At 41.8% G+C, this 54,311-nt stretch overlaps 2 protein-coding genes across 5 annotated transcripts; one reads left to right on the top strand and one right to left on the bottom strand.

Moving 5' to 3' along the window:
- Positions 1-852: 852 nt before the first annotated feature.
- COG2 (component of oligomeric golgi complex 2) lies at positions 853-27,015 on the top strand. The gene is made up of 18 exons (XM_069010248.1): positions 853-965; positions 1,513-1,674; positions 2,360-2,425; positions 3,357-3,437; positions 4,055-4,158; positions 5,416-5,524; positions 7,216-7,395; positions 8,374-8,498; positions 9,778-9,904; positions 12,148-12,287; positions 15,482-15,543; positions 16,791-16,942; positions 18,668-18,868; positions 19,661-19,733; positions 20,870-21,012; positions 21,533-21,672; positions 24,819-24,999; positions 26,581-27,015. The coding sequence occupies exons 1-18, from the start codon at positions 897-899 to the stop codon at positions 26,680-26,682; spliced, it is 2,217 nt and encodes a 738-aa protein (XP_068866349.1). The 5' UTR covers positions 853-896; the 3' UTR covers positions 26,683-27,015.
- A 7,636-nt stretch (positions 27,016-34,651) lies between these two features.
- AGT (angiotensinogen) lies at positions 34,652-44,388 on the bottom strand. Of its 4 annotated transcripts, none has more exons than XM_069010243.1 (5): positions 44,029-44,388; positions 41,049-41,865; positions 37,174-37,438; positions 36,627-36,771; positions 34,652-36,176 (listed from the first exon to the last, which is right to left on the bottom strand). In XM_069010243.1, the coding sequence occupies exons 1-5, from the start codon at positions 44,038-44,040 to the stop codon at positions 35,949-35,951; spliced, it is 1,467 nt and encodes a 488-aa protein (XP_068866344.1). In that variant the 5' UTR covers positions 44,041-44,388; the 3' UTR covers positions 34,652-35,948. The 4 variants fall into 4 exon arrangements, with proteins under 4 accessions (XP_068866344.1, XP_068866345.1, XP_068866347.1 ...); XM_069010244.1 differs by having other exon boundaries at positions 41,049-41,862; XM_069010246.1 differs by having other exon boundaries at positions 41,049-41,862; positions 44,156-44,388.
- Positions 44,389-54,311: the final 9,923 nt, after the last annotated feature.

Here is a 54,311-nt window from a genome sequence, read left to right as displayed (position 1 = left end):
CACTTTGGCCACAACAACCCCATGCAGTGCCACAGGCTGGGGGAAAAGTGGCTGGAAAGAGGCCCACTGGAGGGGGACCTGGTGGTGCTGGTTGACAGCAGCAGAACATGAGCCAGCATGTGCCCGGGTGGCCAAGAAGGCCAATGGCATCCTGGCCTCTGTCACCAGTAGTGTGTCTGGCAGGACCGGGGCGGTGACTGCTCCCCTGGACTCAGCACTGGTGAGTTCAGTGACCAGTTCTGGGCTCATCTGTTCAGGAAGGACATTGAGATGCTGGAGCGTGTCCGGAGAAGGGTGATGGAGCTGGTGAAAGGTCTGGAGTGTAAGTCCTGTGAGAATCAGCTGAGGGAGCTCGAGGTGTTTAGCCTGGAGAAAAGGAGTCTCAGGGCGGACCTCACTGCTCTCTACAACCGCCTGAAAGGAGTTCGTGGCCAGGTGGGGGTCGGTCTCTTCTCCCATAACGAGGAAAGGGACAAGTGGCCTCAAGCTGCGCCAGGAAAGGTGTAGGTTGGACATTAGAAGGATTTTCTTCACAGAAAGGGTGCTTAAACATTGGAATGGGCTGCCTAGGGAAGTGGTGGAGTCACGGTCCCCGGAGGTGTTTAAGAAAAGACTGGACGTGGCACTCAATGTCACAATGTAATTGACATAGTGGTGTTCAGTCACCGGTTGAGCTCGATGATCTCAGAGGCGTTTTCCAACCTACTCGATCCTGTGACTCTCTGCCGTCCCCCGCAGTGCCTGCCCAGGCCGGCTTTAGCCCCCTGCCGCCCGCCGGGACCCCCTCCCGCAGGGCCGCCCGGAGCCCTCCAGGGGGCGCTGCGGCGGCGGCCGCGCCTCGGCGGTGCCGCGCTGGCCGAGGGGGCGGTGCGGCCGCCGCGCGCGCCGGGCCCGGCATGGAGGCCAGGATGAACCTGCCGCGGGGCCCCGAGAACCTCTGCTTCGATAAGGACGAGTTCATGAAGGTGCGCGGGGGCCGCCGAGGCTGGAGGGTTGCGGAGGGGCGAGGAGCCTCCTGAGGATGGGGGAGGCGGGCTCCCTGCGGGAGAGAGGGGCCCAGAGCCTGGGTCGGGTTTTTACAGCTCCGCCACGGCCCATCTCCCGGCTGGGGGCTGCGAGAAGCGCCGAGGATGTCACTGACAGGGGGATCCGGGATGCGGCCGTGTGCAGGCAGGGCTGGGCTCTGAGACTGGCAGGACCGAAAGGCCTCACTGCTTGGAGAGCTTGGAGTAGTTCTCAGTACTGAATTTCGACTTTTGGCTGCTGTTTTGTGGTTTGTTTTTTAATTCTCCTGTATTTAGGAGAGCTGGTCACTAGGTACTTAGCCCTACGACTCGCTGTGCTTTTGAGCCTAAAAACCGAGAGTTTGGAACATTGGAAACTACTGCGTTAAGAAGCCTCTTAGAGGTTTAGTTTGGTCAACTCACAGGCGTACGGAATACTTTATTTTGGGTGTGTTCCTTGTGTGAACTGTTTACTTACATACTCTTCTCTTTCCTCTTTCACTTCCAGGCGGATTTTGATGTTGATCATTTTGTGTCAGACTGCAGGAAACGTGTGCAGCTGGAAGAGCTCAGAGAGGATCTGGAGCTCTATTACAAACTCCTTAAAACTGCTATGGTAGAACTCATAAATAAGGACTATGCAGATTTTGTTAATCTCTCAACAAATCTAGTAAGTGTTACTAGTTGTACTGTGTAGGTCAGGCTTAATGTGGTTCAGCGGGATTTTTATTTTGGCATTTTACAATTTAAGGCATCTTAAACTGTGACCCCTTGCACTGAGACACCATTCCTGTAGAACTTAGCTGCTGTACAGAATTGCTCTTGGCCTGTAGTAAATGCTTTAGATGTATGCATTTTGTCTTGAAAAGCTGATTTGTTAGGGAGTTAGACTCAGGGCAAACTTTGTTTCAAACTGTCAGCACTTTTAAAATTGAAGGAAATAAGTTATTAAAATAGAATAGCAATGATACAATTAAGGCTGTTCTGAAGGATTCTTTTAGGAGTCTTTAAACTTTTTATATAGTCAAAATATCTTTTAAAAAAACCCAACTTTGTGTCTAAAAATTGTAATCGTCCCAATTATACAGGTTCAAAGACTGAGACTTAGCATATTTTTCAGAGGAAAAATTCCCATAGATTCTGTTTATCATTTGGCTTTGTGTGAAAGCAGTCTCATATCTTTTTGCCTGTATTTGAGATAACAAGTTTTTGCACTGAATTTAAAACTGGAAATTATAAAGGAAGATATGTTTTCTCAGTTCTCTTTTAGTATCTGTAAAATGATAGGCTTTTTCAGTAATTCACATATGAACTTATAAAAAAAGTAATAAATGTGTTTGTGGTAATTTCTTTAGGTTGGCATGGACAAGGCTCTCAATCAGCTTTCAGTACCCTTGGGACAGTTAAAGGAAGAAGTTATGGTATGTTCAAAACAATCATTGTAGACAGCTTGGTAAACTTCAGCTCACTTTCATAGGACGTATGGAATGTCTTCTACTCAAGTTAATATTTGTTATAATAAACTTCTCTTTGAAAATTTGTGACTTAGATTGCTAGTAGGAGAAGCATTGTGTTTTCAAGCAGTTGTAGGTGCAGTAAATTTATGTTTCCTATAGTGCATTTCAACCAAGAGATAAAGAATTTTGTGAGCATGACAAGTGAATAGACTCTTGCTGGAAAAGTCTGTGGAGATGTCTTGACACTGTTTTAATATTTGAATAACTTAAAGATGGTAGTAGAAAATTCAGATGTAACACACTCCCGTTATGGACTTACTTTCTCAGTCTGTGATTTAACCATAAAACATCACCCTCTTGAAGGTGGATCTTATTCTGGCTCTTCCACACTGACTTGGTATTTATAGGAAGAGGCAAATTTTGACCATCATAGCAGCCAGTTCAGAGGGATGCTTGCTGCATAAATGTGCCTTCAAAATATCGCACCCTTCATGTCTAAAACAGAAAACAGGGTCCAGTTAGCATAGAGAAATCCTTATTATATGAAAAATACTCTTTTAAACTGATTTATAGCTTCAGTTGCAAGACGTAAAAGCATAGTGGATTTATTGCCTGTTTTTAGGCAAAGATCATTTGTCTCTCTAAGGTACTAAAAGAACACTTCTGGTGGAAATAATTGTGTTTGCAGTGGCAATACCTAAGGAGCAGGTTCTACTTTCAATTATTTGGTTGTATTTATAGCTTTTTCACTTAGAGTATAACTGATGTACTGTAGCTTTAATTAGTCCCATATTATTATTAATCTGTGTCTTGTTTTAAGTTTAGATTATTTTTTAGGGTTTTTTTCAAACCTTAAATGGAAGGAAGCTTTACATACTGACTTTTTCTCTCACAGAGTCTTAAGTCATGTGTCAGTGAAGGAATTCAAGCGGTGGATGACCGGATGACTAAACAAGAAGATATTAGAAGAAAAAAGGTACAACAGATAAATTAATACCTTTGAAAGATCACCCCTAAGATGACTTTGGTTTTGCCATTAACTCAGAGAAAATGAAATTTAGAAGGTTTTAGGCTGTCTAGATGCACACTGTGCAGGATTTTGTACTTGTAAAATATATTGACATTTTGGTTGACAGGCTTTATATTTTACAGTGTCTAGTTGATCATAAATCTGTGTTTTACTGTAGTTGCCCAAAACATATGTTTGGTTTGATTGGATTTTTTTTAAAGTTGTAGTTATTCTTGTTTCTGGCTAAAGTGGTATATAAACTTAGTTACTATGAATGGAATTGAAGTATAGCTGTTTAATTTTTATGGGTGGGCGACACACTAACATTTGTCTTTGTGCTTAACTTTGAAAAAAATCAGGGATAGGAACAGCTGTCCTACATCTGTGACAAACATTTTTCTGTGGGGTTTTATGGACTTACGTGAGCAACACTTCAACTGAGACATGACTCAAGTCTTAAAATAAAAGGAGAAAACTTACACCGGAAAAAAACCAAAGAACTAAGAAACCATCCAAAATACTGTTCTTTAGGTGATGTCAATTGGGATTGGGGTTAGACATGAAAAATCTTTCTTTAATTACAGATGTGTGTCCTGAGACTTATTCATGTTATTCAGTCCGTTGAGAAAATTGAGAAGATTCTACATTCCCAAGGCACTAAAGAATTGTCCTCATTAGAGGGGAACAGGTAAAAAATATATAATGTTCAGTTTTGTTTGTAATTGATGGGACTAACTTAATTTCATGGTGTTGTTGAAGGTGAGGATATAAGCACTAGGATATGTCTTTAGAAATGTAACTCTGATGGAATAAATGACTGTGATTTTAGTATTTTCTTGGTTTTAGTCTTCTGCAAGCCAGTCATTCACAGAATGTGTAACTCAGACTCCAAAGTTCCACATAACTCGTGGTGCTTTCAGTAAGCAAGCTTTTGAAGTTGGTGTGCAGGGTTTTTTTTGTTGTTGTTGTTTTTTGGGGTTGTTTTGTTTTGTTTTATTTATAGTCACTAATCCTGTCATGTCTGAAATATTCTTTGCAGTTTATTCCAATATCATTTGTAAGCCAAACAAAAGAGTTTTTCTTGTTTTCCCTGCTTATGTGTAAGTGAAAGGACTGCTGAAAGAATACCTGAAGGCATGCAATGCAAACTTAGTACTTCGGGTACAAGGAAGGTTTGCGACAAATTCCAGTCAGACCTCTTCCTCTGCCTTTGCTGAGGATTGGAAGATGTCTTTCAGCCAGTTTTGGAACTGATATACCAGTCATGCACTGGAAAGGCTCTACTGGGACACAAGTACAATTTAAGCTGGAGGGAAGACACAGTGTGAGACTGTCTCTTCAGTTCAGTGTGCTGGATCACATGGTAGCGGGGGGGAGGTGACCAAAAAGTAGGTTGATACCTAGAGGGACAAAAGCAGATGTTTTCAGTCAACTGAGGCACTTTGCAGAATTAAGTTTGCAATTAAGATCATACTTGATCAGCTGAAAATTTGGCTCATTATTGGGATTGCGTGGACTTGAGAAGAGCAGGACTATTTCTCTAGAGATAACTGTCATTAGTTTTACTATATGACAGAAGGGGTAAGTAAGAAACAAATCCGGATGGTGAAGGTCACCTTGTGCAGTTTCTGAGCTCCCTTAAGACTGACTTTTCATGTGATAATAAAACTGCCATCTAGAAAAAAGTGCTTCAGACTGCTGAGGCAAGAGCTTATGTGCCTCTCAGCTTCTGCTTCACCCACTTCATGTTAGAGCTGCAAAACTCACTAATCATGTAGTGTGCTCCAAATCATTATTGTGTGATTGCACTAATTATAGTAGTACCTATCAGAATTCAAAATATTTTGAAATTGAGGGAGAGCTCTGCCTACTTGTTACAGATGAAAGTGAGTTGGTTTGAAGGGATCTAACTGGGTATTCTCATTTTATATCCTCTCTCTTCTAGTCCACTTCTAACTGGACAAGTTTTAGAGAGAATCGCCACAGAATTTAATCAGCTACAATTTCATGCAGTACAAAGCAAAGGAATGCCCCTTTTGGACAAAGTGAGACCAGTAAGTATTGCACTTGCACAGTCAAGCAGAACCAGTATAACTGGAAGACAAATACCTGTTTCCACAGAGTTTTATTGAATTAATTTATGGAGAAAAATGGGTTTCATGGGGTCATTTTTATCAATTGACTAGAACTATTGCTTTTTCTGGGGATTTTTGCCCTGTTTGCTAACTTCTTTAGGATGAATTACTGAGAATAAGAGTAGGAAATACGACAGGCATTTTTGTCATCCTAATGTGTCTTTCAGTTTGTCTGCTTATTGATTTTGAGGCCTTACTGTAGAGATTTACATTGGTTTTGTTAGGTGCAGTGTACAGACCAGAATATAAATGGAATGTGCCTACACAGTGGCTGGCTTGAATATATTAACGTTTGTCTTCTCATGAAATTACGCTGGCCATTACTAATCTCCTAGTGTACTGTTTTACCTACTGTAAAAGATTAATTGATGTTTTGGTGGGATTTTTTTCTTCATTCAGTGGGGAGAGGGAATTAATGAAAACTCGTGCTTGAAGAAAGTTATGAATATGGAGGTAGGGTAATGCTTTAAGCTGATTAGCATCAAGGTGTCATTCTTAATGGCTTTCAAGCTTGTAAGGTAGTTCATAGTTGCAGTTTTTCACTTTGTACCTCTGCCTGTTGGCAATATAAACTTGTTTCAGCTCCAGACATCCATGGAATCATGTTGTTACATGGATAGTTTACAAGACTGTTCTGGCCACTGAGTTATGAAACTTGGATAACAGCAGCAGTGAACGTGAGCAGCAGAGTAGTGTATGTGGTGGGAGAGCATCTATCATGTAGTTTCCTTAATGCTGTTTGCCAGGACTTCTGTCCTGTAGCTGTTGTTGCTTTCAGAATGTAGCTTTCATGACTAGTTGGCAACTGGGTTCCTGACCTTGTATGTTCAGTACGAATTCTGTGAATCATTTTAGAATGGATGGACACAATACAGCATGTAAAAAGGCAGAGAAGAAATTTGTCTGGCTGTATTCATAGTTCAACTGACTACCTTAATGTGTGTTGCTGAACTCCCTTCAAATACAGAAGGGACCATCTTGGGCCATGAGTATATCTGCAGGAAGTGTAGCAATGACTCGGATCTAGCAGAAAAGATGTAGCGGGAGATCAGGAAAAATGGTTTGCCAAAAGGAGGATATATATGTAGACTGAAGCAGCTGTTTGGCCAAAGCCAGAAGGAATCTAACTGCTTTGGTTTTTGCTGGTGTCACTCAGTGTCATCGGTTTGTGGTAATTTGACAAGTAGTGCTGGGTACACACTGTCTTTTTAGTCTCTGACAGTGAGAGATAAATGCTACAATTGTTATCCTTGGTCACTTATTGTAAATCTTTTGTTTATTGTCACATACTGGTTCAGTTGAACAAGGAACAATTATTGATGTATTTCCTCAGGATAAAGCAGACCTGAGATAAGTTACCACATAACTTACAACATATAGAAGAAAATAATTGCCTTTAGCCTTATTATAGTAAATCCTGTCTTACATAGCATCAGTAACCCATTAAGTTTGTGTTAATGTTCATTCAACACTGGCAGTTACCAAAACTTTTGTACTTTTCAAGTGAGGATAGAAAGCTGACTTAGGTACTTCTGGATGAATTTACTTCAACAATGATGACAAGGCTTTGATTTTGGCTTTTTATGACTGTATTTTCTTTCTCCTGGTAGCGTATAGCTGGAATAACAGCCATGTTGCAGCAGTCTCTGGAAGGGCTGCTCTTGGAAGGCCTTCAAACTTCTAATGTTGACATAATACGCCACTGTCTACGCACTTACGCAACAATTGACAAAACACGAGATGCAGAGGCATTAGTTGGTCAAGTGCTTGTAAAACCTTATGTAGATGAGGTGAGATAACATAAAAAAATTCCAATTGTTTTCCAAACATGCTTGTTTTTCCTGTTAACCTCCAGCTTTTGCTAGCAGCTTCAAAATATCTTTGTGGAGAGGAGAACTGAGCCCCAACAAAATGTCAATTTGTTTGTTGTTGCTGTTTAAGAAAAAAAGGATGGAGGAATTCTCTTACCTGCCTGTCACCAATTTCCAGTTATATCCTGTTGGGATTCTTTTTATTACCTACATTTTTCTTGGGCTAGAGAATCAAAAAACCAAACCTCTCCCATTTAGGGCAGGTTTTCATCGGGTGTCTGCTAAGTGCTGTAACAACTGCTACAGTGTGGGACGTGTCGTTTTCCCCTCGGTTTTCTCAGGGTCTGTTCGTTCACCACTTCTGCCCCATTCCACTTGTTTATGTGGCAAGAGGCAAATGTGTTTAGACATGTGGGAGAATACCAAGAAACAAGCTATTGTTCTTCTCCTGCTGTCTTCCTTCTCTTTATGGCAGAGATTATCCGTTTTCACTGAGTGTGAGGTAATGTCCAGACAAACTGCTTTGCTAGCTGCATTGCATTAGCAATGTCAAAGAAGATTCTTTGCTTTGGCTTGCCTGTATTTGGGATTGGACCAGCCACCTCTACATTTAGAAGGAGTTTTTGCTTTATTCTGAGTTTGATTAGCATTTGCCAGTTGCCTGTTTAACTTGACAGACTGCTTCAGGTGACAGTGATGCAGCAGTGGTTTGGGAGCCAGACACAGTGGCTCACATTTAAAAGTAAGGAGCTCCTTCCCATTTTTGGGGCCAGTCTTGGCAGTTAAGAGCGCTGTGTTAAAGGAAGTAATAATTCAAGCTGGCAAGTTATACTTGGAAGCTATAATAAAAAAAGTAATATACTGACTATCCCAGTATTTGATGTTATAGTGAGTCTTGTATTACAGCATATTTTATATTCACTTTTCTGGCGTTTAACATTGAGCTGTTCCTGGCAGGTGATTGTGGAACAGTATGTGCAATCCCACCCTAATGGCCTCCAGGCTATGTACAATAGGCTGTTGGAGTTTGTTCCTCATCATTGCCGTCTCCTGCGTGAAGTAACAGGGGGAGCAATTTCCAGGTAAATATCTGAGGCTTTCTCTCAGCTGCACTGAAGTTATAACAAGTATCATATGCTTTGAAATGCTTTGCATTATTGGCTTTCATGCATTAATGACTTATCTGGCCTTTCCTGAAGATTCATAGTCGAGTTTGATTTCTATCTCATGCCTGTGTTTTTCAAAACAAAAGAGTGAACAGACTTTGCTGGTGCTGTGGCCCAGACCTTCAGAGGCGACAATCCTGTATTTCATTAGTAGAAGTGAGTCCTGTTCATAATACAATGTGTCAGATAACTTGGTTTTGTGAACCCATTAAATATGACTGAACACTTCATCCAGGGAGAAGAGCATAAAAAAGCTATTAAAATATAAGTTCAGAAGTTACTGAGTTGTTAGTGCACATCAGAGAAGTGGGGATGATACTCAGAGGTTTGACTGATTTATTGCATGTACCAAAACTACAGCTTTAATTGATTTGTGCTTCCACCGTCTTCTCAAAAAGTGCTTAATTCCTTATGCAATTAAATTGCCTGTTTTCAAGCTTAAATAATTCAGGTCTACTGAATTGTATCCATTTATTCATCTGTTTTCAGGATGGTTAATATAGTAGGCTGCTGTAATTAGCAGAACTATGGCTGTAGCCCCTAGGGACTGCAGAATTACTTTTCCAATTAGTCATCCATTGCTGAGCTTTTTATGACTCCTAAGTTGTACTAACATTTCAATTCTTTTAATCCCTCAGCAAGTTTTAATTGTTCTTCTTAATAATGGAATGTTTCTACTTTGTACTGGGGTGTACTAAATTGGAATTGAATGCTTTTATCTCTTCTGCTCTCAATCTGTAAGTTTTCATAATCGAGGTAGCTTTTAATCCTTTGTTTCAAACACAGTTTCGTGTATAAATACAATTTGGAACAATTAAGAAAAAGTTCTTCTTTTCGTTGTGTTAGTCACATTATTCCTACTTGGTAGGTCTTAAAAGTTTGGAGCTATTAAAACTTGAATTATACCAATAATAATAGGCGTTCTCAGCTGAAATGTACTAATTTTCCAGTACATACTTGCAAAAGTTTTTAAACACTTTGAGAGTTACAAAAAGTACCTTGGATTTGCTGAGACTGTGGAATCAGATAAGGAGTCTTCAAAGGAAAAACAGTTTAAGGGAATCAGCATAAATAATGTAAAGAAATTTCATTGCATTTTGTCTAATGCAGTGCATGTGTTTTTTAGTTATTCCTGCCTCCAAATAGAAGCCTGGTGGTAAACTATAACTATGGAATAATTGCAAATTTTTTTCAGTGAAAAAGCAGATATTGTTCCTGGGTATGATTTCTTAGTGAATTCAGTGTGGCCAGAAATAGTACGCGGTTTGGAAGAGCAGTTACCATCACTGTTTAACCCTGGAAACCCAGATGTGTTCCATGAGGTAATTAATTTTCATTTTTTCCATTTTTAATTTCCATGACACACATGAGAATTGGGTGAGTCATGTTCTTTAGCTTTTTTCCCTCTGCTGCTTTTGTCTAAATTCATGTTGTTGCATGGCTTGGAAGAGGATGTTATCTCAAACCACTTGGTTCAATTTTCACAGGAATTAATTCTCCCCTCAAGTTTGTTAGGAAAGCTCATGCAGGAGTTATTGGACGCCATTTAGTCAGATGAATTAATGTTCATTTTGGGAGTAGAATTGCAACATAATTGAAGGTGGGAGTGGATGACTCCAGTGTTCACTCAAGTTTGGAACTTCTGTATAACAAGAGCTGTCATGTGAATTAAACACGTGGGTTGCAACTTGTTTTTTACTATGGGAAGATTAAAAAATGTCTTTGTTTCACTTGCTTGTTTTAGCTTTTGCTTTCTTACAACTGCAAATTATGTTGTGATTATAAACCCAAGTTACCTAAAACCTGAAAGTACTTGGAGGCAGCACCATCAGGTTTAGAATACAGAAGTAGTATTTCTCTGGTATCACAAGCTTACATTAAATAATGTAAACTTACATTAAATAATTATGAAGCAAGTATACATTAAAGAATAAATTTAAAGTACTTGTCACTCTTACATTTTCTTCATTGGCAGTGCTGCTCTGTCTCTAAAATATCGTCTTTTACTAATTGTGAAATAGATTTCTTGGCCTAGTATGAAGATTGGCTCTGGCAGTACTTTACAGTATGTCAAAAGTAGAAAGTATGAGCTTTCCGCTTTTCTTCATGTCTTGTCTGCTTGTGTTTAACCATGATTACTGAAAAATTGGATTTTTTTATTCCTGGCAATTTGACTTGTGATTAGTGTGAAACATTTTATTTTCCAGATAAGAGATGGGAGGCAGTGATAGATAGTCTGAAGTAAGGCATCTTAGGCATATCAGGACAAATGACTTAAGGAAATGCTGGCTTGCTGGTGGAGGTTTATAAGGCATGTGATTCTTCATGTGTTCCTGCAAAACTGCTTTTACTAAACACTTAGATTTTTTTTTTTCTTGGAATTTAAGAACACTTTTGTACAGATAGATTGAATAATTGAAGGCAGGTAGGCATGACTGTGAGTGTTTGCAGTGCTGTCTCTGAAGAAGAAACAAATTACATGGACGTTGAAGAAAGCTGTGGTAGTGCCATGCAAATGACACTGTAGTGTGTTCCCCCTCCCTCGTGAGAATTTTAAATTTACCATAAAGTTTCAAGTCACTATTCAAGCTTTCACGTTATGCCCTGGATACTCCTGCAGTTTGTGAGCCTTGTTGGGCTTTTGCTGTACTCTGCTGCATGGTGTACACAGGAATGTATTTTGTCTTCAGAAAAGCTGGGTTTGCTTAAAAGGCTGTCTTATGTTACACTGATACTGGCCAACAAAGGCATTGTGTTTATTTAAAAAACACCCAACGATCAAAAAAACCCCATAAAAACCCAACACCCACCCATGACTTTCAGGTAAATCACATAGTAAATCCAAAGTACTTTCCAGACTGCTTTTGACTACTTAAGCGACTCAGAGTATTTAAAATCATTAAAATATTTTGCTTAAAAATCAGTACAAGGTTGAAATGCCAAGTGTGAAAATGCTATTATACCTATTAAAGACTAATAGTTCTGAATAAGAGCGGGGGGAAAGCCCTTTAAAATTAGGTTTGCACTGATGATGAGGCAAGCAATGCCACACAGATTTTAGACCGCAATCTTTCATATCTGTTTTCTAGGTTGATGGAAATGCAGAAAAGTATTTTTCTCCATGTTTATTTCCATATGTATCTATGTATAGGTTTAAAGCTGAAAAGTTTGAATATGCAGTATTCATTCCTGATTATTTGTGTTGGTTGTATACCTTTACCTCCTGCACCTGACTCTGTTAGTACTGTGCAGCACCACCCCAGTGACTGAGCTCAGAAATACTCATGAATCTCTGATCAGTTCTGCTTGGAGAGTTTTAAATTTTTAGAAGTGTCCTGGACTAGCTTTTGTTACCATAGAGTAACACCTACGAGTTAATTTGGTTTTGGTTTCACTGAGTCCAGGATTTTAGCCTTGTATGATTCGGTGATAAGGGGCAGTGTGAGCCCATCCTGAACCTCGAGCTTAGTTGTAGCGTGAGACAAGAGTTCTGCTGAATGGGTGGGGACCTTCCTTGTTTTCTGGGAGCCTGTGTGTGATCAAAATGCTCCTTCTCTTCCTGCAGAAGTACACCACAAGTATGGATTTCGTACGGAAGTTTGAACGACAGTGCGGCTCCCAGGCCAGCGTGAAACGGTTAAGAGCTCATCCCTCTTACCACAGCTTTAACAATAAATGGAATTTGCCTGTATATTTTCAAATAAGGTTGGTGTGCATTTTTTTATTCTCTCTTTCAAAAGTAGAGGTTAGTCACAGCAAGATGATCTGGCTTAAGGTCACATCTCCTTGTTGTTCAAAGTTTCACTTGTCAACAAATCATAGTAGAAATCAAACTAAGAATTGAATTACTAAGTCAAGTAACTGTTTTATATATCTTTCAACAATTTAGCAAAAAACACATAGCTACTCTTCAGTATGTACTGTGTTGTTACACCAGATTTGATAAGCTACTCGTAAGATTTTCAGGAACAGATCTAAGTAAGTCTTCAATTCTTGTTTCAAATTCTTTTTCTCCAGTGTCCCTGAAACTAAGCTGTATATTGAATGCTACTTGTGCAAATTCGGAGGAATACTTACTATGAGGGAAGAAATCTTTTGTGTAGACATATAGAATTAAAGCCCTTGAGAACTTGCAGCTTTTTCAGATCTAGCCATGTTTCTGATATTTTTTTTGTCTCACAGGATGTACTCTTTAAAGTGTTGGGTCTTGTAACATTGCCTTCCCAAAGATTGTCCCACTATTCCCTATTCCTGAGGAGCTAAGGAATAACTTCTAGCTTACTTTACCAGCAGGTCTGATGTACCTGTAGTATTACCTTTTATAGACCTTACAGCTAGAAGAGAACAGAGAGACCTAAGAAAGTCCTATTTTAATTCTAGCAATGGTAGAATTTTAATGAACAAAATAGAATGTAAAGCTATATTTTTAGAAAGTGTAGGCTACCTGTCATTGTAGGGCTGGAGAGCAACCCTCCAGGCAAGGAACAGAACCACTGATGACGTCTCCTGTGTCCCAAGTGTGCTGTGTGTGATCTCTCTTGGTGTGAAGCCTTCTGAGATCCTCTTAAAAAATAAATAAATAAAAATAGGTAGAATTTCCAAAAGAGGGGGAAGAAAAATTTATGGTTATTTTAGACCTGGATCACCTTTCCACTTTTTAGTGACCTTTAATATTGCACAATTCTGTAATTGGCAGTAACACTGCCATAGTCACACTTATACAGTTTCTTTAATCCAGGGTGAATCTACCCTTGTGCTGAAGAATTCCTTGCAGGAATCTTATGAGTGGTAGAGTTAATATAAGTGACAAGATCATGGGGCTCGGAGCTGGATCTTAGTGTTTTGGTGGTCCATGGTGTTTTGTAAAACAGTAGTCACAGCATCTGATACCCTGGTTTGGTTTTTTGCTTGCACATCTCTTCCTGCAGTTCTGTAGTGAACTGATAAGGATCGTTACTCAGTACAAAAAAAAAGACTGATGTTCAGCTCCAGCCAATTTCCCCAAAGCACTTAACTGTACAAATATTCATGCTGGCCTAGGGGAAGGGGTGAGGAATATTCACTACACAGGGGTGCACAGACTAGAAGTGTCTGTGGAACTGCAGCCATTATGATTCTTTTAACAGATATATATCATTAATAGGTCTCTGTGTCTGCCCCTTTAGTTTCAAGTGCAGCTTTTCTAGTCGGAGATCAATTGATCAAACTTTGATAATCTTGCTCATAAAATTGAAATGGAGCTTCAGCATATTATTTCTCTTCAAAAATGTTTCCCATTAGGTATTCTGAGCTCTGATTGATTAAAACACTTTTAAAAAAACATTTTCCTTTAATCCAAGATTACTGTAAGTCTAAATAGTGTACTATTTTGAGAAATGGTTGGATAAGAGCACCTTATTCACCTTTAACCATATTATTACTTTATATTGGAGTAATCTGCTAACTTTGGAAGTGCCCATGAAGTCTTTAGGGCATAACTGTGAAATAATGCAACATGTTAATTATATATATCAGGAAAGCTTTTTCTTGATGTGTGTTAATATCCTTTAAGTCATACAAGAATTTTATTGAACTGTAGTCTCACACTAAGGCATTTATAAGATTGTTGGGTTTCTTTTTTTTTTTTTTTCAATTACAGAAATTACCCAGAAAAATCAGCCATTACTAAAACCTTTAGAAATGATCCTTTAAGGAACAGATGGATGTTCAGGCATTTCTTCTGTAGCAGTGCTGGCACAAGAAGCCCCAATAACTCCTTCCCGTGTTTCATTCTTTCAGTTATGTCAGTACAACTGATTGTGGAACTGTAGTGAACCCCACACTGGGGAAATTATTTCTTAAGTAAGAAGTATTCAGCAAAAATTGTCATTGTTAAAAATCTTACTCAGTTCTCTAATCCTGTTCACCATAAGACTTAAAGACACTACTCTGTTGATGGAAGCAGTGCATAGGCAGAAAGGAGGTTTTGAAGCTGTTTCACAAACATGTTTAGTTGCTAAGCATTCATCTTGGTCCATTAGGAGTTTGAACAAGAAAAGCTGGGTGGGCCCCTGTTCTGATCTGGAAATGACAGGAGACTGTAAGAGAAGCCCTACAGGTTTGTAATTAGTAAGTTTGATAGAAAGATTTACTGTGTTTCTGTGATGTATGTAAAAGCAAAAAAAAGGAAACCAGTGACAATATAACTTCCTATAGGGGAGCTTAAAATGATGGAAGTATGGAAAGTATTAGAGGTTTTAATAACTTTTGCTGTTACACCTGAAAAAATTTTGGAGGTGTGATTTTGGTTTGTTTCTTTTTTTTGTTTCCTTTTTTTTTTTTTTTTTTTTTGCTTTGAATGGTGAATTTTTAGAAAAGGGATATTTTTAAATGGGGAATTTTTAAAAACCAGGTGTCCTGTGAGGAACTATTGAACTATTGATTTTTATTAGGTACAGAATTGTTTGCAAAATCTTATGCTACTGCTCATTAACAAACATGTTGAAAGCTAGAGCTCCTGTAGCACATGGCATATCTGAAGGTTAAAGCAAGTATGTGTCAGTTTGTTTGCTTTTAGTTTAAAAACAGTAGCAAAACAAAAAACTTCCCTCCTGGAAGCTGAGGACTTGTCACTTTGTGAGCTATCATTTTGGTAATGTTTGCAACCATGACTTTTATGATTTCCCAAAGCGTAAGCTTTGTATGTGTCTGTAGAATGTCAAAGGTTCTCTTTCAAGTGTTTGAATGCTGGTGTGGTTTATATTCCAATATAAGTTGGGCAAAAATAACCCCAGATTTAAAATCTGTGTGTATCCATTGATAGCACATTGAAATAATACTAAAGTAAACACTGAAAAATGTTTAGGCATCAATTTAAGCAACTGTTGAATTGTAATATTCAAAATTTTTCTTTCTCTCAGATTCAGAGAAATCGCAGGGGCCTTAGAAGAAGCACTTTCAGATACACTAGAGGAAGCACCAGGTAAACTTTTATTGCAAAAAATATTTACTGTAAAGGAATCAGTTGTATAAGTAGCAGTGATTACTCTGTCTCTTGAGTATTCAGTAACATGCATCCCGTGGTTCGCATGAGCTTTCTGATTTCTGATTAACTGATCAAACAGTATAAAACATGACTATAGAGATGGCAATGTGAGAGTTCTGTTCAGTGATCGCTTTGCTTACTAAAAACCCCCTCTTTAGCAGCAGACATTAACATACTGACAGAACCATCCCCTCAGTGCAAGAAGGAGTTAAGTTAGCATTTGACATCCTCTAAGTGTCAACGAACAGGCTGTGCTGTGTTACTGGAGCATATTTTTCTTAATTGTTGTAGCACTATGTAGAGGTGAAAATGCCAGAGGCTGTCTGTTGGCAGCAGTTAGGCTTGCTGTCATTCATAGTGTTGGTGTCTGCTCCAAAAACATACATTGATTTATGAGGAGATGAGGAGGTATGCACAGGAAGAATGGGAATAAGAGTGGAAGGGTATAACCTGGTATATGCATTAGAAGCATATTGTAATTGTATTAGAAGAACTAACTTCAGCTGACAGGGTAAGTACTTATGAAGAAGGTAGCTAAGAGCCACATAAATGTCTGTATGTGTGTATACACATGTGCTCTCTGAAGAAAACAAGGAGAAAAAAATCCTAATGGAGACAAAATATATAAATCTTACCACTTCAAGGCATAGGCCTGAAACTTGCAGACACATTCCTTGTCTTTCTAATTGTATTCTCTAAAATGTTACTGTGTGAACTGCTTTAAAAGTACTGTGTTTAAATATAGATATTTGTACAGTGTTTAAAACAAATATTTATAGCAAATATCTCATATAACTGGGAGAGGAGCAATAGTTTAGTGCTAAGGGAGTATTATGTTATGGCTGGCAGGCATATTTAATGTAACTTCTTCAAAAGACTGCCAAAATTATTTTGGAAATGTTATTTCCTGAGGTGGATTATTTGGCCAAGCTGTTTCTGTCTTTATTGCAGGCAGATTCTCATTTCTTGCTTTCGCCTGCACAGCTACAGCAAGACTTAGTGGAATGTGAAATCTAAAGCACTGAGAAGATAGTATTTTAAGTTTGTTTCAGGCAATGCTTAATACATTTCTATCTTTTTGGAAGACTTTGTTTTTTTTAATCTCCGGCAATACAGTTACAATGATGTTGCATCTTTTAAAAATGTGCTTAGGAACTTGACCTTTGTTGCCTAATCATTTCTAGCTGGGAGCTCATTCTGTCTCTTGGCCACTCACATGGTCTGGACGAGTCTTCTGAAGTGCTGGTCAGATCAGATGTTTCTACCGCTTTTAGCGCATCGCCTGTGGAAACTCAGCCTGCAGATCTTGGCACGCTACTCTGTGTTCATCGGTGAGGTGAGAGCAGCCTGCTTATGGGCTTGATGATGGGGTATGGCCATCAAAAAGAGACTTTTTGAAGCGAAGTGTATTGTTGGGAAATAGAATTATTGGGATCAATAAAAGAACTGTGCAAGCAATAGGCCTGGAAGTTCTAGGCTTCTGTGTGAGAAAACTTTCCATGGGAAAGTCCCTGTGTGAAAGATAACAAGCAGGCCTGAGAAACAGAGAGGGAGTGAAAAACTTGCAGCTGTACTATCTGGGAGTGTACGAGGGAGGTGAGCACTGAATTCTTTTGATCATAACAGGACTATGGAAACTTGCCAATGTAAGTCCAATTATGTAGAAATAGAAATGTGTCTTGATAAGCTTTAAGCCACTTAGGAGCTAACAAGCTGGTATACAATATAAGTGCCTTTGGACTGCTAATAAACGGAGTTCGCTTATCAACCATATTGGTTTTGGACTGTGTTTTTCTCTCCCCCCGCCGGGGGCCCGAGCTCCTCGTCCCGCTGAGCTTCCAACAGTGTATGACCTCTTTTTAAGAGTTTTTTGTGAACTTGATGGTTTTTAACCTTCAACCAGTTCATGAGTTTGGTTTACAAAAAGTATCACTGCAAAATACGTGGTTAGTCACAAATACTAGTACTGTTGCAGTGCTACTGTCTGGTGGTTGTCAAAGCTGTACTTCATACTGCTTAATGCTGCCTCTGCCACTGAAACAAGAAGCCAAAATCTTAGTTTTCTTCTGTTTGTGTGTTGTTGATAGAGGGAATGAGGTTGTGAAACAGAGCCAGGTGAAAAATAACCCTTCAAATACGAAAGAATAATATAACTTGGATCAGTTGTTTAGTACTGAGAATGTAAAACTTCGGTTTTACTGAAGCTACCTGGGCAGCTGACTCAGCATCAATGATTACTGCTTCTGAGCAGAGAAATTGTGCTTTGCTCTTGTGCTGCCTGCCCCCAGCCATACAAGTGAGCCCCTGTTTCTTGTGCCGTAGAGAGACATCACAATAGAATAATTGGAATTTGAAGAGATTTCTGGAAGTAATCTTGTCCCAATTCCTGCTCAAAACAGGACCAGCTTAGATGAGGTTGTTCAGAGCCTCTTGCAGTTGAATTTTGAGTATATCCAAAGATGGTGATTGCAGTCTTTCCAGGGAACCCTGGTCCAATGACTGATTGCTTTTTCCTCCTATTTGATCAGAATTTCTCTTGCTACAGTACATATCCATTGCCTCTTACTCTGTCACTGTACCTCAAGGAAAAATGATTCCATCTTCTCTGTACATGCCCCTTCAGTAGTTGAAGACAGCAGTAAGATCTCCATTTATAATTTCTTTTGTGACTCAGCGACTTAGTTCTCTCAGCTAAATTATCTCATGAAAAGTACTGATAAGTACCAGAGTTAAAACAAAGTAGTCAAGGGAAACACTTGCCTGATAGCAGAGAGCTTGAGGAGTTGGGAGAAAGGAGTTGTTTGACAGCCGGACCAGACTGCCCTCTACTAACCTTAGTGACGTATTTCTTCCAAATCGTTCAACTTTGTAGTGCACTCAATTTTTTTAAACATTTATTTTAAATATATTAAAATCTATTTAATTTAGGAATGGTAATATCCCTTGAAAGTGTGGCATCTTAATGCTAAGAGCATAGAAATCCTTTGTATACTGTTTCAGTTTGTCCAGCTTTAACTGCCTTCGCTATTGCTACAGTTCACGTTTCAATTTGATGTTTCAGGTTTCTGCAAGGCCCATTTCCAGTGAGAGTACAAAGGAAAGCAAAAAACCTGTGCCAGTTGGTAGAAAGGAATCTTCTTTAAGTCTCAACCCCAGTGAGGACCAAGGGAATGGATCTTCTCCAGAAAGTCTGCCATTGTCTTCTATATCTAGTACTCAGCTGATACATGTTGCTGCAGATCTGGACAAACTCCAGGATCGGGTTTGTGCTTTTGACTTCACTTAGAAAGAGTCTTCATTTATGTTTTTGGCCTCTTGTAAGGGCATTAGATTGTTTAAAATAACATACCATAATCTTTTTGTAATCTTAAATGCTAAAACTTGGGGTGTCTGATACCTGAAATACGTGTCCTGCTCTGTGCTTATTTGAAATGGCAGATTACAGGGAAACCACTTCAGGTATTTAACTTCTTTTTATTGGTAGCTGCTGGACTTAACCCCTAAAATAATATGTTTCTGCAATTTTTTGGTGTGAAGTGTCACTCTGCTGATCTTACCTTTTCTAGTAAAGTCTCTTGCAGCTTGGAGTGTGGTGCAACATTCAGCTTTAATACTATCTTCTCTTTTAAATGTTTGCTGGTTTTAGTCTTGGAGGTTGGAAGAGGTTTTATGATTATGATTATACTTGATTAATGATCCAGAATCTTGAGGAGAGATGTATGGTGTTAATTTTCTTCCAATAGGGATGATTCCTGTGTATTTATTTTCAGTAAGGCTGAAATTTCTGTGATTTGTGAAGTTGTAAATTGCAAGTGGATTTTGTTAGTTCTAAATTATTTCCTGTGAGTACAATAGTAAGGTAGAGGATTTAGTGTGTAGGCTTAAATTCCTGTGCATATTGTAAACTTCTAGTACTGATTTACCAGAAATGCAGTAAAACCATGGAAACTGAAGGTGTCTTGTGATGCACTTCAAACCTGCAGGATGTAGGAAAAGTAATTAAAATGTTTATAACATGACTGTCTCTGTCTCAGTCTTGGGTTGTTTTTTTCAGATTCCTGACATCTTAGACATGATTAAACCAAAGCTTGAAATGATTGGCTTCAAGAATATATCTTGCATTGCAGGTAAAGCTGAGAAGCTCCTTCCCCTTTCTCCCAAATTCCCTCTGCCAAACAAATGAAATCAACTTTTACAGTTTCATTATTTAGGATGAAAATACTTAATGAAACTTGCCTTCTGTTTAAATTGTTAAATAGAAACAATCTTGAACAGACATGTTGAGTCTGAAAAATGTTCAATGATTAAAATTGAGTAAGTCTAAAGTGCTTTTAGGAGTTTTCTCCAGAAAGTGGGGACTTTATCCTAGGAGATTCATATAATATCTTTAACCTCCCACTTTTGAAAGAATTGGGGAAGAAGACATAAGAAGAGGGTTTCCATTATCCAGTTGAAACTAAAATATTTTTCTGAAATGACTGTTCTCTCTCAGGCCTGACGAATCATGTGAGGCAGAGGGTTATCATAGTTAAATACCTTAACTTCAGAGGGTAGAAGTGATTCAGTATTTTAGCCTCCTTTTTTTTCCTAGGTTTTTGGTTTGGTTTTGTTTTGGGTTGGTTTGGGTTTTGGGTTGCTTTCTTTGGTTCGTTTGTTTGGTTTCTTTCATCTGATGAATCTTTATGTGAAATATGGAGTTTGTTTTTAATTTAATAATTAAATCTAGGCATGTAGCATGAGTGAACTAGTCCCTGTCTGCAAGCATAGCCAGAAGTTCTGCATCATGAATTCCACTTAAATCTCTAAATCAGAACTACTGGTAGATGTCCAAGTCTGTCAGAGATGTAGGAGCTTGTGCACATCCCCTGCTCAGTAGATGGGTCTATTGCCAATCACGACTTTGAGTTGAATATATTCCAGTCATTCCATAGGGAATTTAGAGAGAATTTCACTGTTTCTTTGGAAGGCCTGAGCCTTTTGGTGCAAGCCCTTGCTTCATTGGTAATACTGGAAAAACTCTGAACTTGGAGAATGTTACTTTATTCCTCTTGTCTTTGCTTCCCTCTATCTGTCTTTCTGCCTGAGGAGTGATTGGCATTACTGGCAGTGTTTTATAAATGGCTGGTGTGTATTTATTTGGTAAGCATATCCTGTACTTGACACCAGACCGTGAGTGAGATTGGGAGGATGAGGGGATTCACATAATTTGTGTGTGATTGGGCAGGGTAGCTCAGTTTAAACTTCAGCATTTTTACTTTAATAGGAGCCTTGGAAGATTCAAAGACTTCTCTATCAGCCTGTGTGCCAACATTGAATAACAGGATTATCCAGGATCTCAGTGAGTCTTCCTTTGCATACCTGAAGAGTGCACTGGAAGTTCCAAGATTATACAGAAGAACCAACAAGGTCAGTGCTGCTTGCAAATGACAAATCTCAGAAAGGCCTGTGCTGAGATTGTTATAAGTTCTTCAGGCCTGTGTGTATCTGCTTGACAGAGCCCATGGCAGCGTCTTCAATTTAGTGAAGTATAGTACAAAGCTGTAGGTATTTTAACCAAGGTGTAATAGTCTGTTTTGGGCACTGAGTCTGCTCAGCTTTCTCTGGAATCGGCATGAGCAGAAAGAGCATTCAGGATCGTACCCTGGTAATAGGAATGGCTGGCACATGCATCTCTGAAAAAGCTTTGGTCATTTTGAACCTTGTTCTGTATTATATCATGCTGTAGAACACTACTGAATAATTTTGTGGTGGTGCCTTTCCTATGTATAATGTGATCTCTTCACTGACTTGTCCTAAATGGTTTATGTATCTCTTTGCTTAGGTACAGCCTTAGCATTTTGTATATGTGCTAGAATTGGGTGTTAATACTTCTAGTAAGTAAATGACTGGTTCTTTTTCCCTGACTTGTTTCCCTGTCATCTACCAGGAGGTGCCAACTAAAGCTTCACCTTATGTTGACAGTGCTCTTAAGCCCTTCCACCGACTGCAGAATGACTACAGAGGTACCTTGAAGCAGCCCATGATTCATCAGTGGCTGGAAGGTGCTCTCTCTGAAAGCACACAAAAGTAAGAGAACCATACAGAACGTTGTTTGCTGTCGTTAAAAACCCCAGTGTCCATTGAACAGGCACAGGAAACAACCAAAACACTATGAATTAACACAGTTGTAAGAAAACCAAAATATAGCACTCTTTAGGTGGGATATATTTCCTTGGATTTACTCTGGTGTTGCGTATTCAGCAGTTGAAAAGCTGTGTAGGGAATCCAAAGACCTGGCTCCTGCTCAGAGCTGTGGAAACCATGACGTGGTGGATAGGGCATTGGAAAAACTGGTTAGCTCTGGGAATGCAACAGTGAACTAAAGATTTGCATTCTGTTTCAGAATTGAAGACCTTAACCTCATGTTATTTTCAATGAACATTGGTTGAATTCTCAAGAAACTTGAGTTCTACTGTCCTTTGAGTTTTTTAATGTATGTAATGATTATCCAACTTTTTAGTGGTTTAAAAAAAACCAAAAACTTTGGACTTTTTGAACTGTTAAAGAGCTAATCGTTCACAGTTTTAATAAGGCAGTCATAAAGCAACACTTTCTTTAGTAGATCTTCTGTTTCCTAGTTAGCATCTTGAGGGCTTTTGAACATGAATAGTCATATGCATTAAGTTCCTTAAAGGATTTTGTTTCCATTTGTCTAGCTGTATTTTAAATTCTTACTGCTGTATTTTAAATTCCTACTGAGCAGGGATGTTGCATTCTGTGAGCTCTGCCAGTAAAGCATGTAACATGAGACAGCAATACTTGTTTTTGTTTGAAAGTTCTGCCACAAAATTTCACAGGATACCCCCTACTTCTTGCGTTGTGGACAATTTACTCTGTGCTAGCTGTAATTTTTTTATATGTCTAGCCTTGCCTATAACTAAAGAGTCACCATAGCCTATTTTGATGGCTTTTTTTCCTTTTCCCATCTTTATAGTTTTGCTTTGTTGGGTTTTTTTTTTTGACCTTTCTAGTCATAGACAGTCATATCATAGTCATATCAGAAGAATCCATGCAGGTTAAAGTATAATATGTGATTTCTGTCTGTCCTTATATGGTTTTCCTAATAATTCTTAGCATATTTTATATTGTCCGTTGACTGCTTCTGAGCATGGATTGGTTTTTTTCTGAGATTTAGCCACATAATATTACTGAGGTTTTAAACCATAGTCAGGAGACAAGTTCTTTCTTGCTCTTTGCCTGCTTGTACCTCCCTGGTCTTCCACTTCTCTCTCAGGTATAAATACCACTCAAGTATTTATTAATGTGCACTTTTTTTGTTGTTATTCAGAATAGACTTAAAATTGTAAGACAATTTTACACATTCACTAACTGTTCTTAAAATTTTTCTTAAGTATTTTGGACAGGGCTATGCTTAGGTTGGTCTAGACTGCACTGGTCACTTTCATTTTGCACAAAACCTCTTTTTTCAAGCTTGGTGTCATTTATTAGTGCATAAAAAGAAGCTTATTGTTAACCCACAGCATTTGTTAAGTAACATTGCTGAAGAACTGCAGAGATTCCTGGAATCTCAAGTCACTCAAGCTTACTGAGCTAAAATACCTTAGAATGAATTCTTGTCAGTCTCTCTACGTCTCTGTCTGGTTAGTCTTGCTTTTAAAGCTTCAGTGAATCTGGTGACACCACGCAAAGTAGCTGTTACATAGTTCCTTGGACCCAGCCAAAGCTTTTTTCCCCCCCAAAAAAGCAGTTCTTCACTTTCCATGTTAACATTACCAAAACTGAATTAAGTTCTAGGTTAAACACAGTGTCAGTGGTTAAACACCTGTAAGACTGACAAGTTGTTTTCTTAATTCCTTAGAATTTTCTGTTCAAGTCTGTTTTCCTGGTTTGTTGCTACTATGTGTATTAGTTTGTTTTAAAATATCTATCCTCACTGACAAGAGACAAGTCAAAGAAACTTGAGAATACGGATGCAAGTAATTAATTTCCTGCAGTGACAATGCATTCTTGCATCCAAACGAAAAAACAGAAAAGAGCATAAACTAGTTAAGAATCACTGGAGGCTAAATTTGCTTAAATGGCAGAAGGACTTGGGAGTACAGCAGAAGTAGGAATTAATCACAAGTGAGTGGGACAAGGAAATACCCAGATATGAAAAGAGAACACGACTGACTTTCAGTGGAATACTTTTGCTTTTCATGGAATGGTATTGTGAAACAAGTTTCCATGGCACCGGCAAGCACTTTCTTTTTAGCTATCCCTATCTGATTATCCTTTAAAAGAGCTTGTCTGCTTTCTGTTGCCTCCTTGTTTAAAAGTAATTGTCAGGAAGATTCTTTCAACTTTTTTAATTCTTACAGTCATAGTTTTCATAGAGGGGCTCTTTGAAAGTTAGAGATTTTATAGAAAATTACAGAATAGCTCAATCTGGTAAGTTCTCTTAGGATCTTTTAATTTCCCACTGTTACTCTGTTTTCTCTTCTTATTCCTAACTCACTGTCCTATGCATCTGTTAATTTGTATGACATGCCCTTACCACTTAGGCATGGGAGTTCAGTCCTTAAGGCTTCTTGAACTTTGATTGAGCAGTTGATGTGTGTACTTTGTTTGATTCTATGCTTTCTTTAATGTGGATCCTACTGTGTGGGCAGTGGTGTTTTATTTTATCTATATAATTTCTAATTCAGGATTAGTGTTCTTCTGACTTTTCCTGCCAGCTTCTTGAGACTCCTGTTTAAATCAGTTTCTTCATTGTAGAAAGAGGCATTTCTGACTGGTGTGCACATGCGTGCTCTCATACACACTTACATAACTTACCTCTAAATATGTGAGTTTTGGTCTGTCAGGCTGTTATTCTTGTCCTGTTTGTAAAAGCAGTTTTACTCAGTATTCTATTGATTGTAGAGGGGCTGATTTTGACTGTTTAAAATTGAGCAGTTGCATTCCTTGGTCACTATTGAGTACAAACATCTTGAACAAGTTAAAAATGTTGTGATGAGGAGTCTTCAAGACTGAATAGTAATCTTCAGATTAACCTCTGGAACTATTAATGGAAATACTGATGAATTGATAATGGTAATAAGTAGTTTCTTTGCAAGGAAAGCCATTCCTTCTGGCACTGGTCAGCAGGGACAGTGATGTACTTCTGTGTATAAAGCAGGCTGTTCTGTAAAGTGGAAATTTTTCTTTCTCATTAACCTTCCTTAATTTAGGTATTATGAAACTGTATCTGATGTGCTCAGTTCTGTTAAGAAAATGGAAGAGAGTCTAAAAAGGTTGAAGCAAGCCAGAAGAACTGCACCTTCAAATCCTGTTGGTACAAATGGGGGCATGAGTGATGATAACAAAATCCGACTGCAGCTGGCCCTAGACGTTGAGTATTTTGGTGAACAAGTAAGTTATGAGAAACAAGTTTTTTATTATTAATGGTTTTGGAAGGGAGGTGGAAGAGGAAAGGGAACCTTGACTCAGATTTTGGTCTTGAAAGCTTTGTTGGTGTGGGTTTGGGGTTTGTGTTTTTGCTTTGTGTTTTCACCTTTATATAAAGGAGATTATTTGAGACCTTGGTGACTGTAGATACCAGTTTAGCATGCTTTCCTGTCCTTTCTTATACAAATGCAAAGCTTGTTTTTCTTACTATTCAAAATTCACGTACTGCTTAGTGCTTGGAAGCACTAAGAAGAAACACTGTGTTTACAGACCAGAGAGCAGGGCCCTGAATTAGGTCTGATAGAAACTTCTTTATGGCCCTGCTTTTGTGTGCCTTCGGTTGGGGTGTTTCCAGCCTTGACTTTCTGCGTGGTCAGGGTCTGTTCCCAAGAGCTGTGAGGATGTCAGCCTGATTTGTTGTGCTGTAAGTGCTTTTCAGTGCCAAATGTGAAATTTTAAATAGCAAAACATAAAAGAAGAAAATGTATGCAGTAGCTACATTAAAATGTATAAGCATACTGTTTTGTACTCCTTTATTTCTGAAAATCGTATCTAGATATAAACAAAGTTTCAACTAAGAGTCCATAGTATTAGTTGCCAAGGAGCTGTCATCAATCTTGTTTATGAGCAGATACTGTTGACGCATTATAACAGGTAGATTAAATTTGCTTGTGTGTGAGCAGATGCTTTTCTCAGATACAAGACTAATCACAAAGAAGATTTAGGTGGAACTATGGAAATCTTAATAACAAAAACTATTATTTGTCAGTTTTTGCCTGGGGTTGAGCTTTTGTTTTTCTTTTCCATCACTGCAGTGTGAATTTAAGCTGAACTGGGACAGATTATTCATAATCATTTAGGAGATGTTTTGGTACATGTGACTATTACAAAGAGTTCCAGCAGCAAACACCTTTTCAGAGTCACTTCATTATGGTTTTAGTTAGATCCAGATTTTTCTGCTTCACTGCACTCTTAGTTTTATTATGGCCATATTTTTCTTGTTGTCAGAGCAATAGATTTCCTGGCTAAGAAAATACTTGCTGCAACCTCTGTAGTTGTAGAGTCATTTTTGTCTTTCGGGAAGTTCAAGGCTAGAACCATAGGCTCTTGCAGCCTATTGGAACGGTTTCACTGTTGTGCTGTTGGCTGTTCATGGATGTATTCATATTGATCTTTAAAGTATTGCCCAGAAACCTCATTTGGAGTTTGAAAAAAAAAAAAAAATTAGTTGCTATCAATGCATTTAAACCAACTACAGCCAAGTTTCTCTTTCTGACTGCTTCACTGGAAAACTTCCAGCTGGCTTTAGTTACAAGTTGCCTAGAAGGTGGTGAAATATTTCTCTGCAAGACACTACAGTAACTGAAGAGACTTAACTGAGCAAAGTTGGATGCAAATTTTTTATAGTTTGCAGTATATGCAGTTGGGTTTTTTACTGCACATCAATGCAGGATAAAACATAGGCTTCACTACATGTTTGAAGTGGAATAATTAGTGATTTTTGATGTTTTAAAGAAAATTAATGGGTTTTCTGTATCTTTTTAGGTACAAAAGATGGGACTGGAAACAAGCAGCATAAAAAGCTTTTCAGCCCTTGCAGAGCTGGTCCTAACTGCCAAGGATCAGGCCACAACGGAACCATCCTAGATATTTTTGAAAGCATGTGATTGAAGATAAACAATGTCCCTAAAAGAAAGAGAGACAACTCTTCTTTGTTTTACCAAATAAAGAGCAATGAAGTGCTTCCTAATGTATCTTGAGCAACAAATCAGTGTATATTCTGCCTCGATAAACTTGCTTCACCAAAAGATGGAGAATTTATCATAGTTATCCATTATATGGAAAGCAAGCAAAGTTCTAAACTTTCTACTCTAGAATAAAAGTAGAGGAAAATGTTTTTCTTATTTTTGTTGTACAACTTGAAATGTACAAGAATGAAGTTATATGTTGAAAATAATATGTAATAAATTGTCTTCCTAACTTTTGATGTCCCATATGTTTTTCAATCAAATGTATTGATTGATGGCTGTCTTACAACCCACCCCAGAGGCAAAGTAACTGAGGTTCTTGTTAACAGAACTTTTGATTAGAGTGAAAGGACACTGAATGACCAGTTTTTTGATATATCTATATATATCAGATTATTTATGTTATTTTAGAACAGTTTGGTTGCAATGGAAAAGAGGTATGTAGCTGTTTTGGTTATTGTCTATAGAAATAGAACAATATGAAAGTAGAAAGATATCACTTAGGAAAATATACAGGGAAAAGAAAGAAAGTATATGAGTACATAGTGGAGAGGAAAGATATCACCACACACAGCTCCAGCAACAAGATTGCAACATTGTTGCAATTCCAGATATTTGTTGGTCAAAGTGATGGTTGCAGTGTTGATCCATGGGGGTGGGGGAAGCCCACAAAACAAAGAGTTCAGTGGGTTCATATATGTTTAGGTTCAGGTGGGAATGCCCACCTGAGAGGGCAATAGTTAACTCATGTAAGCACGAGTTAACTATAACATTTGCTGACTCTTGAATCACAAGCCTTAGAAACAAGATGTGCCTTAGCCGTGCACCTTGTCAAGATAAGAGGAACAGAACTTGTTTGAAATGAGCGCAGAAACCACTGAATCAGCCAAGGAAGAACTGCACATGCTCTGGAAAGAAAGGTGAAAAGTGCATTGTGATGAAGACTACTAACCTTCATCAGAAGGACCCCTGAGGAAGAAGAGGAGCCTTCCTCAGTGTGACCACCAGGGTACACAGTGCATGAGTGGCACGTATGCTAATGATAATGACTTCCAAGAAGTAATTTGTATAACCACTCCTATCCCAAGGAATGTGATGAACATTCATACTGTGCTGTATGGAGTGCTCAGTGTGTGTGTTAGGAGGAGCGATCCCCCATGCACCTGGCACTGAATAAAGCAAATACCTGCTTCTCTCTCTGAAGTGTCTCTAGGCTTGGTTTGGAGCGATTCAGTACCTCCACTTGAGAGGAGTTCTACACTGTCTGATGTAACACTGTGCATCACGCCAGTCCTCCAGTGGAAGGTCCCAGAAATGAGTCTGGGGACACATCAGGGTTGTTGGTGGTCACAGATGCCACCTGTCCCATAACTTAGGGTGATTTTGAGCAGTGATATGGGTAGGAACACTTGCTTCCTCTCCCACAGTTTGCCAGAGCTTTTTGTCTGGATGCATTAACTAGGATGTGCTAACCACATCTCACCTGTGCCAGGTCTGGAATCAGCACCTTCCTGTCACAAATTCCTGCCTTCTGTGCTTCTCTCAAGTTCCCACTGTGGTAGCTGTTCTTATGGCAAGTTCCATCTGTGGGCTTGACAGTGTTTGAAACAGGCAACTGTGTGCCTTAACTCTGGAATAAAGTACTTGCAGAGAGAGGATTCTGCTGTTTCTCATTACTGCTTTGCACTTACCTGCCTTCCCTCACCATGGGATATGGTTAGCTCTTGTTTAGGTTTTGAATTTTCATTTAACTGATTTGGTTTTTTCACAGACCATGTTGGTGTGTGACAAAAGCTCTTAAAGTACTTTAAATTTTGAAAATAATTTCTGATGTAAGTATCTAACTTAGAGGTTATGACATTCAGACTACCTGTTTTCTATCGCTGTTGCTGGCTCTGCAGCTTCTGTGCCGGAGCGTGATCTCTAAAATTCTTTTGTCACTGTGACCGGACATAAGTCTCTGGTACCAGGGACTGTCTTACTGAGAGCTCTCTCTGTCCCTTCTACCACAGGCTAACTGGCCACCACAGTTTTCCTTCAAATTAAAACATCATTCACTACTAGAATTTATTCAGAGCTGGCATATTTCAGACTTGTATTATATTATCTATTAGAACTCACTTGAGCACATGTAGAATCTTTGTAACTTCAAACCTAGTTACATCAGTACAAGGTGCATCTTTATGTAGCAGGAAATTGGAAAGTGTTACTAGGGTTTAAAATGGTAGAAGGATTAACAAAGACCTTTCTTGAACCTAGAGTGATCTGCCTATTGATGCTTCTCTTTCATATGTGAAGGATAGGCAACATAGTCTGGGCACAGTAGGAGGTGAATTTAAGGCTTTAAAGTCAGAGAATACCCTGGTATTGTTTGTTTTGTTGTTCTGATTTTTTTTTTACCTTTTTTTTTTTTTTTACCTTGTGAAAATTTAACACTGGAATTCTAGTTCCTGATTATTAATTAAAAATACCTATTTCTTCCTAAAGTATTTAGAGAGCTTGGGGCTCAATGCCCACATGATGTAAATTTTCCAAGTACTTAGAGATAGGAGGTTTGTAGCACATGGCTGTTGTGTAGCATTGAAGCTGTAGTGAGCAAACCTTTCACAGCCTGAGGGCTTTCAATCCTCACTGTTGGAAACTGATGGTGTTTTAGTTGAGAAGACACAACCATGTGATCATGGTGCTTTTGAAGCAATTAGGATAGGTGGCTGTTGTGGCTTTTCTAAAATTAATTTTTTGAAGGGAGGCAGTGATGAAAGTCCTGCTGCTTAAAATTATGTGGTGGTGCTTGGATTCAGTCTTGAGTAATGGAGAGCAGGATTTGGCTTTTCTAATTTGCTTAGCTTCTCTCTGTTCATGGCACATACACAATCGAGGGAACATCCAAATTTATTGCTGAAGAAAGAAACAGCAAAGTGAACCAATGTAGTGTTGTATTTCCCCACTGCTTTTCTTATTAAATTGTCTGCCTTTCCCACATTGTCCCCTCCTTCCCTGCTCCTTGTCCTGGTCACACCCTCAGGTTCTCCCTATTGGTTCCAGTACCCCAACTCCTCCCATGTACCGCCCCTGCACCCTGAGATGATTTGTCCATGTGCTTTCTCCACCCCTCCCTTTGTCCCCAGATAAGAGCCCAAGCTCCCTGACCACTGGTCTCTCTCTGCCTCTGGGAACTGGCTTGTCATCATGTAATAAAAGCTTCTCTGAGGTCCACATGGAGGGACCCTTCTGCCTCCTTTATCGTCACCGTGTTGTGGAGCCCAGCTAGCCGGAGCAGGAGTGCAGGGCTGCCCAAAAGGGCTACGGGAGAGCGGAACAGCCGTTCTCCCCAAAGCAGCCCCACTGCTCTCCCTGGGAAGGCCGCAGCTTGCTAAACCAATGCAAGAACTAACCCACTGCAACAAACCAGCTTGTCAGATGACAGATCTGTTTGTCTCCTTCAGGCACGTGGAAATTCTCAGCCTTAGGCACACACTACGGAATGGATGTAACTCTTACTGCTTATGAACAAGAAGTCGGTGTTGTTGTAGTGCTAGGTTTAGTTTAGCAAGCTGCAGCCTTCCCTGAGAGCTCAGCAGAGCTGCTTAGGGCAGTACAACCATTGTCGCCCTCCCGCAGTCCATTTCGGACAGCTCTGCAGTTTTGCTCCAGCAGCCATCAGCTTTACAACACAGTGGCAGCGAAGGAGGCGAGAAGGGTCTCCCCATGAGGGTTTTAGAGGATCTTTAATCTTACATCTCGTCCCAGCGACCCCCAGAGGCAGAGAGACCTCGTGATCCGGGCGCAGGGGCTTTTTCTCAGGGGCTCAGGGGCGGTACATGGGCAGAGTTGGGGTACAGGAACCAACAGGGAGGACCCGAGGGAGTGGCCAGGACTAGGGGCAGGGGACAGTGGGGGGGGAACAATGTGAAAGGCATTTAATGAATGAATCAGTGGGAAATACAACACCACATTGCGTATGTATTACATTTTTCCAGGCTTCTAACAAATGAACCCAGCTCTTCCTTTGCTTTTGTTAAGAGTTAGGAGTAGACACATCTTGTTGTAGATATTGTTTTCAGCAATGTTTTCTTATTACAAAATGGATGTGTAAGTTGTAGCCTGAGATTGCAGTATCTTTGCAACTGCTCATTTCGGCAGGTGTGCATCACTATACAATCACATTTCTATAAAGGCTGTCACCAAAGTAACAGGTTCTGAGATCTGTGCATATTAGTGATTAAACAGTTTTGTTTGTATCCTCCAAAACTGGGGAAAAGGATGTAGTCTGTGTACCAAACCAAAAAGGCATGGAGAGATTACCTGCCCTTGAGTTGCAAGTGATTTTCTACATCTTCCTGCAATAACAATGCTTTCTACTTGCCTTCATCAAATTTCTGAGGATAGAGGCTGAATTCTGTTCTTTTCCACTGAAGACCAGCTTTAATTTCAGGGCAGGAAGTAACATTGTATAGAAAATCAAAATTACTGAATGGTCCTATGATTGCTTTAAATGTCTGTATCACTAGTTCTATGTCAGTTCCCCATCTTTTATCTTTGCTCACTTGAATAGGATTTAATCTTCTTTCAGTGGAGTAAGACATCAATGAAGAATTTGTGTGATACCCCCGGTGAAAGAAATGTGTGAATTAATTTTGGTAAAATGAATTTTAGCATTTTCAAACACTGGATCAGTAACGAGCAGAGGATCTACCGTGTGTGTTCCAATGGAGATGTCTTCTGCTACTAATCCTATTTCTTCTATTCCTTAGGTAATTTTTTAAATGCATTTCATTTCATAACAGTAATGCAGTTTTGATTTTGTGCCTTTTTCTTCTTCCATTCTAGGACCTTTAGAAACTTGCTATGCCTTTCTAATATTGGAAGGAATTCATCTGGAAGAGGTTTTGTACAATATCAAGGAGGGAAACAGCAGTGTCACGTTCTCCTCTAAAATGGCAACTGGGTTCTCAACTTGGTCGGTTATACCAGAAGTGGACTAGACTGTTCTAACCTCATCATCTAAAGATAACTAGCAGTATTTGGCTGGACTGCTTGAGGAATATTTACTCTCCTTGTTTCATCAACTGTTGTGTTTCCAAGGTTGAACTGGAGGGATGAGGAAGCAAATTGCATACACTTTTAAAATTTTTTTGGTGTTTAAACTGTCAGTAAATTGTCAGCTCAGGGATGAACTGTGCTGTTTGATGAAATGCAAAAAGCTCATCCTTGCCTTAGTTCTCTTTCTCCAAATCTCCCACCTTTTAGACCCTGTGTTTAGGTGCTTCATTCACTAGATTGTTAGGCTGTAGACTGCATTTGGGAGCTCAGTATGTGAGTGGTGTCTAGAACGCTTGGAACGTGCATCATGGTGTGCCTGACAGAAGAATTCGGTGAAACTGGAAGAGAGTGAAGAGTACAATATGCTGTAAAAATTTTACATGTAAAACCGATGTCAGAAACAAAGTCTCAGAAGCAGAGCTTCTCTTGGGGAAGCAGAAAGACTTATCTGGCGGTTGGGATGGGGGGGGCGGTTGGTTGGTTGGTTGGTTGTGTTTCTACATTTGAATATTTAGGAGAATGTGTACCTGTACAGATAGCTTAGGTTGTTGGTATTGGAGCATTTGCTCCAGCACTTCTCTCTTTGCAGTCCTTATTCTGGGAATAATGTTTTTAGTTCCCTATCTCTGCCCCTTCTTTCTTCCTTTTCTTCTCCAGGGTGTCAATGGAGAGGTGCTCTCCACCAAAAAATTTCTATTCTGGAGAGAGTCTTTGGTAGTCCAGAGCTCCAGGGACACTGCTGCTACGAAAGGCAGGCCAAGCCCAGTGCAGCACTGCACCAACATTGCTCCTTCCAGACTTTTCTCCTCTGAACCAGCATTACCCGCATGCAACTTTTACTGCTCCGCCTAGGGTTAGGGTTAGGGCTGAGGAAACCACAAAGCCCAGAACTCCAGGGACACTGCAACTCCAAAAGGCAGGCCAAGGCCAGCATGACAGTGGCCTAAACATTGCTCCCCACACACTTTTTCCTTGGAACCAGTCTTACCCCCATGTGGCTTTTACCGCTCTGCCTAGGGTTGGGGTTAGGGTTAGGGCTAAGGTTAAGGCTAGGGTTGAGAAAACCACAAAGCCCACAGCTCCAGGGACACTGCAGCTGCAAAAGACATGCAAAGGCCAACACTGCCCCAGCACTGCTTCCTCCATACTTTTCTCCTTGGCACCAGCCTTAATCCCATGCCGCTTTTAATGCTCCGCCTAGGGTTAGGGTTAGGGCTGAGGATACCACAAAGCCCACAGCTCCAGGGACACTGCAGCTGTAAAAGGCATGTTGAGACGAACCAATCTTATTTTTTTTAATGCCTCAATATACGTTTTTCCTAGAAAGGCTGTACATGTAGTGGCAACCCTGTACCGGGGAAGGTTCTTCTAGCAACTCATCAGGGCGAAAAAAAACCTCCACGCTCAGCCTGTGGGATGAGCCCGGATTGAAGGCTGCGAAATTGTTTTGTGGGAGGTGCCTCAGCACACAGAAGACAGTTAACTGCAACAGAACGAGAGCCATTTTGCTTTTGGGTTTTTTGGAGGTTGGGGGGGGGGGCTCACCTGTGGGGCCAGCTCCGCCCCCTTCCCCCCTTCGTTTCTTTCTTCCCTGTGGCCCTGCTTTCCTGCCTGTACCTGTTTCGGCCCTGCTTTGCCATTTCTGTGAACTAGCCCGTCACCGCGAAGACCTGGTGCTCCGCTGTCTTCCCGACGGGGCGGACGCCGCCGCCTCCGCCGCGCTTGCCGGGCGCAGCCAGAGCCAGAGCCGCGACCGCCGCGTAACAAACGCAGAGCCCGACCCCGCAGCACCCAGCTTGCAGCAGCTGCGCCCAGACTCTGAGAGTCCGGAGCCCGCCCGCAACCACAGCAGCCAGTTCTCTGCCGAGGGAAGGGACACGCAGCCTGCTCTTACTCGGAAATCGCGCCCAGCCCGCCACGAGACGTACGCAGATGCAGCGGGGCTCGCAGCACACACGCTCCACCTGCTGAACTGACGCCGACAAAGGGCTCAGAATTCCTGCGGTATCCCTGTCTTCTGTTTATTTCCCTCTCTTTTTTTTTCTCTGCTCCTTTTTCTGTCTCCCTTTAGTAATACTTTGCTTTTCCTATCAATAAATAGATATAATATTGCCGCGTTTGCGCTTTATTTTCGTCCGAGAAATCGATCAAAAAGAATCCTCCCCGACTCCCTTTATACAGCGGAACAGGACACATGTCAAGGCCAGCGCGGCACTGCCCCAGCATTGCTCTCTCCACACTGTTCTCCTTGGCACCAGCCTTACCCGCATGTGGCTTTTACTGGGTTTGGGTTTTCTGTTTTTCTTCCTGTACCCGCTAAACAGGGTATAGAGTCCCAGAGCATGGATCCCCTGGCTGTGGATAAGGGCATTTTCCCCTGAACTTTTTGTCAGTGCATCCAGGGGCTCCCTTCCTTATTTTCCATCTTCTTCATAAAAATGTAACATTTCATGATCTGAAATTTCATTTGTAGCTAATGCTACCTTCAGACTTCAACAAGTAAATGGGATAACATTTAAATTATTATGAAGCTGCCACTTTCATTCTTACAGCTATGCCATTGGCTGTAGTGCTTGATAATATGCAACTTACTGTCTTAAAAACATAAATCTGATTTGGAGCAGATTTCAGAAGCCTGAACTTATTTATGGACAAAAGCCCAACTGAACTGTCGCAAAGAAACTTGGAAGTGGGTTTATTTGTGTCTTTCTACCTCTGCATATTCATACTTAATTACTTCTGTATATAAACAAGTACAGTATTTAGATGTTAGAGCACCTGGAATACATACAATATAAACGGATAAATACATGGATGCTGTAGGCTAATATTCTTGAGGGTTATTTTATTTGTAATGTTATGGCATTTTCCATTAAACTACAAGGATGTGTCACATATCAACATCACTGATAGCAAGCTGCTGGCATTAGTGCATTTAGATTAGATACACATTTAGACCACTGTGGATGATAATGAGCTGCTGTGAGCTGTGGGATACGTCTCACATGATATGCCAAAGAGGCTTGCAGTTATTTCCTAAGTGCCATCAGTGCTAACAATAAATCTAGAGATGGGACGTAGAAATCCTTGTTCCAGGCTTTCCTTAGTACCAAGGTTTGTTTCCCAATTCCTCACTTCCTAATTCAACAGTCTTCTAATAATCTGTTGTTCCACTTTAACGATCCAAATTTTTATGACTCTGTTAAGAGTTGGACTGGACTGCTGTAATCATTTTATTCTCAAGAAGCAGCACCACTATTTATACTAATATATATTGTTGCCATTAATGCTATTTTTAAAGAACATATGGTTTGGATGTCAAAGTTTACAGAACTGGACTCTAACCAGTAATGTCCTTCTTTGCTATAAGGCTGTAAGAAATGCCTCACAGGTTATAAAGTAATCCAAGAAATTGAATTGTATTGGAATAGTAGACCTTGTGGTTTGGTTTTTTTTTCCTAAAAAAATCAGAGATAATTCTGTCACACTCTGAGAATTTATCCATCACAGTTCATTAGTACTACCAAACCCTATTTTTAGCATTTCCATAGAGTTAAGAAGTGAACATATCCATCTGGGCTGCAGAAAGAAGAAACTTCCACTAAGCATGTTTTTGCTTCCAAGGCAAAAAATCTTGTCTCAGTGGGACTAGCAAAGCTTGCCTGTGCTGTTGGCAGCATTTTGAAGGGAAATGTTGCTGATGAAGCTAGAAATCTCTGTGGGTAGTTGTAAAATCTTCACTGTAATGTAAAAGGGGGTCTCTCTTGCAAAACTGACCATACAATTAAAAAATCTTTTTAAAGATTGAAGAGGTTCTTTTCTATAGTAAATGCTGCTTATATATCTGTTTTTTCAAGGTGATGCCTTGCATCGAAACACTGCCCTGCCCTGCAGCATCCAAAAAGGGAACTAGGAGCAAAAAGGAGACAATAAATGGAAGCTGGAGGAAGGATGTCAGTCACCTCACATGAAATAGATGAACAAGGATGAAATGTTGCAAGGTGTTAGCTTTCAAAAAGCTATATTTCAAATGCTAACTGCTTCATCTCAAAGCTAAGTAGAGCACTCAACAACATCACAAAAGTATCTGATGAATAAGAAAAAGGTGATGGGAAATGTGCATCATTCCACTCCTTTCTTATCCTCTGTGTTTGCATTTAAATCCTCATGCAGAGGGTTTACTACTCTGCCAAGAAAAAGCATTGCCCTTGACTGCTTTTCGAAAACAGAAAAAAGGAATGGCTTGTTCAGTGTTACATCCACGGACGCCCCATCTTCCTTCTGTGCTGCAGGCTCTTCTGGCTGATCTGTTCCATCACTGGCCAGTTTGAAAAAGGCTTTATTTATTACCTGAAAGGAAAAACGTATGAGTAACTCTGGAGTCATCAGAGCACGATCGTGATGGGACAAATGAGAGTCTGAGTAAATAATAAAGCACATTGTACTCCACAGATGTTTACAAATGGTGTTGGGAGTACTTGTCTATAACATGCAAAAGCTGTATGACTGCTTTTACACTGGGCTAGTCTGTAATCATGTTACCCTTGTGTCATGGTTTAACCCCAGCCAGCAGCTGAGTACCACACAGCTGCTCACTCATTCCTCCCACAACTTGGCAACAACTGAAACTGTTGTGTTATCAACATTATTCTCCTTCTAAATCCAAAACATACACTGTATGTAATACTCAGTCCCCTACATGGCTCTGACTGCTTTGTTCTAGGTAAATTTATTCCATTTAAGAGGCTGAAACTGTGCAGGAAGCATGATTTTTTTTGAATGCCAGTGATAATACTGTACCTTTCCAACTGTTATACTGGCGTTGCTTATCTTACTGAAATCTGCGCCCTTCCCCAGCAGTGCCGGCAGTTCCATATCTGCAAGAAGCTCCTGTAAATCAGAGCTGTCTTCAAGTGTCAATGCTGGCAGCGTTAATTTAATTTCTCTGCAGAGAGACGGAGAGAGAGAGGCAAGTGAGTGCTTGTTCTCCACTGTGAAAACATCGTGGCTGGGCAGTCTTGGGGAATGGGCATGTGAAAACAGCTGCAACAAGTGCGAACTGACCCAGACTTCACCCTGGGTCTGCTGCTAAACCCCAGATCATCCCACTTCATGGGTGGGATGCAAAGGGACTTGCTCATTTCCTTGAAATACCCCCAGGTAAAAAGCTGATCCCACCGAAGTTGAGCTCCTTTGAAGTGAGCCCCCTGGCTGTGCAGGGGGTTTCTCTTTGTGCTTGGTAGTAAAGCCTCCTTGGCTGGATCTGACCCCAGGTGAGCAGGCAGGCCTGTGTGGCTCACCCCATCCCCTCCCTCCCTATGGGAGGGTGCATGTGCCCCTTCCCTACCTTGGGGACAGCTGCTGGAGCCAGGCTGAGGACTGCCACGTCAGCTCGGACTCCACGTGCTCCAGGTCAGTGCCATTGATGGGCTGCAGCAGCACCAGCAGCGCCGTCTTGCTGATGGGGACTTCCACCACAGAAAAAGCCCCACTGGTATCAGTTTTGTACTTGAACGTCCCCGTGACAGACAACATAGGGACCAAGACCTTTTTGTTTGAATCCACCCAGAACTCCTGAGGCTCCTTGAGCAGGAAGGCTTGCTTAAAATTCACTGAAAAACAGATTGAGAAAGGAGAAATTGATTCTTCTCTCTTTTCCCTACTGCCCTCTGCCCCTTAGCCAGTCTTTTTAGGAACAATACACTGTGCCTTAGAGAAGGACTGTGTGTATAAAATCACATTTAGCTACTGTAAACATATGGATCCCCCCTTTAATCTGCCTTCTGGTGGCACCAGCTCACAGCACAGGGACCATGACCATCAGGACTGTGACCAAAGTTGCTGTATTTCTGTTGGCTTTGTGACCTTTCCTGGGGACAGGAAAGTGTCTCTGCTTGCTTGGTTGCCTGCTTCCTCCCAGGCTGCCACATAGTCCCCAGGGGCTCACAGGCCTGTGCAGAGGGTCTGCTTGATTTCCTCTCTTTCCCTTGAGTGCGGTGATGGCATGTTTGAAAGCACATCCATCAGGGCCAGCCCTTGCTGCAGGAGCACTCTCAGGCAGCTGGGTGGGCTCAGGAGAGGGAAGGCAGCACAAGCTCTGCCTGAGGTCTCACCCTTTTTACCATCTTACAAACCAAAGCAATGGGGAAGGTTGTAAGCACAACACTGAAGTGTTGGTTGAGCCAAGAAGGTTAAAAAGGACATACTTGAACAGTTCCTAGACCTTAAAATAAATTTCTTTCCCAGTTCACAACTATGAGAATCCTTGCTCTCACCTCCCACTGCTTCTATGCAGCTTTGCATTTCAACATGTTATCTTCTCACTGCCATAGATCCGTGCTGCTGCCCAGTTGGACAGATAATCCTGGTAGCATTAAAGAAACTACTGCCCTCAGTGAGAAGGGCAGAGATCAGAAATCTTGAAATTGTTTAGTGGAATTACAGAATTAGGAAAACAGATGTATATTTTGTAGTAAAGAAAGCAGCTCTTTACATTAAATTAATTACTAGTGGTATATTAATTTAAAATAGAAGCTGGTCTAGATGTACTGTTAACTAATCTTTCCTCCATTAAATCCAGATAAATGCTAGATCCTAACATATTTAATCTGCAGTAAGTGGCTTTTTAGCATATGAACACTTGCCTCTTGAATGGGCTTGCATTAAAAGAGCATTTAGGCACTTTCACCTACTCTAACTTCACCAAAAGAAGCAGCAGGTAGGAGATGGGGAAGGTGTAACCAAACTAAGGAAGTAGAGTTGTTCACCTTTTTCTTTTGTAAGAATAAGGAATGCAAGCAGAAAGGAGCCACTTTCACAGGGTCTGTAAACCAGAATTTGCAGAAGTCAAGACTGTAAGAAGGAAAAAGCACAGAGCCTGCAGGTAGCCAGATGTAACAAGATGGGCTAGTAATTGCTTTTAAATATTCTTGTGAAAATACTGCAAAATTTCAAAGCTCTGCTACTGACTTTGGGAGTGAGTCCATTAATACTGTGCCAGTTGTGAACAGTATCAAATCAGCAGCCCAGTGTTGGAAATGGCTCCCTGCTAGGTGAGGATGTGCCCTCAGACATGTAACTGGGTATGTACTCTCCTGAAGGGCCCTAATATGGCCATTTCCGTCTACAGAAGGTGAGAGCTGACACACTGGAACAAGTGGCTTCTTACAGGGAGATGTCTCACATCAGGACACAGAAGTTGTAGGTTTGGCACCCCACTGGGTTAGGAAAGAAACCTGTGTCTACAGTATGACGGAGGTGAAAAATGCTGTCAGTCACAGAGCAAAGATGTAGCCTGGGAGGGTAAAATAGTAGTTTGCAGTACTGACTTGGGAGTGCAGGAAATAAATGGTGGATTTCTCTGCTTCAGGTGATGATCTCCATGTTCTATAATACAGGCTTTATGCCAGCCTGACAAACTTACTGAGAGCATGACTTTGTGTGGAAAGTTTTTACTTAAAAAACAAACAAACAAAACCCCAAAACAAACAAACAAAAGCAAAAAACATCCTAACAAATTTCTAGTTAAAAATGAAGCTGGTACGAGTTGTCTGTTCAAGAGAGTTTAACCAGGAGAGGTGCTTAAGATTGTGCAGTCCCACAGTGCTATTTTCATACATTTTGTAATTATTTCACAACTAAAAAAAGACCCCAAAGAACTAAACACTATGTCTGCCAGTGAAACTTGCACTTGATGTTCTGCATTGAATTCTAAATGGCAGACCCTGCTGGCAGCAAGTGTACAAATGTGAAAAAAACTGTGTGCAAATGAACAACACCTGAGACCATGGGAGCATTTAGCTGTTGTTTTGTATTGATTCATGTCACTTTAGCAATGCTATGGCTGTTAATAGCATCTCAGAGCATATATAACATGCTCCAGAGCAAAAAACGTACTTTTTGCATTCTGCAGCTGTAGGGACAGACAAGGGGCATCACAGCATCAGCTGTCATGGATGCCCCTTCACAACCAAATGGCAAAGCAAATGCTAAAGTCATGTTCTGTGTTTATTAGAAGAGAGTTGCTTATGTAATTCATTTGTTCTTGAGCCAATTTTGTCCATCCCACATGTGGAGACTACAACATTTCAAATGCACCTTCTGAGAGAGAGGAGGCAGTAGAATTGACCCAGTGAGGCAGACCCTTGAGCATGTGTTTCTAAGCTTATACAAATTACAAATTTCCAGTAGAGAAGAAGAGGAAAAAATGGTTCTATTAAAGGAAAACTCTGCTCTTGTGACCATGCTCGAGTCTGTAACACAATTACTTTTGTAATATCGTATCTGTGCTAGACCTTGCAATGAAGAGAAAGCTGATGCACACAGCTTGCTGAGAGAATGACAGCACCCATGAAAGGCAAAGAAAACCTGACAACCAATTTTGAGGTGGGAAGATGGAGGCACAAAAAGGTTTTCTGGGCAGCACAACTCCACCTTTCGCAGTAGAGGCCCACTCAGGAACTTAGGGCTCACTGCAAGTTCTCTGAAATACTGTTACAGGTAGGCAAGCTGTCTGAAGTGTGCAGTCTTTGGTATTACATTCAGCCATGAGGATCTAGGAAAGTGGCTACACTCAGAAGAGAAGGCTCAGTTGCAGTGCAGGGGGATTTCTGGGCCAGCAGCATGGAATGACTCTAGGCAATGAACCGTCAATGAAAATAATTGCCTTATTTCTTCTAGGTTTGTATAAGCTGCCCTTGCATAACTGATAAAGCAACTGTTTGATTGCTTCCTGAGCCAGATGTTGCCTCCAGACTTCTGTGTCTAATAGCCACTGGAGGAGTCATGCCCATTATATTTTTTAGCCTTTTTTGTATCTGTACCTCTGGCCTGCTACTCCCAGCTACTTTGGCTTTCTTTAAAGCTACACCCAGATCAACCTTGCTGGAGGCCCCTCTTAACTTTCAGTTCCTTTGCAGCCAGAAATGCTGTGCAATTCTTTCTCATGCACCTTCCCACACATTTCCTGATCCTTAGTGTCCTAGATGAGGAAAATTTCTTAGATGCCATCCCCCCTCCTCCTGCTTCCCTGTTGCCCTTGCTGGCTCATGGCAGAGTGCAGGCAGGACCCCGGCACAATGGTGGGGAGCAGAGGTCCAGCCTTTCATCTGAGCCCTTCCCTTTCCCCACTGGCCAGGCATGACCTCGCTTCCTTCCCAGGAGCAGGGTTACTGCCCATCGTTCCCCATGCCTGTTCCCAAAATGAGCAGTGCTGCCTCATACCTGCCAAGCGGACGTCCACTGCAAACAGCAGGTCAGCGGCTGGGTCGATGTCTGCCAGTAAGCACTTGCTTTGTCCCTGGCTTTTGGCCTCCAAAAAGGCATTTATTTGTTTTGCTGCCTTGCCTGGATTTGTAAAGTCAACAGCTCGGGTGTAGAATGCATCAGCACTGAGGAGCAAGTGCTCCATGAACAGCTGGAATAGGGGTATCCCAGGGGCAGAGAACAGGCTCAGTGTCTTGGAGAAGAGCAGCTCCTCGTCCCCGCTGTTCACAAGCCTTTCGATCGTCCTCAGGCTGGAAAGTAAATTATTTCCAACTGCCGTGTAAGTGCAGTCAGGGTTTCCAGAGGGGGGAACAAATCCCAGCAAACCCTGCAAATCAAGTGCTGTCTGGTTTGAGGCGCCCAGGTAGAAAGACACCAAGAAGCTGTAGAGGCTGGTTGGGGACAGGAGCACATTTTGGCCCCTCTGTGCTTTTTGCAGTGTGCTGTAAAACCGCATACCCAGGACGTACACCAAGTCCCTCAGATAGCCCCGTTCCTCCTTCCCCCAGGCACTGAGGCTTGGGGCTTCCAGCTTGCTGTTGTCATTCACGTCACCTTCATAGTCAGGTGTGGTTTGGGACTCAATGGAGACAGGGACAATGGTGTTTCCCTCCTGAACCAATTTTTCCAGCTTGTCGCAGTCACTCTCTTTGAAAGAAAACAAATTGAAAGGATGGACGTAGACCCGGTCACAAGTCACCACGGTAAGACAAGCCAACAAACAGAGAAGATCTGCTGCCAGATTCATGTTGGAAAATTGCCTCCACGGTGTCTGCTGAAAGAAGAAATGAGGAGGAAAGGAGACTGGTCAGCCTGTTTTAAGTACAGTTTTTCTTAATCACAGAGTGAGGTGCTCGTGCTGCATTGGCATTACAAAGGTGGGAATTTCAGTATTTAGTGGTGTTTGGTCTGACTGCCCCCTCAAAATCCCAGGATGAGACAGATACGAGTTCCAATGGCAGCAGGTGGGAAAATGGTAAAACAGATGTGACTCCATTACCCACTGCAATACTCTAAGGATTTAGCATGGGAAAGGTTGTGGATGCTGGTTATGCCTGCAAACCTAGAGCATGCGACTCCTGCAAAACCTTGTTTTGCAACAAATGCAACACCTTTTGTTCCTGGGACCTGGTCAGAGCCATCTCTGCAAACTGCTGCACTCGAGCCTTGCTGACACACGGACAGGCTAAGCAATGTGCCTGCTGTTATGCAGGAAGTGGGTTTGGAAACCAGTTCTCTTAAGGTCCAAACACGGAATGATCCTGCTTTGTATGTCTAGTCAGCAAAATACTTGGCACTAGCAGAGCATGATATCTTTTCATAGCCCAGTGCAAACATTTATTCTAGCTTCTAGGCAAACACACTCCAGGCTCCCTTATACAAATGTGCTCACACTGAAACCTTCAATATCTGAATACATAATTACAAGGGTTAGGCTGGGTTTTACTTTGGTTTTCAAGCAGTCTTCTCCTGAGTTAAAAAACCACCTGCTGCTCTTGTTTTACAAAGGATGTAGTGCATATTGGGAATGAGAATGTCATGCATACACAAACACACACGTATACCTACTGACAAATTTTATGGTTTTAGAATTCTCTCTTTTCCTATATCCAACTTTTTGGTAATTCTGCTGTATACCTTTCTTGGATTTCTAGTATATGACTGTTAATCTGTGTATTTGAAATCCAAATGTGTTGAAAATTTTGCATCTGTAACACATACCATCAGCCAAAATGCTGTTATTCAGAGCTGCATTTTTATTCTTCTAGTAATTCCTTGTTCATTGTAGCTTTGTTCACCCTCTTTCACCCATTTCAAGTTCTGCAGAGCTCATTGGATGGGCAAAATGCTATCAGCCTTGGCAGTACCCAAGCCCTGCTCTCTTTCTCCAAGGCTTTTTGAGACGCACCAGTCTGTCAGGTATTGTAATTCTGCTAGCCTGAGCCTTTTGGGAACACACAGAGCAATGTCTGTCTCACCAACACTTTACACAGAGTGGAAGTGCTTGGGTTTAAACCTATTTATTCAAGACCTGGCCCCTTCCCAGCCTAATTTACAATGCAGAACCATATTCTTTCCCCTGAGGGGTCCCCAAGTATTTAATACCTAATAATATCCCAGTATCACCACTCTCTTGCACATACAAAAATGAAGATGTGCAGATGCTTGGTAATTAGACATATCTTGCTAAGTACATATGCCTGCTAACATGGATATCTACATCCCCAGGCTGTAGGCTCCTATCTAACTGCTGAGTTTGCAAATGGAGTTTCTGTTGCTGTGATGGTCACTCAGGATGTCTAAGTATCTTCCTACTGAATGCCTGTAGGTCAAGCCTGAAAATATTTGCTCCCCAGAGGCATGCAGGGGAGGACCTCCTGTGGATCTCTGTCCCTGTGCCTTCACCCAAGGATTGTTCTTTCCCATTAATTCCCACCTCATCCTCTAAATTACTGTATAGGCAGCACAGTTGTGCTGCTGTCCCCTCTGCTCCTGGCCCCTCTTCGCCTCCCCAAACCTACTGGTAGTATGTGACATGCATGACAGAGCTTAGTCATTGCTTCTGACTGGTTAAAAAATTATCTTGGGAGGTGCCTTCCCAGCTTCACTTTCACAGTTAGCCCAGCTACTGTGCTAGTGGATTTCTAGACTACTCAATACATTTTTCACATTGGGATGCTCAGGAAAATGAACCAAAAAGCCACAAATTAGAAGGAATGCCCTCCCCACACCGTTCTCTCCATCATACAATTCTTTTGAGGCATTACTTAATCTTTCCTGCACAGCAGGGAGGGTGACCCTGTGCCACCCAGGCAGGCTGTGCCATTAGGCACCATTGGCACCCAGTGGTCACTTCTCTCTGGCTGCCGGAGCCCCCCGTCAGCTTTTGTTCCGTGACCAGAAGCAAGAGGAGCAGTTCTCACTGCCAAGCACTTACCCTAAGCCCCATCTATGGAAAGTCAGCGTGGTTTATTTGGCCAAAGAGAGCCCCGAGCCCTTTGGGAAAGCGTGAACACCTGAGTTGAAAGAGCAGCATTCAAAGCAAATCCAGTAAGAGTGCTTACTCGCCACTGTCCTGGGGGGTGTCGCCCCTCTGTTGTCCCTCCGATGCTGTCGTCCCTCAGGCGAGCTCCTCACGACACCTCTCCCCCCTGGGGCGGTGGGACTGCGGGCGGAATTCTGCCCTTTCTACGCGGCTGCGGCGGCATTGCGCAAAGCTGCTTTACATCACAGCCTGGGGGGCCGAGAAAAGTTACCTCAGGCCAGGCAGGCCCCAATGAAACCTGAACCTGCCTTAACACCAGCTGCATAGAAAGTTCCAGGGGTGGATACACAACCTTTAGCCAGACCCAGCACACTTGTGCAGCCTGCAGTTACACATTTACTAAGACAGACACAGGCGTTTTACTATGCAGAATAACTGATTATAGAAGCTGAAAATACCTCATTTTGGGCCAGACTGAAAGAATGCAGATTTCTTTGTACTTATATTTGTTGTATGGTTGGATCAGATTTTTGTCTTCACAGGTAAATTGCCTCTAATCTCTACCTTGCAGCCTGGGGACACACCAGTGTGTGAGGCGTGTATGCTACTGCGGAATAAAGTGATTTAGCTCTCAGTTTTTACCCCTTCTTTCCCTCTTGATCTGTTCAGAATGTCAAGGCTTTGTTCTTTCTCCTCTTGAACAAAACGTGTTGAAATGGAGAAGATGAAAGCCAGATAGGTGAGGTTGCCAGAGCTGGATCACAAAGACTTCCTCCCTCCCAGTCTCAGTCTCCCAAGTCCTGTTTGGGAAAAGGGGTTGGGATTTGCAGATCTTTCTGCTGCTTTTGAAACAATCTTTCAACTTTGGCGTGCCCTTTCTTCCTTTTTAAGCAAATAAACAGTGAATCAAACCAGGGATAATGCAATTGATGAGACCAGGTCTTGTTCAGTGCCCGTTATTCATAGTAGTTAAAATCCCATGGCTCTAACAGGAGTAGGGCTGATTTATCATCTGTGCTTTGATTTTAGAGGGCCAGTCAAGCATGATTTGTACCGCAGTGCCCAGCTACATGTTGGGTTCAAGGAGAGAGCTGAGAGAGGGGAATGTTTTCAGTGCACCAGAGCTGGAGATGAAGGTGGAGACAGGAACAGCTGAGTCTAGCCAGCCCAAGGGCTGTGTGCCAGGTGCCTAACGCTAAAGAGATGAGAAATTTCTGTCTCTGCAGTTCTGCTTTTCATTTAAACAAACTGATTACCTTCACTCTAATGAGGTCCAAAAGTGGTTCTGAGCCCAGGCTTATATAACATGCTATCACGCACTGAAGGCTTAAACAAACAGCTTGAAATATTCAAGGTGTTTTGTCCTCATGCTGCCTGAGCATCTCAGTTGAGGAAGCATCTGCCCACAGAACAATCCCTGAGCATTTGCACCATCTCCAGACAGCTTTAAAATGCTTCTAGCCCAGCTAAGAATACAAGCAAAGGGAGAAGTAGTTCCTCCATGAAAAATACATTTCGCTCAGATAAATGCCAAAAGATCAAGTTAGGTTTCCGGGTGCCATCCCCCTTTTTTCCCCTCTACCCTGAGGAGTCCTTCCCACAGGCAGACCTGGGGAGACAGCTGGTCCCTTAGAGGCCAGTGGAGCTGCGGGTGGGACGTGAGCACAGCCCAAATCTTTATCTCCGGCACCACCACCCATGAGGGTCCACCTGAGGCACTAGGCAGGCATCAGCAGTGTGCACACAGAGCCAGACCATGCCGAGCCTGTGAGCTGGTCTGCTGTGTCCCCCAAGATGAGGCTTGAACACAGGTAAAAAGAAAACCCAGCCCAATACTCTCTGTATTGAGGACACAAAAATAAAGGCTGTTTCATGGAAGGGCACCTTGTGTTTTGTAAAACTCTGAAAAGTATCCTTACTAAAAAGAATTACTGGCTTTGGCTAATAAGCTACAAGTGGTGCTAATAATATATAGTACAGCTGTCAGAATTATATGTTTGCTGTGGACAATAAACACTGAAAGGGCAAATCACAAACCCCTCAACCACTGTATTTTTTTTTCCTTAAATCATTATGCCTTTGTGCTGTAGCATCCAGAGGATGTTGCTGTTTGGGTATCTCCTGTTTCCAGCTCTCCTGAAAGTCATGACCAAGCCGTGCTGCAGCTGTTGGTCTCCTTTTGCTGTAAGTACCAGCCCTACCTCAGGCATCCCCAGCTGCAGGGAATGCTGGCTTGAAGAAGAGTGGGAGCAGGAGGCACCTGAACAACAACTCCAGCATGCTGGTCTGGCGGCTCTGCCACATAAAGAAAGTTCAGTTTAGTTGAACTTTCTCAAGGTTTTCAGCCAACTCGACCTTTGGATCTCTTTTGGTGCTTATGCACTCAGTTCTATTGTTTTCTGTTGATAAAAAATGGTCAATGTCTTTGAGGAATACAGAAGTCTATCTTTTGCCCCCCATCCTTACCCCCCCATCAATAAAGTAATCAAATTAAAATACCTAGCTTTCTCCAGAAAGAGAATTTTCACCAGGAAATGTTCAGTGTCCTGTTTTCACCATAGTGCTCCTCCTGCTTTGGACCACTGGGAATTTGGCTGGCCTCAGTAATGAGGGAGAACGTTTGATTTCACCTTATGTGAAAAAGCTCAGACACAGTTCCCCCCCTCATTTGCCATTCACTTGTGCTCACTCAATTAATATTCCCCTATTAAGATGCATCACACACCAGCGCACTTCTTAGATCTTTGTCTTTTATCTTCTAACAGTTTCTTCTAAAGGAGAAAATTTCAGAGTATGAAGAACATATCCTGCCACACCAGCAACATATTTCATCCTAGTAGTCAGTCCTTAACTACAGTTAGTCTTTCATTTTACTTCTGAGCCATTTTTAAGCAGGAGTGCATGAGCATTATTCCAATTACTATATGTGGACTCTGTTGTCAGGCTTTTTTTGTTGGGTTGCCATGGTTTTAGGAATCAGAGTGCGCTTAAAGATAGAGCTTCAACTTTAGAAAGCAAAGTCTCTATCCTGCCCTTCAGCTCTGGTGTCCAAGGATTTTTCCCCTTAAAGAGAGCTGTGCCAGAGAACTTGCACTGCGCTGAATTTGGGCAAAAAGCTTTCTGGCAACAAGGAACCAAAGAAGGTGAAAGCAAAGCTTTCCTACAAGCATCCCCTATGCAAAACAAGCCTGTGGCCCACACATGTTTTCTAATGAATCTCTCCCTGCAACAGCCACAGTAAAAGTACAAAGAAACACAGACCTCTCAAACCTGTTCTTCAGCGGTGAGGAGTGTTCTCTCCTTTTGCCCCACTCTCCGATTTTGGAGGGGTACTTGGCTCCCCCTTTTATACCCACTCTTGCATAAGCCAGGCCCGCCTCCCCCCCCCCCCCCACTACTGCCCTCATTTCTCTTCAAAACCTGCCTCTGTTTTTCCTGCTTGTTATTCATGGTAGCTGCTGAGAGGGAGCAAAGACGGGTGGAAAAACACTGGTGCTGCGGTTATGGGTTTCCTTGCAGCCATCCTAGGGATCAGATCTCCTGGTCAGCCTCACTGTTCTGAAGTGCTAATGTGGAAACACTGCCCTGCCCCATGAAAAATCTCTGGGTGATGGTGCTCCAGCACTTCTTCATGTAAATAGTGCCAAAAGGGCTTCAAAAATTTTAACAATGGCAGAGGAATACTAGTGCTACAGACAGAAGCATGTAATTCAGCCTTGAATGGGAAAATGTTTGTGTCCAAGCTAGAATTTTGACTGATCGACCAGGCGGCTGTTCTTTTGCCGAAGAACATTGCGTCTCCACTTTGTCAAAAAGTGTTTTCATTGATCTAAATTGTTCTGGGAAAAGCTGTATAAAATTCAGCACTTTGTGAGGAGACAATAGTAAATATTTTATTCTGTTTTGTTCCATTTGTTTTCCAGCTTTCCCAAATTTTGCTCTGAGACCTGAACTCAAAAGGGCCAGATGTGCTCCTGTGATGATGTTCTTGTCTCCTGTAAGGCAGCAGTCCTGGAGGAGGGATAATAAATCACAGGCTCAAACCACAGACCTTCACATGAGGTCTTCCTAACTTGAGTTGGTGTGTCTGACATACATAGATTATGAATTAATATATGGCTAATTTAGACATAATAGCATGTACATGGCTGTCTTGGGGTGACTTTATGATGTGTATCCCATATTGCTGCCCTATGCCCAGAAATTAATTTTGTGCCTTTCTATGCCTTTAAACTGAGCCTGAGAGGGTAGAGATAATTCATTTTAAATTTGAGGGTTTCTTTTATTAAGCCTATCTTGAGTGAGAAATAGGCCACAAACAGTTTGTTTATACAGCCTGTTGAGTTGACTTTGGTAATTGTGACCCTCTACATCCCATCAACATTCACTCTGTCATCTGTTTTGGTAAGGGAACACAGCCTGGAGCCTTAACGAGGCTCCAAATGGAGAGGGCAAACAGGCTCTGGGAAAAGGACAGGGAGAAAAGGAAAAAGAGAATGCCTGGGTGGCAGGATGTGACAAAAGGAAGATTGGAGACTATTGCTTCATCAGCTGCTGCAGTGGCCACCCTTGGTGTGACAGTCAATCATAAGGATGGAATGGAAGAACCACTGTTTGTGAGACATCCAGGAAAAAGCTTTGTAGAGCAGTAGAGTACCTACAGAGCCCAAGACATTTCAATTTGGAAGAGAATCCAGTGGTATGGGAAGTATAAACATAAAATGCAGAAGGTGAACAGAAAGTCTTGAATCGCTCTTTTGTAATATTGCCGGAATCAGTGCATTCCTGGTGAAATTATCAGGCAACAATTGTAAAGGAAGAACCCTTTTGCATGCTTGAACTGCAGGAGACACTGCCACAGGATGCTGCAGAGACCAAAGGTCTTGGTACAAAAAGAGATTAAATGAAATAACAGAGGGCATGTTCATTGGCCTCTGCAGAACATGATGGTCCAGGTGTGATTGCTAACACAGGAAATCCCCAGACAGACAGCTGTCATGAATTTTGTTTGACCCAGCATCTCTCCTGCTCCTCTCTAAGGGCTCATCTTTGACACTTTACTGTACCATAAATCGAGTCTCTCCTGATGGGAGAGAATTTGCTGAAAGTCCTCGCAAGGCACTTAAAAGATAAAGCGAGACGTCTTCTGTAGTTTCAATGCTTCCAGATAGTTGTTTATTAAGTCTTATCAGAGAAACTGAGCCACTAGCGTGACCCAGGTACAGCATGGAAGGAGGAAAAGTAGGAGTGAGAGCAATTATCAAGATTTACACAGCCTTTTAAAGACATTTTAACCAATAGTTACTAAAAACGTACATTATTTTTACTTTCTTACCAATTATTCAGTAACACGACTAGGAGCTGCGGAATTTTCTATCCAATCAATCCAAACTACTTTTACTGCAGAATATGGAGTAATAGAAGAAGGAGAAGAAGGTCTAGAGAACAACAATACTCCATTTTGATATTTCTTACTCTTATCTATTTACTATAAAGAGAAGCCTAAAACCTCTAAATTTTTCACCCTAGGTGATAGACATAGCAGTCCCAAAGTTTAAAGCTATACCAGTGTTGTCCAGGGGAGTAAGAACCCTTAAAAACAGGCAGAGAAGTATTCTCGGCACTCTGGGTTCCTACAATCTTCAACCTGCAACAGAGATGTCTGAGCTGAGGCCAGATTACGCTGGCTCATTTTGCAGCACAGACTGAAAACCCTCTTTCAGTAGAGCTATACTAATGAAACACTGCACTCAGCAAACTCGACCCTCAGCCTCAGCATTGTTCCTGTGCACAGAGCATTTAGGAATGTGCTGCTATCTCTTCAAAATCAACATAAACCCTGGAAAATAGGAACAATTTTCAACAACTGTGGGTAGGCTCTTAATTAGCCAGGTTTCAGTATTTTTCTCTTTTAATCAGGGTACAGGTACTAACTGCAGCAGAGTTACTGCACTGGGGTCTGAAATGTGTCTCTGTCTCCTGCCAGACCTGTGGGCTCTGTTTTAACTTCAGCTGCAGACAGAGTATTCGGTGACTTTTTCCAGAGTGAATAACTAGGAAAGGAGTACCACTTTAGCAACGTCAGGCAAGTTTCTATACTTTAGTAAACCAATTTTCCCCCCATTCTGTGGGAATTGTAGCAAGCTGCCATGGGCCTGATTTTGTTTATTTTTGCTGTCTCTGGTGGGGAAAGGCAGTTGCAAAGTAATACATTTTTGGCTTTTTTAATAAAACAGGAATAGGTTTTCATGTGATTTTTCCTGTGTTTTCTCTGTATGCCTGACCTCTGCCCATGCTGGCTGGAACCACTTTTCTGTGAAAGCTTCTGGTGAGCATGAGGGATGTACTCAGCTTGCCCAATTTTTTGTGTAAAGAGGATTGCAAAAATGCTTTTCAATAATAACATTCAAAGTACAGATGATGAAAGAGAGGGATTATCCTGCTCCTGCCATGGGCTCTCACAGCAAGGAGCAGTGGAAAACTTGGTAACTTGGCTTCCATAAACCCAAGGATCACGTGTGCCATTCCTGTGCTGGGGTGGAGGAAACAGCATGTCTGCCTGGATGATGCCAAAATGCACATGATGAGTGTGCAGCCCGGGAGCTGACTCAGGTGGCCGGGGCCTCTCTGGAAGGGCTGGTGTGGCATGGTGCTCCCTCCTCACAGGAGAGGTGCCCTGGCTGAGCCAGCTGCCTGGCCTGCCATCGCCCTGGCAGTGACCAAATCCTCCCTGTTGAAGGAGGGAGCATCACCATCTTGCATCTCTTTCAGCTTCTCAAGAAAGCTTGTATTAACACTAGTACATATTCCAGCCTAAAATTACATTTGGTTTGTCACAGCTTGTGTTTGCAGGCCCTGACCGTAAAGATTGCTTTGAATTTCTGTAGCCTTTTTTTTTTCGTCTGTCCCAGTGGAAGTCGCAGTTTTTAAGAGCATTTTTAGAATGATCTGTGCACAGCCTGCACATGCACACAGAGGCATGACTGTGGGCCCACTATGCGTGTGGGCAGAGGAAACCTCCTTCCCTGAGGATCTCAAAACACTTTGCAGTCTAACAGTTATATCAGCAACATATAATTGATTTTGAGTCCTTTCCTGCGGCACATGATGTGCCTGTGAGGAGCAGGAGACAATCCCAGACTGAAGCAGCCAGGACAGAGCAGCCTGTCCTGAGAGTAAAAGTGGATACAAAGAGGTGACATGAATCACCTTCAGTCGTGCAACAGGTTGGCAACACCTCAAGGACAAACAGCCAGGTTTCTCTACTCCCAGCCCAGTGTGTTACCTTTTTGATCATGCTGTATCTTCATCCCTTGGATAAGAGCTGCACGGCAGAGCAGCACAGCAAAATGCCTGCCTGAAAGAGCTGGTGCCAGCTTTGTTATCAGATCTCTGGTAGATGCCTTTGTGTCAGGGAGGGATTTTGCACTGTCCCAATATTTGCCAGCTGGGTCAGCCACTGAAGTCTTAAAGATGTTACCCAAGTTGAGCAAGGGAAGCAGCCTGGTGACCACTGTCTGGGAAATGCCACAATATTCAGCTCCAAAAGCCTCCACCACCAAACATCCAGCTGCCCTCAGTATTACAAGGGTGCTGCAATAAGCTCAGCAGAGATTTACTCCCTGGGGATCTCCTAAGTGATACCTTGGGTATCTGATCTCTTGGGTAGCTGATCTCTTGTGGCATTACTGAGATTTTGAAAATCTGGTTTGAATTTCTGTACCCCAACCAAACTGTCCACAGGGCACAATAGCTGTTGTCTCCTAGCCTGGAAATTCAAAGCATAGCCATAGAAAGATCTTTGGAAGATGGGATATCTGAGTTGCCTGCACAAACTCAGGTTCCCCTTTATCTTTTCCCAAGCCTCTCTCAAGACACCTCCACCCCTCCTCCTGTTCCTCTGCCTGGGTGGGCACATAGTTGCAATCAGCAGGGCTCCACTAGTTTGGACTCTGGTGCTCCTCTGAGCAGATTGTCTGTGGTGGTCTCTTGCCTCACTCGAGGAGTGTTTTTAATCATATGCAGTTTGTGCAGTTCATTAGTGAGAAACAGACTGGCGCCTTCCTCACTGCAGGCATTACGGGACTCTTCCATCTTCTAGAGTCGTAGCAAATCCTACTTAGCCAGCTACACGAGCCAAACTGCAACTCTCTTGGGACAGCAGCCGGAATTTTCAATGCTCCAAATACAATCTACAGACCCTTTTGCAACCTGAGATATGGGCGGGGCTTTCAGATTGGCGTTAATTTGAGGGGTGCACAACTAAGGAGTGTTTGGCTACGCTGGACTCTCTCCTGCTTTCGGATCCTGCTAGAAAGCAGGGCGACTGAGCCGGGCAGCATTAGGGCTGCCCAGTTTGCAAGAGCCTCGCAGGATCTCCTTGGTAGGGGTCCTAAGCAGACCTACCCACTCCTTCAGAAGCAGCTCCAATCCTGCCACGCAGGTTTGGGAACCAACTTCCTCGGCCAGCGCCGGTGTGGAAGTGTCGGCAGGTCTGAAGTGTGCCGGGAAAGGAGAGCGGTGTGCATGCCGGCGCTAATCCCGGCGCTGCTCCCGCGGCCACAGGAGCGCGGCAGATCCCTTCCCTGTCTCCTTATGCGAAGCTGCCGCCGTGCGGAGGCGCCGCCGCATCGCTGCTCCCGGCTCGGCCGGGGCTGTCCCGGCCAGCAACATTTGGAAATGTTATTACCTTACTGCCCTTTGGTAGCCAATCATTCTGGAAGCAAGAGGAGGGGAAAGTTAAATTTATATCCAGTAATTTTCTTGCTACAGGAAATAATGGAAGAGCTCATAACTTAAAGTTTCTGGGGTTTCAATAGAGTGGCAAAAGTCAGTCTCCAGGCAGATCAGAACTTCCTGCTCTTCTGTTTTTACTGGATGGTTTTTAAGCAAAGGCTTAAATGCTGCGGTGTTGGGTTCATTTTTATTTTTACTTTCCTTTATTTTTCTACCTTTTCTGTTTTAACTGTAAAAACATGAAATAATAATTTAGCTTACTGCTTGAGGGATAAATCAGAGGAACAGTATTATCAAGCCCAGAATATTCATGATGAGAAAAGGATTAAGATTGCCTTCTGGCAACATACCCTGATGAAAGCCTTTGAAAACCGTAACTCCTCTCATTAAAAAAAAAAAAAAAAAAAAAAAAAAAAAAAAAAAAAAGAAGAAAAAAAAAGAAAAAATCAGTGGGTGATCTTAGAGCTATTCTATTGCTCCCAGGAAAAGCTGAGCTCCCTTAGGGACTGCCTCTGACTCAGGGAGCTGAAGACATACTGCAGCTTGGCTCCTCTCCCATACTGCCACGTGGTGTTTCACAATCTTAAGAAAAAGAATAAAAATAATCTTAAAAGCCCTCTTTTGTTTGTAAAACTGCTGCTCCCCCAAAGTAATGAGTTAATGCAGCAGTGTGTGTTTAGCTCTGACAAAAGCCTGGAACAACAGCTCAGAAAGCTGTGGTCTTTGGCTGGGTAAAGCACTTTGATGGCTGTCTAATGATGAGACTTCATCTGCCAGCACAGATAATGTTGTCCTTACTTACCCAGGCACACAAAAAGATGTTTCACATTTCTGGGTGTGCAAAAGGGGTGGTAGCCCATGGGCTGGGCAAAAAGGGGACAGGCAGAGCAGAGCTGCCTTCTGGCACTGAAGTGCTGTCAGCATCAGTGTAACCCAGGCAAGCTGGGCTGTGGTGGGGGAGCCACCTCATGGGGTCACCCTCCCTCAGGGTGACAGCTCAGCAACCCCTGCCCTCGGTCCTGCAGCGTGGCTGGGCCATACCAGCATTTCATAGCCAGCTGTGGCAGTGGGCAGTGATGGCAAAGCTGCAGGTGGTGTGAGCACACAGTAATCCTGAGACCACATTGGAAACTGATGGCTCTTTAGGAGAAGAACCTATTGCTTTTGCACAGCACAGTGAAAGCAACCAGACTTGTTACATTCACCGTTATTTTAGGATCCTCCCTTGAATGAGATTTTGATATCCTACAATTCCTCCAAGATATTTTTCCCCTTAATCAGCAAAATTTTCAAATGGCACTTCTTAAAAACCCTCCCCTTGATTTCCTGTACCTTTTTACTCATTGCTCTCTAGCATTTTTCACCAGGCTGTCCACAACATTTTGTGGGGCTGTACAGTCCTCAGGTTGTCTTTCAGAACCCCTAAAGCTGACCTTTCTCACCTCCCTTCTTGCTGCCTCACTTCTGTCTTGAAATGAGGGAGAGAAGGATACTCCAGC

The sequence above is a fragment of the Aphelocoma coerulescens genome, chromosome 3 (assembly GCF_041296385.1).
Source record: "Aphelocoma coerulescens isolate FSJ_1873_10779 chromosome 3, UR_Acoe_1.0, whole genome shotgun sequence".
In the NCBI taxonomy this organism is placed as follows: Eukaryota; Metazoa; Chordata; class Aves; order Passeriformes; family Corvidae; genus Aphelocoma; species Aphelocoma coerulescens.
The sequence above is the reverse complement of the archived record's forward strand: the minus strand, read 5'-3'. Positions and strand labels throughout refer to the sequence as shown.

Coding starts and splice junctions, on each gene's coding strand:
- COG2 (XM_069010248.1), top strand. CDS start 897: ATGGAGGCCAGGATGAACCTGCCGCGGGGCCCCGAGAACCTCTGCTTC. Junction 12,288..15,481: donor CCTGTATATTTTCAAATAAG/GTTGGTGTGCAT, acceptor TCTTTCTCTCAG/ATTCAGAGAAATCGCAGGGG. Junction 25,000..26,580: donor TTGAGTATTTTGGTGAACAA/GTAAGTTATGAG, acceptor GTATCTTTTTAG/GTACAAAAGATGGGACTGGA.
- AGT (XM_069010243.1), bottom strand. Junction 37,439..41,048: donor AGTGGACGTCCGCTTGGCAG/GTATGAGGCAGC, acceptor TCTGTTTTTCAG/TGAATTTTAAGCAAGCCTTC. Junction 36,177..36,626: donor CCAGTATAACAGTTGGAAAG/GTACAGTATTAT, acceptor TTTTCCTTTCAG/GTAATAAATAAAGCCTTTTT.